The sequence below is a fragment of the Eschrichtius robustus genome, chromosome 2 (genome assembly GCF_028021215.1).
Source record: "Eschrichtius robustus isolate mEscRob2 chromosome 2, mEscRob2.pri, whole genome shotgun sequence".
Classification (NCBI taxonomy): domain Eukaryota; kingdom Metazoa; phylum Chordata; class Mammalia; order Artiodactyla; family Eschrichtiidae; genus Eschrichtius; species Eschrichtius robustus.
Window position 1 is genome coordinate 56,462,094 of NC_090825.1, and position 72,089 is coordinate 56,534,182.

Genomic DNA, 72,089 nt, shown 5'->3' on the forward strand with positions numbered 1-72,089 from the left:
ATAACATAGTCTCTTGCTCTCAATTAATTGTTAAAGGATTTGGCATGCTTTTAAAGAGTCCCTTAAAGAGCAAGGAAACTGCCCTAAATATTGCCCTGCCCCTGGAGGTGGGGTAAGCAGGACAGTGGAGACAATCCAAATAATGACATGTGTTCTCTGTCCTCCCAGCTACTGTGACAGGTAAGGGCACAGCTCTGGAGTCCGAAGCTCCTTGGCATTAACTTGCCATAAGGCCTTGGCAACTACTGTACTTGTCTCAGTTCCTCTTCTGTAAAATAGGTGTTGTAAGAACTAAATGAGGTAATGGATAAATGGCAAGATAAGGTTTTCTTTCCCCTCCATCCTCTCCCTTTGTTACCAAACCACGTCTGTTTGCCAGATGAGCAGCTTGCCAAATGCTGAGAAGCTGAGGTTTACAGCCAAAAATGAGTTTACTCACAAGGCAGCCAAGCAAGAAGATGAGAGAATAGGTCTCAGATCCACCTCCGTGAAGGTGAGAGGGCTGGGGTATTTATGGGATAAGCAGGGTGGTCTGTCTTAGGCTTGGGGAAAGGTGATTGGAGGTAGGGAAAAAGTGCGGTCATTGGTGTTCTGTGCAGGCCCCTCTGGGTTACATGCTCTGTTTATTCAAAATGGAGATGCTTAGCACGATCTGAGGGTGGAGTTTTCCAGCCCTCTGACGTCAAAAGGCCATTCACCTGGACACCTCCACAGGCCCAGTTTGAGTGTGGGTGGTCCCAACCAGCCTTAGCCAGCTCACACTGGGCAGGAGCTGATTCCATATTCCTGTAAAACTACTGGTCTATGTGAAGCTGGGAGGGAAGGCAGTTACAGAGAGGAAAAGAGAAAGAAAAACAAAATAACTTAAGTGAGCTTAATCAGTGAAGGCAGGTTACAAGCAGAGGGGTTTTAACAGACTGTTCCCCTATCTGTTGCTCTGCAAGACAAGCTCAAGGATTCCTCTTAGCCATCAGTTTCTGTTTCTCTAAGGGGCACAGTTTCCATTTCACCTTTTCTTCCCCTACCCGTGGTAAGCATGGTAAAGAGAAGAAAAAGCACTCTAAGAAGGCCTAGAGTCATTTGCAGAACAGTTGACTATAAGAATAAAAAGGTATATCATTATGTTTGCCACACTCTGAAGAACATAAAGGGCCTAAAACCTCCTCAGCATCTCACTGTAAGGCCCGCAGCAGAGTGCCTTGCAATCATTCACTCATTCAGTGAGCACCGTCCATGTTCCAGGCACCGTTCCAGGCACAGTGGTGAACAGTACAAGTCCTCTCTCTCATGGAGCGTACGTGACATCCCAGTTGAAGAAAAGACAGAGACTAAGAGGCTACCTGTGAAACCTGTGCACAACGCCATAGTAAGCTCTCAATAAACACCAGCTATTTTAATTATTGTTGTTATTATTAAAATATGGCCTTTGACTTCACGCCATATATAGCTGTTTCCTACCCTAAAGCTGGAACCTCCTCGCACTAGCTTTCTCAGAAGCCAACCACAGGACTCCTGGGCCAGGACTCAGAGCACAAAACTCCTTGGATTTTATCATCTTTCCCCTCCCCCAGCTTCCTACCTGTTTTCAAGAATCACAACCCTTTTCCCAGTTCTCCAGAGGTTAGGAATGGAAGCTGGGGAAGTCAGAGCTATAATGCTCTATTAAAATATGAATTATTGATGCTTCACCTCCCATCCTATTCTAGAAGTGAAAGACAGCCACCCACTTCAAGGGTCTCGCTCAATGCAGATCTGTGGACACAAAGAAGCACTCCTAAGGGACTGCCCTGGGGCAGGGGTAACTAATCTGCAGATGGTCTCATTCCTGCCTGGCACCTTTCCATTGTGTGGTCCTACCCGGGCTTACCTAGGCCACTTGATTTTATATAGGAACCTATCACACTCTGAGTCCCCCCTGTGATTTACGTTTTTAAAATATCTTCTAACATGTAATTCACTTATTTATTAGGTATGTTCTTTATTTTCTTTTTCCTCCATGAGAATGTAAATTCTTATGAGGGCAAAGATGTTAGGTTTGTTCACTGGGGCCGTGCCAGGCACATATTAGGCACTCAGTAAATATTTGTGGAATGAATGAATGAAAACTTCAGAGGAAAAAGCTTTCTATAGATCCTGGAAGGACCTTGTGGCCCTTAGCAAGGGCTCCAAAAAGCAAAATCAACCAAAACTTGGACAGCTGACTGCGACTCTATCTTTCTTGCAAACAGGAAAGCAAAGATGGGGTGGAGGGGGGTGTCCCCCAGCCCCTCTCCCCTTCTCCCTTGCAGAGGAGGCCAAGGCAGCGAAGGGAGGGCAAGGTCCTTCCCGATTTCTGGAATAGTGGCTGTGTTACCTGCTTGTCTTGCTCCCATTCTCTTGACAGCCCTATTCCTGGATTTTATACTGCGTGCCTGTTCTTTCCACATCATGGCTACTGTGAATAAATACATTGAAGAAGGATGAAGGCACCCTTTTTTTTTTTTTTTTCCTGCATCATGACTAGCAGTTAGTGGGATTCGGTAGACAGGAAACACAAATATATTGAAACCGGGATTTGAAAGCTGCACCTTCAGTTGCAGGATCTCGTTCTTAAGAGGGCGGATTGCAGAGCGGAGGCGGGCGGGGCTGCGCGCAGGGATGCGATCCCAGGCCTCGGAGTGCAGGGCGAGGGCAGGGGCAGGGGCAGGAGCAGGGGCAGGGGGCGGCGGGGGGAGAAGAGGGGAGCGCCGGCTCCGCACGTGTCCCCACCCCAGTTAGCTGGAAAAGGCCGGGTGTGCTGTGCCTCCCGTGGTGGGTCGTCTCGGCTTAAAGCGGCAGCAGGCGACCAAGGAAGCGGATGGAGAGGCCGCGGGGAGCCGGGGATGGCAAAGCCGCTCCCTACCCGAGGGCTCTCTGCCCTCGCTGGCAAGGCGAGGGCTCACTCTGCAGAGGCGTCTCCGCGGCTTTTCCCAGTTTTGCTCCGAGACCCAGGTTGGTAGAACTGGCTGGTTGGGGGCGCGGGCTCCCCTGGCTGGGCCCGGCCGCAGAGGCGCCCCTGCGCTCTCCGCCCTTCTCCGTGCCTCGGCCGGCCGGCCGACCGCCCGGCTCCCCGGAGGCCCCTCCGCATACGCCGGTCTGCCCACCCCGCCCTTCGTGGCTCCCCCGTCCCTGAATTCCTGCAGCGCTTTCACAGTTCACACGGTCATTCATCTCTCAGTATGTTATATGTCTCCCCAGTTAAATTATAAAACACATGAACAGCCATATGCTCTTTTTTTAAGCTTTCTTTTTTTCTGATTATAAAGTGCTTCTCTAGTTCCTGTTGTGTTCAACCCAAAGCAATGGCCCTCACAGGCCTCTAATTGCGTGACTTCAGGAAAATCCTTCTGGAATGGTTTTCTCATGTGCAAAATGAGATTTTTAAGGTCCCTTCCAGCTTTTAGATTCATGGACTTCCCAAGGAGAGCTAGAGTTGGTTTACTGGATAGAGCTGCTCTGGCTACAGTGGTTTGGGGTCCAAATGTTTTGTTTCTGGAGGTTACGGGTGGGTAGCATCTGTGAGTGGCCACCAGGAAGAGGAACCCACAGTGACTCCTGGCTTCTTCTCTCCTGGCCACTCACTATCTACCCACTGCTCTTCTAAAACGGGGTCCCCAGGCCATACGCATGAGACCACTTTGATACTGACTGAGGGGTAGGAAAAATCCCTTCTCCTGTAAGTTCTATGCTGAAAAGGAAGAAATTTTTCAGAAAGGATTTTTGCTAGGAAATTAGGAGGTACAAAAACACAAAACCATGGAAGCATCCAGTCAGACCCCACATTCTTTGAATAACTTTGATAGAAGCCAAACATTTGTTAGCAAATTTTAGGCAACCTTGAGCCCCACGTCATTGCCCTCAGCTGAATCATGAAGGAGAAGGATGCCAAGCCAAAGATACTCAAACTTCCCCCCAACAGCCTATGTGGCCCCTTTCCAGACTCTGTACAGAGCACAAGGCATGGCTCTGGAATAATTCACATGGGAACTTGACTTCAGTTTTGCCCTTTTTTTTTGGCTGTCTGGCCTTGAAGAAGCTTCTTAACTTCTCTGATTCCCACTTTTCTTTCTATTCAGTAGGAATAATATCTTCTGTCTTGTTGAGTTGAGTGAATCTTAAATAAGCATGTCTGTGTATCATTCAGAGGTCTTCACTGAAACACGGGCTTACCCCAGTTGCCTTAATCACAACAGCAGTTTATTAAGACATGCAGAGGGACCACAATCTCTAGGAAGGCCTGGAGGCAATGAAACGGGAAGGCTTCCCAAATAACACTACCAGTGCTCCCGGGAGATGCCCAGGCCCCATCGCTTGACTAGTCCGAAGCCTGCAGTGCCTCATTAAGGCTTCTGACATCGCTGCTTCTGAGAGCTACACTTCTCAGGATACCGCCTTCGTTGCAGCCATGCCTTCCAAACCAAAGCCTCTTGTTCCCTCTGTTATCATCCCTGAAGATCCCTCTCTGGTCCTGGCAAGGCCCACCCTCTCCAACCCATTTTCCTCCATCTTGTTGTTAAGGCTGATTCTACCCTTGGATGAAATTCAAATTCTTCAAGAATAGAACAGTGTGACCTTGGCAGGAAGCACCGGTTTTTCCTGCAACCTCACCACTTTACCCCCTCACAGCCCTAAGTTAGTACCTTATCCCTCCCTGATATAAAGCCTACACTATCTTTAGACTACCTGCTACATTGCCTTGTCTAGTCTGAGTCAAGTTCTGTTACCAGCTGAGCCACCACCTGGATGTTCTTTGATTCAAATTCAAATGCTTCCAAGGCCTAGACCAGTGGTTTTCAGCCGCTGGCTGCAGAATGAAGGAGGGTGGGACGCTGGGCCTTGGAGAGTCTGATTTAATTAGTCATGAGTGAGCCCAGATACAGGCATTTTTAACAGCTCCCCAGTTTATTTCAGCAGGGGAACTGTCTTCTAAAATCCCATCAAGGTTTTACTTAATAACACTGAAAGTTTTAAGCAAGGAGTAAAAATTGAAAGCATAAGATCAAACAAGAGTGGAAGAGGGTAATAAACTCCCAGTCTCTAACAACTATCTGCAAATATTAACTTTTGAGTTAACAATTTTGCAAGTAGGGACAATGAATTAGGCTTTTGGGGCCATTTCAGCTTCTGGGTTTGAAATGTGAATTCTTCTTGGTCATTGTGTACCTATTAATATTGAATTTAAATAGAAAATGGGTGGGGGGAGAGAAGGAGTCTTTACAGGATGTGACACAATGCCTGGTAGTCTAGTCTAAGATAAGTGAGGAATGGCAGATTGTAAATTCTGTTTATCTAAAATGTTTGGTTCATTCAATAACAAGCCACCTTTTGACAAAGTGATTTGAGATAAATATATTGACAGCTGTGAGGATACCAGGGTGTTCATTACTCATCCCTGACTTCACATATCTCTTTTCAATAGATTTCCCTGTATATTCACCATTCTGAACTGTCAATTACAGTGATATGAAAGGAGCAGGAGGAGGGAATCAATATGCCTTCAATGATGGAATAGGTAAAATGTTATAGAACAATGGAAATAACATCTCAGCATGACTCACATCATGTACCTGAATCACCAACATTGTGAAGGTGCGGGGTGGATAGCTGTGTGGATAACTATGAGAACAATTGTATTCTACTGCTGCTGCCATTGTGGAAAAACCATGAGAAGACTTACCCCAAACTGCCATTTGGTACACAACCAGGCAGAAGTGCAAGGGCTAAGGAACAGAAGGACCCCACCAGTTGTGGATACTTGTCATTCCTTTATGGCCAATTAACATTTTAAATCCGTGTCCCTATGGTTGGGAATCACCCATCTCCCACTATAGAAGCTGAGAGTGTCAGACACTTATTTTGCTTCCTGCCCTTGTAGCTAGAGCATGGGCATAGCTACCTGACCCAGGCCCCACCAATCACAGATAACCTCCAGACCTAGAATTAGAAGCCCAGTGATCAGAAGTGACATATGATGACATTAGGCAGTGGTTTTTAGCAGACGGGTCCAGCCTCAATGGCATTTGGAGCACAGGCTACAACATTGAGGGTGCAGTGCTGGCAGTGGAGAGACATCACAGGGCCAGTTCTACACTATGACAGAGCTGGCTTTTAGACCTCTCAGATATTTGATAAGCTACCCAATATTCTTTTAATAAAATTTTTCTTTTTTCCTTAAATGACCTTGCATTATTGCAGTCATGTAATTGCCACTCTACCTCAATCCTTGCCCCTCTGTAACCTATTCTCAATGGAGGAGCTAGAGTGTTCCCATGAAAACGTCAATCATAATATTTCTCAGCTCAGAACCCTCCAATGGCATCCCCTGTCACTCAGGGTAAAAGCCAAAGACTTAGAGTGGCCTAAAATGTTCTATGTGGCCCCTCTGACTATACTGTCATTACGGTCTCTCCCACTCAAATATGCTTGCCTCAAGGACTGTTCACTTGCTGAAATTCTCCCTGGAAAGTTCTTCCCCCAGAAATCCACATGACTCACTCCCTCATCTCCTTTAAGCCTTTGCTGAAATATGCCTTCTTGGTGAAGACTTCCTTGAAAACACTCTCCAAAAATGCAAATGCACCCCTTGACATTCCTTATATCCTTTCCCTGCTTTAGTTTCCTCCATAGAACTTATCAGCTTCTATCATATTTTATACTTGCCTTATTTGTTTATGTTAATCTCTCAGCCCCCACTAGAGTGTAAGCTCCAAGACGGCAGGGATCTTTGTTTTGTTCACTGCTGCATCTACAGTGCCTGGAAGAGTGAGTGCATGGTGTAGATTAGGTCCTCAACAATTATTTGCTAGATGGATGGATGGATGGGTTGGCGGATGGATGGATGGATGGATGGAGAGGATGTTAATGATTAGTGAAAAGTATAAGTTTACCTGACAAAGGGAAAGCAGCAGGAATGAGAAGATGAACTTGCAGATGCAAACTAGAGCTCCACTTCCACTGGAGGGTACTGAGCTGAGAAATGTTATGCCATGTTTGATATCTTGTGAGGGATGGTCAAAGACATCTGAGGACTCTTTGCTTTTGCTTTTTAAGGAGTAGGCTGATTTTTGCTGGTTCACAAGGGCCAAGAGGAAACCAGCAATCAATCTTGGTTATCAGAAATTCTGATCATGGAACAACTGTACAAATTCATTTGAGGAAGATCTGGTCAGTATAATGGCAGTAATAGTAATAGTAGCTTACATTCATCGAGTGTTTACTGAATGCTGGGTACTTCTTTAAATGCTTTATGTAGACTATCTCATTTAATCCTTACAACAAATATATGAGGCAGGCACTACTTTTTTCTTTCCCATTTTGCAAATAAGGTAATCAGAGGCTAAACAATTTGCCAAAGGCCAGGTATCTAGAAAGATTTCATTTAATTATTTGGCTATGTTTTGAGATGAGACAAGAAACAAAATGAGATTGATCTGGCTACCCAGGATTCTAAAAATGACCCTACAGAATGATAGATACCAAGTATGATGTTGTGGAACATGAACAGGCAGATGGGGTTTGAACATCAGTTTTGCAACTCACTGTCTGCATGGCTTTAGACAAGTTACTTGTCTCTGAGTTGATTTCCTCATTTGTAAAATGTAAACTCATATGCTCCTTGCAGAGTTATCAAGATTAAATAAAAATCACACATGGAAACACATATAATGTCTGGCCCAGAGAAGGCACTCAAGAAATGACATTACTACTACTACTACTACTGCTAATACTATTACTGTTATTACTGTTATTGTTATTATTGAAGGAATTCAGAGTCCATCCAGCCTCTTGGCTCCATACTTGTGAATGTCCCTGTGTGTGCTTTTCAAACATTAGCCAATAGCATTTAGAATCAACTAGACAACAATCTAAAAGTACAAATTCCTGAGTTCTACAAGTCTCACTCTTGGATGGAAAATTGACATTCTTTTAAAGAACTCTAGAAACAGAGAGAAACTCCGTGCCTCCTTTCTAATGTTGTGTAAGCCAAATTCCTTATGGGAAACTGATGCCTCGAGCAGTGTGGCCTAATGGTTAAGGGAGTAGGGTCTGGAGTCCTACTGCCTTGGCGTCTTAGGTCAGATGGACCTCTTTGTACTTGCCTTTATGTGTAAAACTGGGATAATGATAACTCTTACCTCATAAAGATGAAGCTTAAAATAAACATGTAAAACAATTAGTAAGAGCTTGGCAAAGATTAGGTTCAAGAAAGGTTAACTATTATCATTTGAATTCATTTTCCATTCTTTGGGCTTCCACTGATGGAACAATTAAAAAAAAAAAAAAAAGTGGAGATTTTTCCACTCCCAAACTTTGCAAACAAGTATCCCTGTTTGGTCTTCACACGGAAAGAGACAACACGCTGAGCCCACTTCTGACAGGTCCTGTGCTGAAGAAGTTCAGGCCTGCTGAGCAGTTCCAGACTCATCTTAAAGAGCCTTTGCCAGTGTTTCATATATGTAAACTTAGGAAGGTATTCTTGATAGCTAAACTAAATCTTACAAATTAAAATTCCATATATGATAGTGTGTAGAAAAGAGCAGGTGCATTCATCTTCCCAGTGCTCTGGGGATCCATCAATTCCTTTCACTAGTCACTCTTACGTGCCAGAGGCCACTACAGTTTTGCTCTGCCCAGAATCAGGTCTGCATTCTTGGCATAACTGCTTTCCCTTATCAACTTTTAGAGGAAATGTGACCTCTGCAAAGACACCTCTCCCATACAGAAGAGTTCCTCTTACCCCTGCCCCACACCCAGATGGCTTCGCCTTCACCCGACCATTTCCCCTCCCTCAGCCCTTTGTGTACTTCATAGCTCTCATCACAGTACATAATCACATAACTTATTTTCTGCTTTCTTGTTTCCAGGCTGTGCCCCTCCACATGCACACCTGTCTGTAGCTACCAAGAAGCCAGGGATCACATCTGTCTTGTTTCCTCCTTTGTCACCAGCATCTATCTCAGGGCTAGGTCTCAACACCTAGCAGCTCTCAACAAATATTGGATAAATAGTGAATGAATCTAAAGACGCATTTCCTCTGGACTCTTCTATCTGGAAGAAAAGGTGAGGGATGGACCTGAATAAACAGTAAAGGAACAAAAACATTAGACACAACCTCTGTAATTTCCCAGAGTGTGGCCATGAGTGAGCTTCGTATCCAAACTTTTAAGATCCTTAAATGAAGATCTCCCACCTTAAATGTGAAAACCAGTAGCTACACAGAGGCTGGTGAAGTATTGAAGTCATTAGAAGGGATTATGTGTAAAATACAGTATGATCTTTTATTTTTTTTTTAAAAGAAAAAAGAAAAAACTTTGATGAAATCAAATCTAAAATCTCCTGATCTTTCTGAGAGGAGAGAAACTGGGTCCTTTCTTCTCTTTACCATTTTTGCCATTTTGATGTTTAAAGTCAAACTGTACCCTTGGCTTCCAGCTGAACCATCCTCTGTGCCCTGTCTGCCCTCATCCCCCTACCCAACCTATATGAATGAGTATTAGAGTTGGAGGGACTTTGAAAATAATCTTGTGCAATCCTCCTTTTTGTTGAAGAGGAAAGAAAGTCCAGGCCACACTGTGAGAGGGTCTCAGGAACCAGAAGGGGTCTCAGGTCGCTCGACTCCCCTGCTAACCCTCCACTCCTCCATGTCAGATTCATCTCACTTTGGACTTATCCCCTCTGACTCTCCAGGGCCAGATCCACTTTTCAGCCCCAGTACAATCATCCAGGAGGCAGCTAGTCAATATCCTGTCTACTCTGAAGACAAGAACAACCCCGCAGATGTCAGCCAGACCTTTCTTTTCTGGCAGCACTAAATGAGCCTTCCTTTCTCCAATCAGTAAGTCCAGCCAGAAAATTTCCAACCGGGAAGTGTTCCATCTCTGAAGACAGTTCTTTCACTCCTTAATCAATCTGGGTTCACTCTGTAAGTCTGAAAGGCAGTGAAAAGCCCCACAGTGTACATCCTAATCCTCAGAAAGCCTTGCTTTTCTCTCCCTGAGATGCCGAGGCCAGAACATTCTCAGTCCTCTTTTGCCCTACCCCCGCCTCCAGAAGGTGAGATGACTCCCCCAAATGCTTTGGTGAAGAAAACAAGAGGTGTAAGTCCTGACAGGCCATCGAGAAGTTGAGGGAAGACAGAGTCCTCATGCACAGCCAGTCTGGGGCAGTGCCCTGGACCCACACAGACCCTGGAGTTTGGCGGACAGAGTTGAGTTGGTTAGTTCTGCCTTCCCCTCCTTTCTGTCCACCTGTACGGCAGAAACTGAGATGGGCTGAGAAATCCTTTGCTATAATCCTTTTCTCCCTAGAAACTCTGTTCACTCAACGACAAACCCCATGGGTCATTCACTTTTTTCACATGGTTTCATATATTGCCTAGTCCCAGTCTATTCTTGATTTTTTATCGGTTGGTTTGGGATTTTTGGGCCAGTGTGTTGGGAGGAGGCAAGGAGGATTTGATGATTTTTAAGACAAAGTGTCTCACCCTCATCTCAATCTCTAAAATTGTCTTTGAGCTCATTTTCCCTTTATCACTTGAGTCATCCACTCACCAGTACCAGTCTTTCAGTTGTTTGTTGATTTTATTGTTATTGTTGTTTATGGGTTTTTGTTTTTGTTTTGTTAATGTAAGAGAGTTATTGATTTTAAGATAAGGAGACCTCAGTCTCCAAAACTGCCTATGCCTGAAGTTATATTCTTCACAACACTCTAGTTTTTTAGTACCTTCACTGGTATCAACACCATGTTCCCTCAATCTGTGAGATAAGATTATCTTTATCTCTTTCGTCTTTTCTCCACTTGGTCACCCATTCTTCTTAAAAGAGTTTCTCATAAGAACTTACTTTTGATAACTTCCAGCTTTGTATTAGTCATAAATTTTAGAAATTATTGGCATGAACTCTTGTCAAGATGGTGTTGTAAGTTCAAAATTTGAGGCTTTGTTTTGCTCCAAAGGCATTGTTGTGATACATAAAATAGAAAAAAAGGAAATAGAAAAGCATGGCCGGGACTTCCCTGGTGGCGCAGTGGTTAAGAATCCGCCTGCCAATGCAGGGGACACGGTTCAAGCCCTGGTCCGGAAAGATCCCACATGCCGCAGAGCAACTAAGTCCACAATCTACAGCTACTGAGCCCACACGCTGCAACTACTGAAGCCCTCGCGCCTAGAGCCCGTGCTCCACAACAAGAGAAGCCACGCTGATGAGAAACCCATGCACTGCAACGAAGAGTAGCCCCTGCTCAACACAACTAGAGAAGGCCAGTGTGCAGCAACGAAGACCCAATGCAGCCATAAATAAATAAATAATTAAAAAAAAAAAAAGCATGGCCATGTTCCAAACAAGATAATTATCTCTATGAGCTATAATCAGAGGAGAAAAAGTGGAAAGTGGGACTATTGAGGTCTGAACCATAAGTGAGCAGAAGTGGCCAGGAGTTCTAGCTCCTGTGGTATAACAGGAACCAAAATACCCCTGAGAACACAGGGACAGAAGCGAGGCCCCCTGCTGGTTACCAATCCACAGCCCCTTCTAAAGGGACAGTGCTAGGAAGCCGTATTTTGGACCATATCACCCTGCCCTACTCCCTCCAAAACTGCTGACTGGACCAACGGTGGGCTCCTTACCCAAAGGCATCCAAGCCATAGGGCTTCTATGAGGGGCCATGAAATGAAAAGTTTCACCAGATGAAAAGGAACTGGCCCTATAAGATTCTGGACCCAATGAAGTTCAATTGGGAAATATGTGAAGAGGTAAACAATTTTCGGTGCGAACTAAAGCTGGAAGATCCTGAGACAGAGAGGAGACAAAAGGGCTCTGATGGATCACAATCAAGCCAAAGTCATGAGGAAGGAGAAACCCTGAGATCACAAAACTTACAAGCTTTAGAGTGGAAGATGAAGATGCAACTTGATAGCTGAAAGAGGAAACCAAACCCATAGAGAAATGTGGAGTCATGATAATGTAGGAAAGAAAGCAAAATCCTACAACTCGCACCACAGAGATCCAGAGGAGTGCTGGCGATTGCCGGGGTCTTTCTGATTTCAGCCTCCAGGAGACACAGCTCTGCGGTCATTTCTGCCCTTTCTCCCAGAGGCTGCTTGTTTGGCTCCACCTTGGTTACTATGAAGCTTGGCCCTGGGCTTGGACCTCTACTTCCCTGCTTTCACGCATAGCTTTCAGCTGTCTCCCTTCTGCCACTCCAATTACTTGAAGTTCTGTGTGTGAGACTATTCCTTACAAGCAAGAAAACTCAACCGAAACATATGTTAAGTCACTTAATCACCCCAACACCATAAGAGGTAGGAATAATATTCCCATTTTACAAATGAGGAAACTGAGGCTATAAACATTAAGCAGATGGATCACATAGCTCCTGGGCTGGTCATTTGCCTGTTTGCTCTCATACTTATTTCCTGGCCTTCCTCTGCTTTGCTGGCTGTGCAACTGTATTTCCTAGGTTCCCTTGCCAACTGGCTTCTGGCTCACAAAGAGGTTCACTGGCAAGAAATTGAAGAGCTGAAGGAAGGGAGAAGCCAGGATATTTTTCCCCCGTGCTTTGGGTAGCATCTCTGGCAATAACTGCATCTTCTTCATGTCCCAGATCCCACAAGAGTGCCTTTCTTCCATGTTCCCAGTTCCCATCCTCCCTTTGACTCTTTAGGCTCCTACTTTTGCTATTCTTTGGGTGTTCTCATTGTCTCCTGTTTCGCTTTTTACTTCTTTCATTCCGTTTGTAATTTGTTTTCTGTATTAAGTCTCATCTAGTAACTGGCATGGCTCTGTTTTCCTGAAGGGACCCTGACTGATACAGCAGTTACTGAGTGGCTAAGTGAGGATTCGAGGTTCAGTCCGTTTGATTCCAGAACCCACACTCTGAAGAACACATAACACTGACAATTCAATGACAGACAGATTTCTCTGGACTTCAACTACAAACTAGTGAGGTTTCCTCCAGAGGAAGCTTGTAGAGAGGGCTTCTCACTTTGTGTTTTTACTACTCAAAGTCACGTGCTAACTTTACAATGCCACCAATCCAAAAATCAAAATGCGGCCAGAAGAGTTCATTTCTAAGGGCTGCCTCTGGCACCACAACTCTTTAACTTGTTCTGTTCTGATTCTGTTCCCTAAACCCTCAGGGCCAGTCTAGTAGCTCTGGATTTGCTGCCAGAAGAGGAGTTCTCACAACACTGAGTGTGCACCGTTGAGGCAAGCTTAAATCTCATGTTGCGCAGTAGGTTTGCACTGCTTGAGAGCAATACAGTCTCTTCCTAACACTCTTAGTTTCTTGCCCTTTCCCTAAGCTTCAACCCTTGGAGACCCTATCCTTTCATGAAAATCTGTCCTCCTTGCACTCCCTACTTGGTCTAAGTGTTTTGTTTCTTCTCATTCTCCCTCTCTCTTTCTCTCTGTCACTCTCTGCTAGATTCCTGGATTTCTGACCATCTGATCTCCCAGGCCAGAACTTACCTGCTAAGGTAAATCATGTATCAATAGTCCTCTGTTGGTCAGTCATCAAGAACCACATTACTCCTGACAAGCCACCACCATCTGTTTAACATTGCACTAAGGTCTGCCTTACTGTACTGTTGCATTTAGGGGAGCCTAGAAGTAGGTGAATATCAAATTTCTCAAAACTAGATACCCTGTCCGAGGGAGCAGAATGTTCAGATCATCTTCCCTGAAAAAAAAAAAAAATCAAAGAAAGAATTCTCAACTTTATGGTCTTTAAATAAACCCATAATTGCTTCCCTAATTGTGAATGCCTCCTGCACTTGGTCTCAATCCTTTAAATACTAAATTTAGTCCATTCGTCTGTAAAGGTGGATAATTTCAGCATTCAAGTAACAAGTGTACGATGGAAAATATGCCAAACTCTTGAGGTTTGTACTACACAATATCCTGTAACGACTGACGAGTGACAGTCTATGTTTCACAGACCACGGTTGAACGGTCTGTACGATCATTTGTAAAAATAACTTAAGTCTTATAAAAATGGATGCTATCTTTGGCATCTCCCTCTTTCCTCCCTCCAGCTACCACCTCCCACATCCCAGCTGTCTCCTAATCCTATGAGGGTTCTTGTTTCCCCAGAAAGCTTCTGTGGCTTCTCTGTTCTTTCCCTTTCCCTCTCTAAGGGAATCTCAACATTACCAGGGACTAAAATGGATGGCCACATGTCACAGAGAATGAGATATCTTTTCCCAGCCCGTGTCTTCTGAGCTGACCTAGAAGCCTAGGAGCCATTCCACTGAGACAGACGAATGGACCACATGACCTGAGGAAGGCTCCTCGCTAGCTCCTACTCACCAATCAGGTCTTGAGCAAAGAGTGACATCCTTGAAAAGATATTCTCCAACCTCCAGCCTAAGTCAGGGTCTTAAGAGTAATTATCTCAGTTTGTAAATATATCTTCCTCTGCATCATCTGGATAATTACTGTCTACCCCGGTAGGCTGTAAGAACCGTGAGTATTTACGTCCCAAATTGTATTTCACAAAAGTGGTATTAGTGGGGGTGTCTGTGGCAAGTAAATGTGGGAAGAGTCAAATTAAGCAAATTTCTTGACTGTAGGACTTCTTGGAGTCTTTAAAATGCTAATGTCTGTTATAACCACCAGTGTTTCACAAACCATACTCACCATGGAGCCTTTTCTCATAACGCACGTTGACATTTGGATGAACTAGTGTTCTGTGGAATATAGTTTGAGAAAAGCCAGTATAAAATGAATTACAGTTTCTGCCTTTGCTCTAACATGACAGCAGACTGGTAATTGTAACTAGCACACAGGTTTCAAATGACCTTGGAAGCTACGGTGGAAAACTGTGACAAAATTTCATTCTTGTCACAGAAAGAGATAGTTGGGCTAAAGATAAGTTTGAGGAAGATACCCAAAAAAGGGAAGGGGGATAAGAAAGAAAGGTGGTTTACAGAATATGCAATAATGGAGTTTCAATTAAAGAAGAAATCATGCCAACTAGCTGAGTAAAAAGAGAACTGATAAGATTCTCCCCAGTACTTGATACTGATGAGTGAGAACCAGTATGGCACCTGCAGCTGGTCCAAGACAACAGGGAGAAGTGTGGGGACCTTGGGTCTTCTGGCTGGCCTTCACATAATAACTAGCCATATGGTCGACTTGTTCGTGATAATGTGAATTTCAAGTTCCATAGGGTTACGTTATTCAGGAACACGGAAATGTACAAAATTACAGTTAACTTAAATAATATAAAATATATAAAAATATATTATTTTTAAGCTTTTGACAAAATCATTTAAATATTTTAAAAATGAAAACATATAAGTACTACTGTGAGCTATTGTTATATGTGTGACCTGGAGATAGATGTTTATTGATATTCCAAAGGGCTGCTTCAGATCCTTTGTGGAAGTAGAGGTGTACACTTAATAAATAGATGCAGAAACAATTATTCTAAGCTTTGTGGCTAATAAAGTGATGTCTAGGAGCTTACTATGGCTACACATTATCTTTTAGAGTTAATCCAATGAGTAGAGATTTTCTTTTTGAATATACGTTCACAGCAAGACACGTGATCACATGTGAACAAAGCGAACTCAAAACCTTGGTTTGAAAATCAACTAACATTTAGTTTTTCACTTTAGCCAATCAACTGAGAGGACAGTTCTTATGATGAGGACTCAAAACAGCATTAAGTAAAATTTACTTTTTTTTTTTTTCATTATACAACTGTTTCTTATTTCATTTTTCTTGAATAATTGAAACACCAGTTTCAATTATGGAAACTGTTAGGAATTGGCAAAACAAGCTTGTGCATATTATTCTTACAACTTTAGAAATGATGCTAATCACTAGCCCCCATAAATCCCATATCTCAGTTAACCTTTCATGTGTATTCATATTGGTATATAATAAATACATATATGCTATTTAAATACAGTATACATAGTACTATCTGTAGTATATAAATACAGAATAAAGATGAAATTATACTATAAATGTTTTATAATCTATTTTTTACTTAATAATACATCATGACTATTGTTCCAGTTGACCAAGTTTTAAACTTTGAATACTCATAGCACTTGTTTTGCTTTGAATTACTCTCTTACTCTTTGCTACAGGTGTGTGATGCTTTCCAACTAGTATAAAGAGTGATTTAGGGGAAGAAAAGAGTGCTTTAGAAGCAAGATTTGGGTTGTGTCTTCCTAGCCCCTGATAGAGTGATAGGTACATTAAAGCTACTTAATAAGTGATTATAAAATTAAATTAGTGAGTGGTTCAGTATATAGCTGACCACTATTTCATATTTGACTATTTCATATTTCATATTTAAGTATTAAGGTTTGGATATTTTACAAAGTCATCAAAAAGTCATATGGGCTATGTAAAACAAAAAAACCTAATTTGTTATAAACTCTATTCCCATTTGTATTCAAATTTTTATATACAAAAGTTAGTTCTAATGACTGCAACATTTACTACCTTTAACATCAATGGGAGCATCAATTATGTAAAAGGCTTAGTCTGGTGTAATTTTCAAAATCTGAAAATCTCTTGATGTTTTAAGGAGTTCCAATAAATAAAAATCAGGCTCACAAAGAATCAAATGGTCCAAAATACCAACACAATGCCAATGTGTCGGCAATGAATATTTTTCAGCAAACTATTTTCTGTAACAATATATTCTTCTTATTTTTTGACAAGGAGAAAGATTAGGAGAGACAAGTAGAGCCAACCTAGAACTGAGCTATCTCATAGACTTAATATTCTGGACCTCAAAATCTCATATATCCCACTAGAAACAGTAAAACTTCTAAACCAGACAAATTTCTAACCCCAAAGTTAGCAGCTGCAAGGCCATAAAATTTACTTTTTTATGTATGAATAGCAGAAAGAAAGACGTTAGCTGTTGGAGAGTCTGAAGACTTTCAGATATTTGCATTATTGCTGAAAACAAACTTATTCCATAATTTAATGTAGACTATTTCTGGGTACATAAACACACATATATAGTGCAAAGGCAAAAAAAAGGAAGAGAACTTTGGAAAATGCTAAACAATGGGGATTAGGCTTTTCTCTGTTTGTCTTTTATGTTGACCCTGGAATCTGTCTTCAATTTAAAAGATTAAGAGAGGTTTAATTCCAAAGGATGGTTGCCTTTTAAAAGGGTTCTTGGGTCTTGACACTTAGATGCAAAAGCAGAATTTGCATAGTCTGGACAAAGCAATGGTTAGAAGATTGTTTTAAGCCTCTGTGTTCCTGAGATCATGGCCATTTCACTAAGTTCTGAATTGAGGAGACAGAATATTGGGTGAGAGGTCAGAGAAAGGTCACTGAGGAATGGAATGTGGGCACGTCGGTAAGGGGAGGAGGGCTGGCTGGCTGATCACGGGATCAAGTGCAAATCCAGTCCACTTTCTCATGCTGCGGTCCCCTGTCTGCTTCTTCTCCATCTTCCCAGGCTCGGGGAATTCCCTCAGCAATCCCTTTTGGGTCCAGCCACTTCTACATCCCTGACTCAAGACCTATCCTCTATCAACCTTAACCCTTCCAGAGGGACTACCCAGTTTAAACTTCCTCAAGGGGCCTGAAAACATGAAAGCTCTTTACTTCCCATCCCAGAGGTATATGTGTATGTTGGGCTGGTTGGGGCGGGGGGGGGGGGGCGGTGGCGTAGGGGGGTGTTTTTCGGCACAGGCTGTTATGTGAGGGCCTTTCAGACTTTAGAAACATGGTACTGGCCTCTCTTTCCTGAGGGGGTGAGTAAAGAGACACTGAGACTGGTAAGGCTTCTCAACACCTCACTCTACTGTGTGAGGAATAAGAGCTCTCTGTTCGTTTGGTCCCAAGCCTTTAAGCAGACTGCCTGCGCACTTAGCTGGGCTCCTGGGAACTTGCTGAACCAGCTGCTGTCCCAGTGCCTGCTCCACCTGCCTGCTCGCACTTTTTGCTCTTGCCTCCTCCAGCTTTTGGACATTGCCAGCTTGCTCCCATACACGCCTCAGGCCTGCTTGCTCTGAAGTTGTCCAAATGTACTCCTTTGGGCCTGGCCCCAGGATTCCAACTCTAACACAGTGCCAGAAAGGTCTCTCAGGTGCCAGGAACCACGGCCATCTTGGGACATTCTGGCTTCTTTCTGTGGAGGCAGACCAGATACCTTTCAGAAGACAGCCCCCAGAACCAGATGTGGCTTCTGCCTGTGTCTTCAGGGAAAGGAAATCTCTCCTTGAGGGTGACAGAGGCATGAATAATTTGATTTGTAGCCTTATTATCAGTTCCAGAGCATCCTGGGGACTTACTGTGGTCACCAAACCTTGGCCTCCTAACCCACTGCAGGAGAAAGTCAAGCTTCTCTCCTCCTCCTCTTAGGCTCAGCCTGGCTATTCACCCCAAAAGGGAAAGCTGGGGTTGGGGCCACAGGGCTTGAACCCAGCCTGGAGTTCTCCTTCCCATTTTCTATCTTTCTCACCCAAACCAGGAGGCTACCACCAGTTGTGGTAAACACTGCTCCAGTGGTCTCCAATACTCCTTTCGTAGTCATGTAAGGCCTTTAGGTTTGACATCTCTTCGTGTAGGACACGTCACCATGGCAGAGTCCCTTCAGCTCAGCTGACAGTCATTTTACACACACTGTACACAAGCCGTCATTGAAGATGAAACTGGAATCTCAACCAGCCCCCCATCTAGACCAGAGATGGGCCTGGGCACCCTCCCTGCCACAGACAGACGCCCAAGACAGGCAGGCAGCCTTATGCCCTGCGTCAGCCCTGGGCCTTCGTGAATCTCCTTACTCATCTTCAGGGCCTTTGTTTCAGCCCAGGGTGAGCAATAGTTTTTTGTTCAAAGTTCAGTTCAGGAAAGTTATAGTATATCTTTACAACCCACCCTCTATTTCATTCAAAGTGAGCATGGCTTCATGGATTCCTGTCGGGGTGTGTATTCTTTCAAGTTAGTTTCTTTAATGAATAGGATAAAGCTAAAGGAAATTTGCCATGGGCTTTTATTTTTAAACATATTTTTATTTACATTTATGTATTTATTAATTTATTTATTTTTGGTTGCATTGGGTCTTTGTTGCTGCGCACGGGCTTTCCTCTAGTTGGGGCGAGCGGGGGCTGCTCTTCGTTTTGGTGCGCCGGCTTCTCGTTGCAGTGGCTTCTCTTGTTGCAGAGCACGGGCTCTAGAGCGCAGGCTCAGTAGTTGTGGTGCACGGGCTTAGTTGCTCTGCAGCATGTGGGATCTTCCCGGACCAGGGCTCGAACCCGCGTCCCCTGCATTGGCAGGTGGATTCTTAACCACTGCGCCACCAGGGAAGCCCCACCATGGCCTTTTAGACACCAAATGTTAACATTCACAAGTCTGAGAAGCAGCGATATGGAGACAACATTCAGATCTTTCATTCTGAAAGGCACTGTGGGCGCTGTGGAAAAGACAATAGGCCACTTTCTCCCTGCATACTGCCCATCGCTGGCCTGTGCCCGGGGACGACAAAGCTAGATATCACATGGTTCCCAAGCCCCTGTTCGGGCCTTGTCTTCCTTCTCGAAAACTCCAAACTCTGAGGCATATTGGGGGAGACTTTGAGAATCAGGTACAGGCTTCCGGGACATCTGGGTTCGGGGCCAGGCCTGGTTCCTTCCATTCTTTATGGACCCTGAGCAGAAGTCACACAGTCACCATTGAAGACCGGAAAGAAATATGTTACCAGGGAGAGCTTCGCCTTCCCTCTGTCCCTGGAGGGCCTACTGTGCACAAAAGGAGGTGGCCCCGTGAGTTAAGGGAAGGAATGAGTCCTCCAAAGTGAGATTCCTGGATGTAATCTGACTTTTCCACTTAGAGTGATCCTCAGACTATCTTAATAAGTTTCCCAGTGTTTCAATTCATTTCATTTATCTTCTTAAGATAATGTGGAAAAAAGTTTTAAAATTACTTCAAGGCCCTATGCATCAACTAGATAAATGGTGAGGTCTGCAGAGGTTAATACCTTGTAGCATAATCTTGCTCTGGAATCCCATCAGGGCAATTGTGATCTGTTTAATATCAACGGGATGACTACAGGTCTCCAGGAAGGAGTTATCAACTAATTTCAGAATAGAGATAAAAGCCTGTGAAATATGCAAAGGCTCCTTTCTAATTAAATTATTCACTGAACAAATTTTCTTAAAATGTACTTTCCACATTTAGAACAAGTGCTATCCAACCCCTCAAGGAGATGGCAAGGGGAGTGACGAATGAGGATTTGGTGATCAAATTTGGTGATTATCTGCTCACAGATGGTGTGGCAACAATCTGTAGGATTATTAAAAGGGGACTTTAATCATTTTTGATCGTGTTTTGGTCTCTGCCCCGTCCATTCCACAAGCCCTTTAAAAAGAATTGACCCCAAACCATACCAGGGTAGTAAAAGGCTCTAGCTGCTTCCACTCAGGTCCAAGCTACCAGATCACTCTCCCAGATTATTGGAATAACCTTTTAAAGGGATTCCCTTCTTCTTTCCTTGTCTCCCTACAGTCTATTCTCAACATAGCAGTCAGAGTGATCTTGTTAAAATAGGAGCCAAATCAGAGAATTCCTCTACTCAAAATTCCCCATCTCACCCAAAGTAAAAGCCAAAACCTTTGTGGCCTCCAGGGCCCTTCCTAATCTGCATTCTACCCCGCAGCAATCTGACCTCACTCCTACTCTCCCCAGCCACCCCTCTCTCTTTGCCTCATTCCTTACTTCCCACAGATTTTTTCTAATCATCATCTCAATGACCCCTTCCCCTACCACCTTGTTTAGCATCACACCTCTCCAATTTTCTCTATTCTTCTTCCCTGTGGTGTTTCAGCACTTTTAGCCCTGTGGTGTAGTATATACTTTGTACAGACATCTTATTTTATATTTTTCCCCTATCCCCTACCCCCGCCCCACCCCACTAGAACATAAGCTCTAGAAAGACAATCACTGTTGTTGGTTTCTTTACTGCTTTGTCCAGAGGGCCTAGATCAGTGCCTGCTACATGTTAGGATGACTTGGGGCACTTGGAGGCCGTGTGCAAGATGAGTGAGCAGAGGGCAGAGAAAGGAACACACATGGGTGGAGGGGGTGTGTGGAGCAGAGCAAAGAGAGACTATGAACCCCTGGGAGACAGAACAGTAGCCTTGATCCTCAAGTTACCAGTTCCCAATTCTGACTCCGTTAGATCTCTGACATGTCATTTGCTTCCTGTCTTTGTATTGTCCACGTATGTCCACAGTATTACCCACTTTATCTTTACAACAACACTCTTTAACTTGAACCAGCCTGAAAGGGAGACTAGAAGGAGACAACATTAGAAAAGGAATAGGCAGGCCAGAGCACCTAGGGCCTTGCAGGCCATTGTAAATACTTTGGCTTTTGCACTGTTTGAAATGGGAAGCTGTTGGAGCATTTTTTTGATCAGAATAGTGACTTGCTGATTTTCATTTTAAGGAGCTCCCTTTGACTGCTCTCTAGAGAGAACCATCATGGGGTGGCGGCCGGGTGTGGATTATTAGCCAGGGTTCTCCAGAGAAACAGAACCAATGGGAGAACATATATATATATACATATATATACATATATATACATATATATACATATATATACATATATATATACATATATATATATATATATATATATATATATATATATATATACACACACACACACAGACAGAGAGAGAGATTTATTTTAAAGAATTGTCTCACATGATTATAGGGACTGGCAAGTCCAAAATCCATATTGCAAGTCAGCACCAACAACACCTCATACCTGTTAGGATGGCTACTATAAAAAACAAAACAAAACAAAACCAACAACAACAACAAAATCGAAAATAACAAGTGTCGGCAAAGTTTAGAACCTTTGTGCAAAAAGGTACAGTCACTGTGGAAAACAGGATGTTGGGTTCATCAAACAATTAAAAATTGAATTACCATACAATCTATCAATTGCATTTCTGGGTATATATCCAAAGGAATTCAAAGCAGAGTCTTAAAGAAATATTTGTACGCACATGCTCATAGCAGCATTATTCAAAATAGCTAAAATGTGAAAGCAAACCAAGTATCCATAGATGGATGAATGGATAATCAATATGTGGTATATACATTCATAATATATACATACAATTGACTATTATCCAGCCTTAAAAAGGAAGGAAATTCTGACACGTGCTAAACTATGGATGAAACTTGAGGACATTATGCTAAGTGAAATAAGTCAGTCACAAAAAAGACAAATACTTATATGAAGTACTTAGAGTAGTCAAAATCATAGAGATAGAAAGTGTTTTCTAGGATCTCTGGGAAGGGGGGACTTAAGAGTTATTGTTTAATGGGTATTGAGTTTCAGTTTTACAAGATGAAAAGAGTTGTGGTAATATTATGGTGGTGATGGCTGTACAACATTATGAATGTATTTAATACCACTAAACTGTACACTTAAACTGGTTAAGATGGTAAATTTTATGTTATATGCACCTTACCCCAATTTTTTAAATTGGGGGGAAAAAGAAAGGTAATGTTGCAGTTTTGAGGCCAAAGTTAGAAACTCAGGCAGAATTTCTGTGCTACGATCTGGAGGCATTCCCTCTTTTTCAGGAAGCCTTGGTCTTTGCTCTTAAGGCCTTCAACTGATTGGATAAAGCCCACCCACATTACGGAGAATCTGCTTTACACAAAGTCTACTGATTTAAATGTTAATCACATTTAAAAATACCTTCACAGCAACATCTAGACTGGTATTTGATGAAAAGCTTGGGCACCACAGCCTAGCCAAGTTGACAAATAAGATTGGCCATCACAGAGGCCACAGGCCCTGCACAAGTGGGGAAATTGAACTGACTCCCTGGACGAAGCTGGAAGTTGAGGAAATCTTTGTCTGCAGTTCATAGACTTGGTTTGGAAGCAACTGCCAATCCCTGTTACTGGTAGAAGAGTCAGCCATGAAAAATCAGAGCCCCCAGACTGCTGTGCATGGAGCTGTATGGCCAGACCTTTCCCTGCACGCACACAGAGAGAGACAGACATAGACACAAAGAGAGGAGCACAGAGTTGAGAAACTGGCAAACATCTTAGGACCCTGTTAGAGGTGATCACAAAACAGAGCTGAAGGGCTGTCTCCATGACCGAGGTATGCATAGGACACTGAAGAAGATGATTTCCACTGTACATAAGCTGAAGCAAATAAGGAAATGCAGTTTGCTCAGAGATAACCAGCAGTGCAAAAACAGGAGAAATTATACCCAGAGAACTACAAGTATTAGATTAATCTGAAAGTGATTTTCAAACAAATATGTTTAAAATATTCATCAAGATGAGAAAAGAAATAGAACTCATTAGGCAAAATGGGGCATTCTGAAGAAACGAGCACAGAGATTTGAAAGGGAGCCACATAGAAAGGCAAATAATGAAAAAATATTTTTAAAAAGAGAATCTCTCTTATGGGGAAAGCAGCAGCAGCTAGAAAGGGTTTAAGTGCCACCCAAACAATAAACTACCAATTATTGATATAACTGGACTACTGAGGAGAAAACTCAGCTCACTGAGGCATAAACGTTAATTAATTTTTTTTTTTTAGTTTTCCTAATTATTCCTAAATAGGCTCTCTTGATACCCTCCTTTCCTATTTATGGTAACTGGTCCATAAATGCCCCTTTGCCAGCTTCTTTCTGCTAACACTCTTAACCACCTATAGTGTTTGGAGCCATCTCAGTTTGATATTTAAGTCTCAATCTTACTTACTTTAAAACTTCATTCCAATCTCAGCTCTTCCTCTCCCCTCAGCTCTGGGATGAGAGTAAATAAAATCTGTTCTTCACACTGTTTTCTCTTTTTTTCTGCCTTTGAACCTTCTCCTTCTCCACCTTTCCGACTCCGGGCCAAACTCTTGCCTACTGCTGGTGGCCTCTGCTAATGGGTGTTCTACACACAGATGGCACTCCAGGTTTTCCTAGGGTGGGGTTCCGCTTCACTCCAGCCCCTCCATTGTTGAACCTCTTTCCCCAAAGGGACATCTGTATCTCCCTTGGGACCCACACACTGCGATTCTTCTGCTGGGTTGGGCATCCCATCATGTAACCCTGAGGCCACCTGGCAGCCCCACACCTCCTGCCTCTCCACTACCCTCTGAGCTCCTCTTTATGGACACAGGGATCCACTTACACATCCTTCCAGCCCATAGATGGGGTGGAGGTTCCTTCTCTTTTCTTCCTAAGCATACTGGCTGTTCGTGGAACTTGAAATGCAGAGTGCTTAGTGCCTACTGTGCTCACTTTTGCTTTCTCCAAAATCCTGGGACAACAGGAAAAGTCCCACGCAGCATCCCGAGCCCCCACACTGTGCCACATCCTGCGCTGACAGAAAACCAGGGTTCAGGGAGGTTAAATAACCTGCCCGACTAGTTGCCCGGGGAACGTGGATCTTTCTGACCCCAACACCAATACTTTCCAGCATGTTTTGCTATAAAGGAGAGTATTCTAAGTCTAGAAAAGAGGTGGAGGAAATTAAACAACTTCCTACCCTGGGAGAGTTACCACAAAACTGCAGTAGGAGCAAAGCATTAGTAGAAAAAGCAAGGGGTGTGCAAGTCTTGGTCCATCGTGTCACCCAAGCTTCACCCCCAGAGTCCTCTGATCTGAGGAGTTTGGAGTAGTGAGATGACGCTAACGTGCAGGCACTGAGGCTCCTGGGGGAACAAGAGCAGGAGGAAAGAGGAGAGGACTGTCTTTGTCCTTTAAGGAGAGGATGCAGGGATCCCTGTCCCCCTGCTGTCTCTAGGCCTGAAGGGAGGAAGGAAAGGTCCTTCTGATTTTCTTCCAGGTTGTCTTCATAGCTCAGAGTACCAGGATTGGGAGGAGGGGGCAGCCAGGAGTAAATAGTAGACCTCTGACTGGCATTTCCTTTAAACTCTCATTCAGGAAGTTAGCAGGGCAAACCGGTTGCAGGAAGGTAAGAAACGACCATCTTCCTGATAGCCCAGAGCCCGTGGGTAGAGTGGGCGGATTCATATCCGTAATTTTCAGGTGAGGAAATCCAGGCTCAGAGAGTGAGCGTGACTTGCCCAGAGATGCACAGAGTCAGGACTTAATCCAGGTTGCCAAGACTAGAGTTTCACCCACTTTTCCAGGCTGGCTGCCTTCACTGCTTTACCTTCTGTCCTGTGTCCCTCTTAGGTTTTATTTCTTAGCAAAGGAGACACGGGGTGGGGTGGGGGGGAGTGTAAGGAACACAAGTGATACTCAAAGGAAATAATATATGTAAAAACACTTGGAAAACTGTGATGCAAGGAAGCATTGCTATTAAGTGTGGGAATGGTTTATAACATTTTCCTTCCCTGTGTTGACTAATAATTTTAATTCCCCACCTTCCCTGAGAATTAAACATTAAGGTAGGAGAAATGTGACTTAGGCTGGACAGAGGAATGCTGAAATTGGAACATGATAAAGAAAGATTGCAGAGACCTTCTAGCAAAGAAACTGGGGAAGGAGCCCATCTCTAGGTGCCTTCCCCTGAAAGCAAAATAGATCACGAAAACAGATTGTGGAAGAAATTCGGATCATTCAATGAGGAGCTCTCAAAAATGGTTTTCCATGAAGGCAAGTCTGATTTCTTAAAAGTGATCTACTTTGGGGGTACCACCCACCCAGCCAAGAAAGAGTATTGATGAGGAAAAATATGAAAGCTTCAGGAAGAATTTATCTGCCCTGTGAATGAACAACAGGCCTAATTTGGGGGCCTGTGTGAAAGAAAAAATAGCATGAACCCAAAGGGAAAGGCCTGAATCAAGAAAGTTCCTCACTTTCCCCCAGAATCCTCAGCCCCCTAGAAAGGGAAACAACACAATCCCATTTAAGAACATTTTAAGTGAGAAACAAGACCAATCATCATCTAGCTGCTGAGAACCATCTATTGAAGGAAATGGGGCATGTTTACCAGACTCAGACAAATGTGTGAGTGGTTATCTAAATGTGACCCCTAGTGTTCAACTTTCATGGCACTCACAGAGGAAAATCTAGGTGATTTGATGGGCTAGAAACCATAGAACCATGAAATGCTAGAGCTGGAAGGCATTAGAGAGCATCTAATCCAGTTTCCTATTTTACAAATGAGTGATTAAGGCCCAGCAGTGATTAAGTGACTTCCCCAGAGCCAGGTAGATAGTGGCAGAGCTGAACTGGAACCCAGGTCTTCTAAGTCCTGGTCCAGTACTATTTCCTGTATCTTTGAGAATATTTTCCATAAAATGCAGTTGGCTTTATGTATTTCATTATAGGACCTATGGAAGATCATGAAAACTCAGTGTTTATTTCCTAGGGGCTGAATTATAAAGAGGATATTGACATTATTTACTTCATCTGAAGCACTGCTAATCAGCGACTGAATCTTAAATTGTTCATGCTAAGAATTGTTAAAAAGATTTAAAGCCTTTTCCGTATTTTCCCCATCACACACCACACATTTAAGTGACAGATTATGCCATTTCTTCTCAGCCTAAGGTTTACAGTGATTTTCAAAGCAAAGAAATCACACCATGTAACAGGAACAATCAGTCAGGGTGGAAATCAGATGCACCAGGTCTCCCAAGATTCCCCACCATGGCCATTTGTATCAACAGCTGTTATTTTCTATCCATTTCCTGTCCTTTTCCTCACAGCCTGCTGAGTGAAGCCAGAGGGCATCATGCCACCATTCACGCTGGTTCTCCTAGAGACCCAGATGACCCAACCTCAGCTGGCTGCTCACTACCATCCAGGAGTATTGAGGTCACTCCTTCCCAAGCTCCTTCCAACAGCTCTTCCCCCTTCCAGTGTCCCCACTTCACTGAAAAATAATCAAGGCCATTCAACATGACCTAACAAAACTTCCCTTTTCATCACTCTAAAATGCCTCTTTATCGTCTATCCTTTTTTCAAAGGAAGAAATGTCCCTTTTCTTTTCCAAGTTTCTGTTTGTGCTTGTGAATCCTTCCTAGGACATTGTTCCATCAATTATCAAAGTTCCTGTCTCATCCATTTTCCCTTCTCTTCTTTCTGACTCCTCTCTTGCCTAGAAAAATGCCCAAATTTCCCTTAAACTTAAAACACAAGCTTTTAGCCAACTCCTTTTAAACTAAACCCCATCTCTATCCTTCCTTTTACTGCCAAACTTGATCTACTCTCATCACCTCCTTAACTCCTTGTAATCTCAATTTTATTCCAATTGCCTCCTGAAATCATTTTTCTAAACAATTAAAACAATAGAGATTTAATCATTAGACCCAACGGCCTATTCTTAGTTTTTAGTTTTCCTTGACCTGGCTATAGGGTTTTGTTCACTCAAGAACTATTTACTAAACATCTATTTGGCAAGGCCCTGAGCTGAGCCCTGTGGGGAATAAAGATGAGTGAGGCCCTGCCAGGAACTTATAAACTAGTAGAAGAAATAAACACAGAAACAGCATCAAGTGAGTGCTTTTTCCTTACAGTCCCAGCAATTTGGTTATAAAATACAATGATTTTTTTCACATTATTTTGTGTATATGTCTAATCACCGAAGTTAGAATAAAAGTTCCTTGAGGAAAGGGACCTTTTCTTCTGTCCCCAGTTGTGCCCTGCATAGACCCTTGGCCCTGATAAATGTTTGTGGTAGTCAGCTTCTGCAACGGCCCCAGAGATCCTCACCTTCTGGTAGTCGTGCCCATGTGCGGTCTCTTCCCATATTGAATAGAGCTGACCTATGCCACCAAAAGGTTATTGAGGAAATCATGGTTTGTGACTTTTGAGGTTTGGTCATGAAAGACATTATGGCTTTGCCTTGCTTTCTCTTGCAAGATCATTCACTCTAGGAGAAGCCTGCTGCCATGCCATGAGAATACTCAAGCAGCCCTATGACTGAAGCCTCCTGCCAACAGCCAAGTGAGCTCTCTTAGAAATGGATCCTCCAGCTCCAGTCAAGCCCTCCAATGACTGCAGCCCTAGCTGACATCTTGACTGCAATATTATGAGAGAACCTGAACCATTACCTCCCAGCTAGCTGCTACCAAATTCCTACCCACAGAAACTGTGTGTGACAATACATGTTTTTTGTTTTAAGATGTTAAGTTTTTGAGCAATTGTTACACAATAGATAGTTAATTCAGATTTTAGTACCCGAAAGTGCAATGGTGCTGCTATAATAAAAATCTGAAACATGGGTATGGCTTTGAAACGGGGAAGCAGGCAGAAGTTGCGCGGACTTAGAAAAAACTATTAGAGAAGCCTGAAGAGCCCCGAAGGGTCTGACAGTAGAAGCTTGATAGCCTTTGAGGAGGCTGCAGGTGAGGCTTAAAGGAAAGAAAGGAAAAAGCTATTGGAAATTAGAGGAAAGTTGATCCTTCTTATGAAGTGGCAAAATGTTCAGCAACATAATAGAAATTAGAAGATATACCTGATGAACTGGCTGATCTAAGGAGACTTCCAGTCAGAGTGTTGAAGCTGCCACCTGGTTTCCTCTTGCTGCTTATGGTAAAATTTAAGAGGAGAGAGATAAGCTAAAGGAAGGACTGATAAACACAAAAAGCCCAGGAAGTGTTTATTTAAAGTTTCCCGGTTTGCCCTTCTAGGAAACTCTTCTGAGGGTACTCTTAGAAAAATATGGTCTAAAGATGAAGCCAAGGAACTGACTATTAAATCCTTTAAGATCTCAGAAAGACCCAAGGTTGTGCTTGGAGAACTATTAAGTCAACAGGGCTTCTAAGAAGTTTAAGGATGCTGTCCCTCTACAGTCTCAGAGAAGCTCAAGAAAAGAAGGGCTTATCTTGAAGCAATTTGTGGATGTTGCTAATGGAGTGAACCCCAATAAGACTGCAAACCTACAAAGTTTTATCAGACCCACAGATTGTATTTCCAGAAATATAGCCAGCTTTCATTAAAAGAGACAGAGATAGTATAAGAGCGAAAGCAGCCTCTCGACTCAAACTTCTACAGGAAGAAACAAGCTGAGAAAACTATACAGCTGCACACGAGTTACCTTTGATGGAAAAGGAAAGATGACTCAGAGGGTGGAGCTAAGAGTCACTGAGAATCATTCTGGGAAGGAATGGCACTATCTAGTGAGGTCTCCTATGAACAGCCTGTGACAAACTGAGGCTTCCTGCCAATAGTCATGTGAGTGAACAATCTTGGAAGTGGATCCTTCAGCCTCAGTCAAGCCTATGGATGACTGCAGCCCCAATGATATCTTGACCACAACCAGAATCACTGGGCTAAGTTGCTCCTAAATTCTTGACACTCAAACACTGTGTGAGATAATAAATGCTTATTTTTTTGTTTTAAGTTTGTTTTAAGTTTGGGGGTATTGTGTCATGGAGTAATAGATAATTAATATAGTGTTCAATAAATATTTGTTGAGGAAAGTAAAGAAATAATATCTCAAGAAGGAATATAACCAAATCCCCAGTGTGCCCCTTAATTAAGTATAAAAAGTCTCCTAAAATGTATCCAACTAGGCTATTGGCAGGGAGAAAAATGGACTCTTAATCCATTTCTTCTGTATAGACACCTAATACAATGAGGAAGCAAGCAGAAGTATCATGATTCACTTTACCAGTTGACCACTGTCGTCCTGTTACTTGAATGCTCAAGGAGTGTCCAATGTATATGTGGAGGGGCACGACAAACAGATCGTGACCTAGGAGATCATATTATATAGGAGTTAATGCTCATCATCCTCCCATTCTCCCTTTTTTCCTCTCTTTTAGGTCTCAATTTGTCTTTGTCCTCATTGCTTCATTTTCTGGGATTATGTGAAAGAACTCAAGTATGGTAGGTGGAGTGATATAGCCAGGAAACCGCACCTTATCTTTGTACCTTTAGAAGCATTCCTTGGAGCAGGAAGGGTTTAAATACTAGATCCTAAGAGAGCAAACATAGCTGCATTGTTCCAAGAAGTCAGTAAGATCATTACTGACTTCAGTAATGAAGATATAATCCTGCTTTTCAAATGAGTCCACTGGAATTGATGGAAAGTTACCTCATAGGAAGAGTATTGTCACCAGATTGAGAGGTTTAAGGGCCCAATGGGAACAGTGCTTTCACTGGGTCTGTATTTGTGGGTCTGGCCCTGAGTTCTCCAGAGTTCATGTCATTGTCTGAAAATTCCTAACGTAAATTGTTACCTTGATGAATACAATATCGTTGTTGTTTTACTTCTACTAAACCCAACAGTACCACTGAGGAATTATCCTCTGAGCTGAAAGATCCTAAAATTAGGCTTGTACTTTGACTGCAAACAACAAAAGCCCTGCTGAAAATGGCTTAAGCAGATAGGAGTTCTCTCAAGTGAGAAAGTGCCCAGGAGTAAACAACCTGGGCTCCTTTTGGCTTCCTCTTCTGCCATCCTTCAAACATGGTTACTCCAGGTGGGCATCCTGGTCACCTTCCAAGCAGGAAGAAAGGAGCAAAATCAGAATGGGCAAGTCAGTCACAACTGTCCCTTTGGAAAAGCTTCCCCAGAACCTGTATCCAGCAATTCCCATTCACATTTCAGTAGCCGAACTGGGTCACATGACAATTCCTACCTGTAAAAGATGAAGTTTTAGTTTTCTTGCCTCTTCAATAGAGGAGAGCAGGGAGAAGGGAGTTGTGAGTCTACCACACCTCGGGTTAAAGGAGACCTTGGGTAATTCTGTGACTCTGTCCTTCTGCCTCAAACAGGGTTATTCCTTAAACATAATTCTCTCCATTAGAGTATGTAGTGAATATTGGAATACAGAAAAGTGTCTCTTGCCCCTCTTGCCCTTCACAGCAGAACAAAGCAGCGAGAGTTCTTTTAGCAAACAGATGCCTTGCAAGTTACTTCACTGGGGGTCAAACCTGTCCTCTCAGCAGCAAAGGTGATTATTTTTCTTAATTACCATTGCTTTGCATCTTGTTATGTGAGCTGTCGGCGTCTTTATTTAGCTGATGGCTTTCCACGATCATTTTAGATTTATTTGGGACCTAATTTACTTAACACAGCTTTTGCTGTGCAAGTTAATCAGGGGTCCCAAAACTCTTAATTAGCTCAATATTTTACAGTGAATACCACCCTGAGGAATGCTTTACAAAAATGATGACAAGGCACAGGGTCTGTAGCTTTCAGAATCAGTAAGTTACCAACTAATGAATTAAGAAGGTTTTGAACTTACACTTCACTACAGGGTTCATGTAGCAGATGCACAGATAAGCATTTGTAAACATAGCTGGTTCTTTATAGAAAACTTCCATTAACCCAGCAGCTGAGTATAGGAGAATCTCTGTAGTCTTACGAGTAATGATTAAAGAACGTACCCCATTCAATAATTAAAATGATCTTGTATTTGCCACCATTTCTTCAGCTCTTTCTTTTGGGACAAACTGTTTGTTTTGTTTTGTTTTCATGTTTCTACCAGTCCTGAGTTTTGATATTGGTGGAAGTCACTGAAGTAGACAAAAATGCCCTGTTGAAGTATCTCTCTCCATACATCAAATAGAGGTAAGTTCAAAATGGATCAATGGAACAGAATAGAGTGCCCTGAAATAAACCCACCTAACTATGGTCAATTGATCTTTGACAAAGGCGGCAAGAATATACAATAGGGAAAAGACAGTCTCTTCAGCAAGAAGTGTTGGGAAAGCTGGGCACCTGCCTGTAAATCAGTGATTTACAGGCCCCCTCATGCCCTACTCAAAAAAAAATTCAAAATGGCTTAAACACGTAGATATAAGACATGACACCATAAAACTCCTAGAAGAGAACATAGGCAAAACATTCTTTGACATAAATCGTACCAATGTCTTCTTAAGTCAGTCTCCCGAGGCAATAGAAATAAAAGCAAAAATAAACAAATGGGACCTAATCAAACTTATAAGCTTTTGCACAGCAAAGGAAACCATAAACAAAACGAAAAGACAACTTACAGACTGGGAGAAAATATTTGCAAACTATGCGACAGACAAGGGCTTAATTTCTAAAGTATACAAGCAGCTCCTACAATTCAATAACAAAAAAACAAACAACCCAACTGAAAAATGGGCAGAAGACCTAAACAGACATTTCTCCAAAGAAGATATACAGATGGCCAATAGGCACATAAAAAGATGCTCATCATCACTAATTATTAAAGATGCAAATCAAAACTGCAATGAGGTACCACCTCACATTGGTCAGAATGGCCATCATTAAAAAAGCTACAAATAACAAATGTTGGAGAGGGTGTGAAGAAAAGGAAACCCTCTTACACTGTTGATGGGAGTGTAAATTGGTGCAGCCACTATGGAAAACAGCATGGAGGTTGCTCAAAAAACGAAAAATAGAACTACCATATGACCCAGCAATCCCACTCCTGGGCATATACCTGGAGAAAACCATAATTTGAAAAGATACATGCACCCCAATGTTCATTGCAGTACTATTTACAATAGCCAGGACATGGACGCAACCTAAATGTCCATCAACAGATGAATGGATAAAGAAGATGTGGGATACATACACACACACACACACACACACACACACACACACACACACACACACACACAATGGAATATTACTCAGCCATAAAAAAGAATGAAATAATGCCATTTGCAGCAACACAGATGGACCTAGAGATTATCATACTAAATGAAGTAAGTCAGACAGAGAAAGACAAATACCATATGATATCACTTATACATGGAATCTAAAATATGACACAAATGAACATATCTATGAAATGGAAACCGACTCACAGACATAGAAAACAGACTTGTGGTTGCCAAGGGGAAAGGGGGGTGGGAGAGGAAAAGACTGGGAGTTTGAGATCAGCAGAAACAAACTATTATTATATATAGGATGGATAAACAAGGTCCTATTGTATAGCACAGGGAAATATATTCAATATCCTGTGATAAACCATAATGGAAAAGAATATGAAAAAGAATATATATACATATATATGTATATATAACTGAATATGTGTATATATATAAAAAACTGAATCGCTTTGCTGTACAACAGAAATTGACACAACATTGTAAATCAACTATACTTCAATAAAAATTTTAAAAAAAGAAACAAAATGCAGGGACCCATCCTCATGTAATTTACAATCCAAGACTGAAAATACAAATGTAGAGGAACACAGGGAAGTCATAAAATAGACACACCACTTAAAAATGCAAATATAGTTGCCCCCACCAACTGTGAGCATCTTGCACCTACCTGCTACCTTCACTACTAAATATCTAAATAGTGCCCTGAAAAAAAGTAGGAACTCAAGGAATATTTGCTGAGTAAATTATTTTCATAGTGATAGAGAGTAAAAAGGAAGGGAGGAAGGATGAGAACAGGCAGAGTACCCGGCCTAGGGTAGGCAGGAAATAAATATGCTTGCAGAAAGACTGGGATTTTTCTTTTTCTCCCAGATAAAGAATTGTAGAAAACCTGAGATTTAAAGGAGCAAGAGAGTACATCTGTCTTGGGCAGGGGGGTGTTTGAGAAATGAGGGAGACCAATCCAAGCTTCTAGGCTCTAACCTGGAAGGCACAGAGGATGACATGTGAACTTCAGGAGAAGCAGAGAGAGAAGCTAGGGAGTGGGGAGAGGTCAAAAGAAGGGAAACACTCCTAGACTCTGAGCCTCAGTTCCCTCATCCTTAAAATAAGAATAAGTAATATTTGCTCTGCCTATTTCAAAGTGGTATTATGAGGATTAAATGAAATGCTATGTGTAAAAGTGTTTTCAAAACTTGAAAACACTATATTAATACAACAGGTCCTTTTAAAGATATTTTTGGCCCTGGAACAAGTAAGCAGGTGCTATCATGAAGGGAAATGCGGCATAGAGGCAAGTCATAAAGGGATCATGGCCCTTGGGAATAAATGGCTCAAGCGCACTTTAAAGGGTCACAGGAGGAATCTCAGATATCCTACATTTTTAGGGCCGCAAACTTCCTGACATGTTTTCACATAAACTGTGTTTATCGCTGGTGAGACCTTGTAAGGAATAAGGAGGTTTCGACTCCAGAAGTTAATGGGCTTACCAGGCACAGACAACTGGTTAACAGCAGGGTTAGGACGAGGCTCAAGCTTCCTGGCTCATAGTCTAAAGCTCAGGCCACTCCAGGAAAACCTTCCAGCATGATTTAAACCCATCAGCACCAGTTCCCTTTGTTTCAAGGTACAAGTTAATGAGCAAGAACAAGGAGAGATGATATTACTTCCCTGGACTTCTGATATCTCCCCTAAGAACAATTTTCACAGGGAAAGTAATGGGCACCATGTTTTGTCTAAATTGATTTCCTTTTTGCAAAGCCGAATCTATTTTCAGAGGAGGAAACTGGGTGCTTACGACCTCCCTGTGGAATTCTGTGCAGGGATTTAACAAGATGAGAGCATCACAATGGGCAGGCTGACAAGGCTTCATAATGAGAGAGCTAGACCTGCATTAGACTGCACAGGGGTCCCATCTGTCGGAGAGGTTCTCTGCTTTGAGCTAGATTTCTTTGTCTTGCAGCTGGGCAATACACTGATTTAGGTTGTTAGGCTAATGAGTTTGTCTTAATCAGGTCAGACTGCTATAATAAAAATACCATAGACTGGGTGGCTTAAACAACAAACATTTATTTCTCACAGTTCTAGAGGCTGGGAAATCTAAGGTCAAGGCACCAACAGGTCTGGTGTCTATTGAGGGCCTGCTTCCTTGCTTGTAGGTAGCTACCTTCTCCTGCACCCTCATGTGGCTGAGAGAGGCCTTCTCTCTCCCATCTCCTCCTACAAGGACACTAATCTCTTTCACGAGGGCTCCACTCTTATGACCTAATTACCTCCCAAAGGCCCCAGGTTCAAATACCAACACATTGGGGATTAGTCTTCAAGATATGAACGGGGTGGGCAGCACAAGCATGCAGTTCATAACACAGTTATGAGCTCTTCCTGACCTTGCCTATTTGACCTGACATTGACCTTGTCTGATTTATATCCCTCCAAGAAGTATAGGCAACAGCCCATTTTTATTTCAATTACAGAGATCATTTTCTTTCCTACTAAGATAAGAGTAGGATGAATATGCAATAAAATAAGTAGTTTTGTGAAGTAAGCACTCAAACTAATAAACACTTGTTGCCTGGTAGAGGTGACCTCCTTCTTGCTTCACGGTATAAATAACTAACATTACCCAGGCAAAGCCATATTATAAACATTTTATGAAGGAATTACACATGCGTAATTTATATGTGTACACATATTTGTGGATTTTTGTGAACCTTAGAAAACCAATTTGGAAAGATATTTCATATTGCTTTCATGGTCTACACCACACAATTAAGCACTTAATTATACACTAATTCTTTTCATGTTAGTTTCAAAGCCCTTAGAAGTTGAAGATCATGTACTAAACTTCTTTTATGACCTCCACAAGACCTAACACAATCTTAAGCATGCAGAAGGTGTTAAGAAATATTTTTAATTGATTGATTTCAACAGATAAAATACTAATCCTTAAGTGTTAACAAATAGCTGGAGAGGTAAGGAGAGTCCAGTTGATGAAGAGCTGTAAATGTCATGTCAAAGAAGATGACAACATCTGCAGCTTAGGAAAATGACTCTGAAGGCATGTGGAGGCTAGAGCTAAAAGGAGAAAAGAGGTGGAAAGCTGATGATAGCAGGGAGATCTATTGGAAGCTGCTTAAATGGTCCAGGTGGGGAAATGTCTGAATAATGGCCATGACAAGGATCAAGGGAAAGACAAGACTGAATCAAGAGATATGTAAAAAAATACAATCAGTGGGAATCTCACTGGAGTGGAGAAGAAGGGAATCTGCAATGACTCCTAGGTTTCAGGCTTCGATAGCCGTGTCATTATCCAAAATAGGAAATGCAGCATGATCAAGAGGTCGGATGCGGGAAGAGGTAAAGAATTTCAGGTTGGACATTTTGAGTTTGGGGGGAATCTAGATAAAAATGTCTAGTTAGAAGATATAAATGTATGGGCCATGGGGCTTCCCTGGTGGCACAGTGGTTGAGAATCTGCCTGCCAATGCAGGGGACGCGGGTTCGAGCCCTGGTCTGGGAAGATCCCACATGCCGCGGAGCAACTAGGCCCGTGAGCCACAATTACTGAGCCTGCGCGTCTGGAGCCTGTGCTCGGCAACAAGAGAGACCACGATAGTGAGAGGCCCGCGCACCGCGATGAAGAGTGGCCCCCACTTGCCACAACTAGAGAAAGCCCTCGCACAGAAACGAACACCCAACACAGCCATAAATAAATAAATTAATTAATTAATTAATTAATTAATTTTAAAAAAATGTATGGGCCAGTCTACAAGAGAAGAGGGAAGTTTGGCGTAGGGATTTAGACTTTGAGGTTGTAAGAGCATGGATGGTAGTTGAAGGCACGGATGTCATTAAGAATACGCAAGAACGGATATAGAGGGAGTGAATAGAGGAGGATGTTAAGATCTAAGGCAGGCCCATGAAAGAACTTGAGAAAGAGCTACTATAAGCTTAAGAGGTAAACCAGGGAGGTGGGAACACAAGATGGTGACTGCAGTCAATAGAACCAAAGGCCCAAGGCCTCAGAGAGATCAAAAGCTGGGGGAGAAAAGGAGACCTAAAGGATGATTGGTGATTAGGACCCAAATAAAGCTAATGTCAGATGGATGACAGTGTCCAGGATGTAGCCATAGCAGAAGCTTGTCCAGGTTGCATCCTGAAACCTCATTTCTGCAACATGACCCTGCACCTGAATCTCAACTTTCTCATTTCTTTTTAAATTCACACCTTCTTCCTCTCTCATAATCTCACAATTTGGCCATAGTTTAACTCACTCTTACATGCAATTTCTCTATCAGCTCCTAACATAGGTTCTGTTGTTTGTTTTGACTGGGCTAAAGGAGCAGTATCTGTTGGACAAAAGAAAAAAAAATGAGGCTATTTGACAAAAGATAAAGCTGGGTTTCTGCAGACACAGCAGGAACTGTAGGGTACAGTCTTATTTTCCAGCCTTTTTGTAAGTGTTTTAATTAGATGCCATTTGCTGATGATAACTGCTGTGTGAGGGATTGCAAAGAAAGTTAAAAGGATACACCTCACACAATCACAGCAGTCATGCTGCACGTCAGTGTAGGGAGGACAGGATACTGGTCACACCACATTTGCACAGGTCAGATGGTATATGGGGATGGAAACTTTACCAGGCATGCGGGGAGGAATGGATGTTTAGCTGAAAAAGAGAGGAAGCCAGAGGAACAAATAATGGACAAAGTACTTTAATATTGCTGCAGTTAAAAAGTAGTAATAATGACTTATATTGATTGAGCCTGTATCGGGCACTGAACTCTACATAAGCTTTATGTGCATTATCTTGTTTAATACCTAAACACCCCTAAGAGATAAAATAATAACTAACACATAAATCACTTACTAAGTGCTTTACAACAACCTCATGAGTTAGGTACTATTATTATCCCTGTTGTGCAGATCAGGAAGCAAAGGCATGGAGAGGTTAAGGAAACCCATTCTAAGTCAAGCTATTAAATGGTGGAGCCTGAATTTGAATGATGCAGTTGAAAAGCAGAGTCCAGCTCTTATGCAGAAAGTATTACAGTATTATCATAGGCATCTTACAGGTGAGGAAGATAACACACAGAAACTATAAGCCACTGAACCACAGACACACAGCTAAATAGTGATGAGTGGAATTTGAAGCCATTGGAAACGAATTTGCAATTAGGAGGCAAATTATGGTTCAATATAAAAGAGGTTGTCTAATATATACACTACCAAACGTAAAATAGATAGCTAGTGGGAAGCAGCCACATGGCACAGGGAGATCAGCTCGGTGCTTGGTGACGACCTAGAGGGGTGGGATAGGGATGGTGGGAGGGAGGGAGATGCAAGAGAGAAGAGATATGGGGACATATGTATATGTATAACTGATCCACTTTGTTATAAAGCAGAAACTGACACACCATTGTAAAGCAATTATACTCTAATAAAGATGTTAAAAAAAATAAATGAAATAAAAGAGGTTGTCTAACTACCAAAGCTTCATAACAATGAGATAGGCAGCCCAGTGGGGTTCTGAATCCCCTGTGCCCAGAAACACCCAGGAGAATAGGTAATAATATAATAGTATCTTCGATTTACATCCACTTTATCATTTCCAAGGTGCTTTATAGGGAGACTCCCTTTCTTGGATTTGGATTTAATGGCCCTGTTGGTTCCTCCCCACCTACTCTGTTTAAGGACTTCAAACTGCAAGCAGATTATCTTGACCTGCCCACTACTAACCACTGTCACTGACACTTGAGTTGGTTTTAAAAGGTCCCAAAAGGTTTTTGACAATTGAGCAGCCTTTGCTGAACCATTAAGCTATATTTGTGCATATGTGCTCTTCCTTTATCCACCTGCTCATCCAACTAATGGTTGTTGAACATCCATGAAGTGCCAGGCGCGGTCTAGGTGCTAAGGATGCAGTGAGGAAGAAGGCACAGTCTCTGTAGCCGCAGTTGTCCGCAGCCCACTCATAGTCTGCCCATCCCGGAGGTCACCTGCAGACAGGTCCCATCCAGGCCAAAGGCTTCCGGCCTCTCTGTGCCTCAGAGTGCTCTCTGGCCCTGGCATGCTTGGCCCACGCAGAGGAGCGCCCCTCAGCCCATGCAGGGAGGAAGTTAGTGGATATGTGCCCCAGCTTCCTTGCCCTTGGGTGGGACAGTGTGAGGTATGCTCTTAACGGACTATTCAAGCCCCCCCCCCGCCCCCAACAGAACGAGCCCTACAGCAGAAATGTCATCAATGCTCCTTCTACTGTCTCTCCTCCATTCCCTGTCTCATCTCCTCACTTGCTCACCGTGCTTCTTCGGATCATTTCCTAAGTAAACTAATTACACCCAAATCCGTGTCTCAGGTTCTGCTTTGGGGGGGAACCTGTCCTCCAGGGGCTTTTGACTTAGTGGTTAGCACATGTGTATTATTATTGAGGCTGCAGATTCACTTGAGTAACCACAGTGAGAAAATCAGAGGCGCCTTCCTTAGGAAGGACGGATGCATCATGTGGCTGTCCCCTTCAGTACCTTTAGGTCAGAATTTAATGTGGAAATTAACACCCAGGGACACCTGCAGGGCAAAGCTAAGCCAGAGCACCCTGCTGAGAAGTGAAGCTCTGGCACATGGAGATGGCATTTCCAAGTGCTCTGCAGGCACCATCATCCATTGCCTGCACAAGAGGAGAGAGGGGAGAGTACAGGAGGAAAGGAGAGGTTGTGGTACAGTGCCCTATAAAGGCCTGATTTTAGCTACTGATTGTCCATGTCTGCAGTGGGAAGCACACTCTGACTCAGCTGGACACTTTGCCCCCGGACACAAGATCACTCCTGCAGCAGCTTTGGTTGTCGGCTGCTGGTAAACCACTATACACCCACGGGAAGCTTGAGACATCTCGGACTTCATGTCCCCAAAAGAGAAGCATCAAGAGGAAAGGAAACTAACATCTGACAAGCAGCCTAATGTCCTTTTGTACCAATGTCCTTGAGACACAGATTTAAGCAGATTAAGATCACAACCATAGCCTTCTCTAAGACCAACTAGGGTTCCCTTGTCAGACATGATTTTTGCCAAGAGGATCACAGGGTGAGCTTTAGGGTCTGCTCCCTACTGAATTTCAGTTAAGTTTAAGCGTGTTTAGCAAACTGTTGGAAAAGGTTCAAGACCAGTCCATATCATAAGCTGATTTACATGAAGGCTTTTATTGTTATAGGGAGGAAGCTTTGAGCTCTGCTCTCTGGGAGAAAGAAAGCAGACATGGGGTGTCTGTCCCCTGCCCTGCCCCCATTTAAGTCCTATGGAGAGGATTTCAGGAAGAGGCAGAAGGCACTGTGGTCCTGAAGCACTTGACGGCTTGTGGAGGGCCCCTGCGTTAGCAGTGGGACAGAGTGCAGGGAAGATGATCCTCTCCATTTCCTCCTGGAGCACAGCAGGGAGGTGAGGCTGGAGGAAACGTGGGACTGTGAAGTCATCTTCTGGGGTTTCAGGCAGAGGGGGCCCGGTGGTAGAGAGAGCCAGCAGACACACCCACTTCGCTCACTGACTGTGTTTCAGCAGCCAGGCCCCCTTCATATGGATGAGGGCTGCAGACCACCATGATGGGACCGGAGGGGAGGCCCAAGACCACTCTGGAGCTCCTATAAAATACCCCTAGGGATCCCAGAAGTAACTGGCAGACTTTTTTTTATTGGGGTAGAGAAAGAATTTGGCCTCTTTTACATGGAGGTAGCAGTTAAATTTGCAATTTTCTAAATCAAAGGTTGGGGAAACTGGCCAAAACTTGTATTGGTACATGGCGGAGAGGCTGACCCAGTCAAGTGCTGCTCTACAGCTCCTGGGAAATGATAAGCAGGTCCACGTTGTCTTCAAGGGTCCCAAACTGCAGTCAGATCCAGCCTCAGTAGAGCCTGCCACCTCTAGGCGTGGACAGTGAACTTTCCAAAAGCCATTTATTCAAAATTTGACTTTAAAGGTTTCCAGCTCATTCTGGGGGGTTTTAACTCTTATTATAAACTTGTTTTGAATTTTGCACTTTGATTGTTAACTATTCTATGCATAGGTGCAAAAGCAAGGACTTTTGTCACTCTGAACTTGAGTTGCCAGATTTAATAGATAAAATATAGGACATCTAGGTAAATTTTAATTGACATAAAAATTTACATTTTCTTGACATAAAATGTAGGACATCTAGGTAAATTTGAAACAACAAATAATTTTTAGTATAAAATTAGTACGCAATATACTAAAAATTATTCATTATTTATAAAAAATTCAAGCTTCACTGGGTGTCCTGTGTTTTATCTGGCAACCTTACTCTGAAAAGATCTTTCCCTAGAGAGCAGAGCAGCAAAACATCTGGAATAAAGGAAAAGTTCTGTGGTCCTTTTTCCTACTGGGTAAAACTGAAGTGGCTGACTAATTTGTCTTTCTTGAAATGTACTCTCCATTTACTTCCCAAAAGGATTGAAATGGCATAAAATAAAAGGCACAGACAATCAGCCCATTAACATAGAAAAAGAAATTCAAAAGAAATAGAAAGGGATGAGGAAGTTTGAATTCCAAAAGCCATATGGTTGTGGTTGATCTTTACTTTGCTTCTCCACTGCTTGGCAGCCCAAAGCCAAAAGAAAACATGATCTGATACAAGAACACAGGCGATTAAGGCTTTTGTCTGGTCCCAATTCTTAGAGGACTTTATCATATGGGTCATTATATATAAAACAGCGTGCTAGCCAGTGTGGTCCAAAGGGAGGGCAGCTTAGGGAGTGCAAGCACCTGGAACACCTGGCTTGAGGCTCAGCTCAGCCTCACACTGTCACTTCAGTTCTTTCACTTCATTTATTCATCTATAATATGACTTCCCCACTAAACATATTACAAATGTAAGATACTATCACTAGAGCTAGGACTAAGGATACCAACACCAGCAATAATAAAAGTGCGTTCTACGAGGGTTTTATAAAACACACATAAACACTCTTCAAATGACTGTTATTACATTAACCCTTGATTTAAAAGAATAGGAGACAACATTAAAATGTAATTCAACAAGGGCCTTTTTGGCAAGGCAGGTCAAGAAACCAAAGTCATCCTGGCTGACCACCTGCCTCTTGGACTTCTCAGACAAGTGATGCTCAGGGCTGTGACGTCACAGAGCACAAGTATGCCAGTGAGTCTTTCCTTTACGATTGCTAGTAATCTCTACAGCCTGGAACCTGAGAATAAGTTGTCTTGACCTAAAAGCAAGCCACAAGCAAATGGGAGTGCCCATCCAAACACAGGGCAGGGCTGCAGGCCGAACTTCTTTCAAGGAATTGGCAATGGTTGGCCAGAGTGTAAAAGAAGGAAAGACATGTGTCTGTGGATACCACTGGATTTGCAGACAGGCTATGGAATGCAAATGCTTAGTCACTTGAGAACTGGCTGCCAGGAGCTGATGGCATATCAGTATGACTATCACAAGCTTCCTTCTGCATCTGCCACATTTATATGGCGCCCTCTTCTCTTTCGAAGGGGAGGGTAGGAGGGCTCCACTTTTGCTCACAGAATTCCTAGAGAAAATATGCTTCATTTTAGAAATAACGATATAATAATAATATAACAACAATAATAGAAGTAATCATTATATGTTGTGCTGTTTTATACGCCTGACTTCATTAAACCCTTGTAAAAATGTTCTATTATTACTCCCATTTTACTGTGAAGATCTTGGTTGAAGATGATCCTTTCTACCAGGTGAGAAGGGGAAAAAAGACCCTGGGACTCTGGAAAAGAAGATTGTTCCATTTTCTGTTCTTATTTGCAAGGCTGGTTTACTTTAACTGGGAGATTTGCAAGACCTGAGGACCAATTGATTATTCACAAATTTAAATAGTGATTGAGTACCTACTATGATAAGAGCTTTAAGCCAATCACATGAGGAATGCACAGATGGCTCCTGTCTGCACATGCTTACAATCTAGTCTGGTCTACAAATTAACCAAGGTAGAATATACATGCCCTCAGAAAGGTGTGACCTTGGGTCACATTACATCCCTTCTGACCAACAGCCTTTGTGGTGGTGAACTTGAGTATCAAAGGCAGCCAGGGGTGCCTGATAGGGGAGCTTGCTTTGTACCTGGACTGAGTCCCCCAAGAAAGGGAGGGTTTAGAGGCCAAGTGTAACTCTCAGGGCCTCAGATAGTTGGTCCTGCTAGCAGGCCATTTTGCTGGCACCTTCGAATGAGGTTCCTGATTCTTCTAGACACATGCAGGCTCTTCAAATCTGGGGGCTTTTGAGTGACCTCGTCATTGAAGGTCATTGGAAACACTGTCTCATCCTATGTTCTGTCAAAAATAGTTACCGTCACCCCTTGGGCAGAGAACAGAGGAGAAGGTGTGAGGGTGGGCACCGTCACTCGTTCTGAAAATGGACAGCACTGGTCAGTGAGAGTGAGGATGGCTGGCCACAGAGGTAGGGGGAGGGGTGGCACTTCTCTCTTGACAGAAGGCGTCCCTTAGCTGGACCTCAGAGCCAGGGATCACCACCAAGAGCCATCTGGCGGAAAGACCAGTAGGCCCTCCATGCGACCACATAGCCCCACTGCTGGGATTCGGGGCAACCTGAGGCTTTCTCAGAGGGTACCCCTCCGGCTCTCCCTGTTTCCCAAGCCAGTGGCCTGCCCTATGGAGCATTCCTCCTTTGCTTTGTGCATGTCTTGCATTTTTAAACAGCAGTTTCTCAGAACAGATGCTTCTTCCCTCGTTCCTGGTGGCCTTTCTGCACCAAAAGCAGATTGCCTGCTTCTGTCATCTTAATCAAGAGAAGGAGAGAAACATGCTAATCATGTTATTTTCCTTTCCTTCTGCCTGCAATTGGCTGTGTGAGCCAAGGGCCCTCTCTCCTCCTCAGCTCTCCTTGTGCTGAACACCCCAAGTGGGAGATTTCCCTTGGTACATCTCACCAAGCCTGCTTCCCCTTTGACCAGAGGGGTTCTTTTTAAACGGACACTTTTTTTTTTCTAGATCTCTCTTCCTTTGACTTCCTAGGAATCAGGTTGCCACGCAGTCACTGGTAATGTCTTGATTTCGACTTCCCCTGTAGGTTAAAGACCCAAGACTGGATTGAAATCCATCAGCATCAAAATTATGCTCGTGCCTCCTTCTCCCAGGGCTGCTGCATCCCACAACTCCAGGGGGCATCATTCACACAGGGCTGTGTATCCATCTGATAGTCGCACAATGTGATGTACAGATGTTGTACAAAACAACCACAACACTAAGCCATAAAACAACCGTAACGAAGTGCATCAAAATTCTGGGGCTTTTTCTCATGATGATGACTTTAATACTTGTTTTGAAATATCATATGGATTCCCCTCCAACGCTCTTTGTTTAGTGCCATAAACTCATGAGTAGCCCACCCACTGAGTAATCCAGCACTGAGCAAAGTCACCAGAGGGCTCTTCGCAGCCCCCTGCTTTGGCAGATGCCCCCATGTACCAGAGAATGGGAGTGGGCATATTTAATCCTGAGAAACAAAAGAGTAAGATGAGTGTTAAGATTTCCCCTCTAGAAGAGTGATGCATCTGAAAGAATCTGAAATGGAACAGGCTAGAATCAAACACTTCCCTCAGCCTTGCAGAGTTGTTAAGTGATGTCATGCATAGTGGTCATGGGGATTCTCTGCCTCTTATATACATAATTTGCACCAGACCTACCTTTTGGGGGCAGTGCTGAGAAACGATAGCCTAGCAGGTCTCCTCCCCCTTCCCAGCAAAGCAGAAAGGTAGGCTACAGCAGCGGTCCTGTGTCAGGGTGCAGGTGTGTCAGTTGGTGCCTAACCAAGGAAACAGAAACCAAGCAAGTACTTAAAGCAGAGAGGATTTAATGCAGGAAGTAAGTTACAGTGTTCTTGGCTAGGGTCCCCAGGAGAGCCAGAGACAAGGATTCCCGCACAAGCAGTTTCACTGGGAGGTGATCCCAGGGAATACAGGTAGAGAAGTAGTGGGATGGGCAAGGGAAGGAAACCAGTCTAAAGGGTCCATTATCAAACATAATCCCAGTGTGGAAAGAGAGCCCAATCCCAGGGAACCCTGGAAGCCAGTGTAGCCTCAGGGTTATCCCCACCCCCGTGGGAAAGGGAGCTGGGGTATTTCTGTATCAACACTCCTTCTGAGTTGCGGCTACTTCTGGGAACATTCATTCTCCAGCTTGTGCTAAACACAGGTTGAATATTCTCCAATGGTCAGACCCAGACTTGGCCAGCGAGTCTCAGGTGTTCCAGTAAGTAGCCTTGGCTTGTAAATTTGCTACCTAGAGGATAAGTGTAGCATGCTCTAGTGTCTGCTACAACAGGTGACGGAAGAGCTGAAAAGCCAAACAAAAGACAGTGAGGCCACCCAGAGATGTGCAACAGCAGAAAGGGTGTACCGCTTCTAGGCTGCAAAGACATCAGTGGGAAGCCAGGCTCCTGGATCCAGGGGTTGGGACCACAGGCAGTAAATGGAACGAAGAAGAGAAGGATGGTCCTGCAGGAGCATAACAATGGAGAAAGCGCAGCCACTGCCAGAGACACCGCCCAAGGCAGAAGCAGGAGGCAAATACCTTGGCTCTTCTCTTCCTCCCTCCAGTCTCTCACCAGAGACCAAACCTAGCTGGGAGCCAGCTAACAGGGGAGTTGGAAAGTGGAGTCTGCAAGGGTTGGTGACCACCCCCTCACCCTCCACCTTCTCCAGCCCCCTACTCCCACCTATGTTACAGAGCAAAGCAGAGGAAGAGCAAGGAAAAGATCTGAATGTAAACTGGCCTAGGGTAGCACTGGAGTGTGTGAATCAGTTTCCCACACCACCTCCTCCGTGCACGTGCCCCTACAGTAATAGGACGAAGAGGAGTTCTGGATAAGGATGTATCGGTCCCCTAGCAGATACAGGGACCACAAACTCCTTGGAACCTGTGTGATTGGCCCAACCTGTGTGATTGGGCCTCCATCCTAAGAGGATAATAAGATAATAACCCAAGCATTCATTAACCACATGAATCATTCAGGCTGATCCCCAAATCCCTAAGAGTGCGGTAAAGGACCGCGGTGTGGTGTGGGATCTAGAGGAGTGCAGTTCTAATTTCCACTGTAGGGATTTGGGGGGGCCTCAACAGTGCTGGGGGAGCAGTACAGAGACTGCTGTGGTGAAGCTGCAGTGTTACCAGGAGTCCATGCACGGTTTAGCCACATTTTCTAAACTATATCCTGCTAAATAAATATAATAACTGAATATTATATACTCTTCTGATAGTTTCAAAATGTGTGCTAGCATATTACAGACTCTGAGAAGTCCTACAACATTTCTCAAAACTTCTTTGTGTCTAGAATGCCGCCCCTTCCCATTTTTCTCAACGTGGATTGCCTTTTACAATCTCAAGGGAAAAATATTCTGTAGCACAAAGTTTAAGAAACACTAAACTACAGAATTTGCAGTAAGAAGAGTGTTGATATCTCTATGAGAGTATATTTATAAAGTTACTGGTAGGGTCTTTAACTAAAAAACATATAATAAGCCACTAAATATCGTAACGGCCACCAGTGTGCCGAAGCCAGCTTGCACTGGCTCATGTGAACCAATGTTAAATTTCCTGGAATTTTAAGAGCCGGTTGATAAAAAACAGCCATTATTAAAAATAAAATCATATGAACTTATAATTAAATATGTTTTATTAAAAACAGAGGTAATAAATATTCAAAACTCATTACTGTGTACTTAGTTTACTATTATCTGTGTTCTGTGGATGATTTATGTCTATTGTATCAGTATAGTGGAAATGTTATATAATGGTGAGCTACTGTGCTTCTCTCCCCAACTGCGTGTTCAGTGATGTCACATTGGTAGCTTGAAATCAGTCACGACGGGAGTACTTACACTATGGAAATCAGAAAATGCTATAACTCAGGGCTTGATTTATTATTTTAACATTTGTCTAGACTTACAAGAAAGAGAGAGAAAATAATAATGTAGATTAAACTTGAAAGCTGTCATTCTATAGACAATGCTCTGTGAATAACACACACACACACAAAATGAGGAAATATTCTTCCAGTATTCAAAAATATAATTCAATTCAGCGAAGAAATTGCTAACATCACTGATGAATAAGTGAATTTCTGAAATGCATAGTGCCAAAAGTGAAAGAGGTTTCAGTTTCATGGATGTAATCTGTACAAGGGAAAGAAATAGTTGAACAATAGATTACCTATCAGAGAAATGATGATAAGTTGATTGGGAAAAGAGGTAGAAGACTGGGGTGCAACTCCATGTGTTAAATCATGGTTCAATTGCAACCATAGCTTGGCTGCAGATTCAAGAGTTCAGCAAAAATCGATTAAAGCATTCTGTGAGAATCAATTGGCTACATGGAATTTACAGTAAAGAGTATTTTATATTTTATTATTATTTGTAAATTGTGTGCTACACAGCCTTTATATCAGTAAAACTTATAATAAATTTGAATAAACTTACATACATACATACATATTGGATGGTTCCTTTTTCCCTTTACCAGTACACCATTGATGAAGTGCATTCATTTAAAGGTGAGTCTGCCCCACAGATATACTATATTAAGAACCTGAAGATGTCATCTGATCCAGATATCTCTACACGTAGCAAAGTATTGTCTCTCATCCAAAGAATCACACTCCAGTGTTCCTTTCAATTCAATTTGGCAAGTATTTCTTGAGCACCTATTGTGTGCTAGAGAGGTTTCAGTAAATTATAGAGTCTTAGCGTTTAAGAAACATTTGAGCTTAACCTTCTCATTTTTCAAGTTGAGATAAAACTCACATAATATAAAATTCACCATTTTAACCATTTTAAAGTGTACAATTCAGTAGGGTTTTTTTTTTTAAGTTTATTCACAATGTTGTGCAACTCTCACTACTATCTAGTTCCAGAACATTTTTATCATCCCCCAAAGAAATCCTGTATCAATTAAGTAGTCACTCCCCATCTCTCCCTCCCCCTAGTCCTTGTCAAACACTTATCTACCTTCTCTCTCTATAGATTTGCCTGCTCTAGACATTTCATGTAAATGAAGTACTACAATACGTGACCTTTGTCTCCGGTTTCTTTCACTAGCATGTTGTCAAGGTTCACCCATGTCCTGTGTCCTTTTTTACGACTTTATTCTTTCTTGTGGCTGATTATATCTGTGGTGCAGATATACCACATTTTAAAATTCATTTTTTTTCATTCATCAGCTGACGTACATTGAGTTGTTTCCATTTTTTCCAGCTATTATGAAGAATGTTGCTAAGAGTATCCATGTACAAGTTTTTGTTTGAGCCTGTTTTCAGTTCTCTTAGGTATGGAATTGCTGGGGTATATGGTAACTCTGCTTAACTTTTTGAGGAACTACCGGACTATTTTCCACAGCGGCTCACCATTTTACATTCCCACCAGCCCTGTATGAGGCAAATGCCTCCGTTTTAAAGTGAGGATTCTGCGGCCCAGGAAGATTAAGTGACTTGCATAAAGTCATGAGAGAGCTAGAACTACAATCAAATCACCCATGTATGCTTGGCGCTCCTTTTACCAATGGCCCACTCAAAGGCCAATGCGAGATGCTCTTTCTACTGTATAACTTAGGGTAGGAGAGCAGTCATGGTAGAAAAAAATTTTCAATATTGATGAAAACAAAATGGACCAGTTTTCACAAAAGCTGAGTTAACCATAAAGTTAAATTAATCAGAACCCCCGCTTTGTTGCCCTCCCCCACCCCACGCTTCACCCCCACTGACCCAACTTCTCAAAGTTCTGCTCTACAAAAGCCAACTCTCCGGTAACACACTGGCCTCAGCATAAACACTCCAAACAGTAAGATCACTGCTTACACCCACATTTAAGGTACTTTTCTGAGAGCTAACACTTGATTCTTTACCCTTCGTTTAGTCCTTGTTCTGTCATTCTTTTCCCAGGCTGTTATGAAAGCAGCTTCTCAGGTCTCAGTGCTTCCTGTTTCCCCCACTGCTGACACCTATATCCTATCTGTCCCCAGACAGCTACCCAAACAAAGACTAGTCCCATGGTTCTCCAGTTGTACATAACATCAAGCATTTCTCAGGGTTCAAACTCTTCCCAACTTAGGCCCCTCCTCCCTTTTCAGTTAATATCTGCACCCACTCACTCACTTAGTGCTCAAGACAGACCAAAAGAACTGAGATCTTTCACCATGTCCAGCATCTTCATGCTTTCAAGATTTTTCCAAATCATAGTTAATCCAAAAAACAAGTGTCAGTCCAGGTATGCAAATGAACACATTTCCTGCTTTTAAAGATCAAACTCACAGCTCCCATCATAGGTGAAGTTCCCATTAAGCAAATTATAACAATAGAATCTGATAAATAAAATAATAGACTTGCAAAGGGCAGAAGTAGAGCAAAGTGGGAAATTATTAATGCTCTCCAGGAGTAGTGCACAAAAGGCTTCACAGAGGATGTAATAAAGGCTTTGAAGGATGAAGAGGAGTTCACCAAGTAAACATGGAGGAAGAACAGTCCAGGCAAAAGGAAACAGCCATTGAAAAGGCAGAGTGGCAAAAACAGAAAGACATGTGAGGGAATTCATGGGTAGTTCTGGAGAGCTGGGCGAAGGAGGCAGGCTGGAGAAGAGCAGGAATTGGACATAGGAAGGTCTGTGTGTGCCAGATAAATGGCTTGTGTGCTAACTGAGGAGTTTACACTTTGCTTTAAGCAGAGGAGGGATAGTTGGTGTTTAGCTAGCTAACTCAGGGGTTACTTTAGGAAGTGGATTTGAGGGGCTCCAAAGAGTGGAGGCAAGAAGACTCTTACTGCAGTCCAAGTAAGAGATGATGAAGGGCTGGCTTAAGGCAGTGGGAGATCTACCACCGCTTCCTCACCTGACAAGCCCCCGGAGGAATGAACCACTGCCTCTTCGGTTATCTAGGCTTTGTACAGATCTCTACCTCAGCACTCCCCCCATGGAATGAGTTCTCTGTAACACATCATCTTCCGCCCACCTCCAGACCACAGCTCTGGGAAGGCAGCAGCCAGGATACCTTGTATCCCCAGCATTCAGTTATCCTCTCACTTCCTACAGCTAACTTTCATTAGGGTGCAGATTTGGGTCAGTCGGTTTTGGGTGGAGGTGAGAATCTGCATATCTAGCAAGCTCCCAGTCACATGCTAGCAAGGGCTTAGCACACAGACTTGTTGACTGAACAAGAGCTGTTCCTGGAACTTAGACTTACAGAGCACAGTCCTCCTCTGCTTCCTGGTCTTCAAAAAAGGGCTTCACAGCACATGCCACTGGGTCCTCAGACAAGGGGAGAAACATTCTGGTGGAAATTCTCCCTGACCAAACCCCTTATCTTCAGTGGAAATGCACTCCATTGTTGAGTCAGAATGGCGAGCAAGTCCAGATCCTTTGGATGGACACAAGTAACAGGGGAAAGAACCAATTGGTCCTCAATATATTAATGAATGTCCTTGGTAGGCAGAGGGCCCTTGAATAATTGATGAATGGGACCGTTCAGTGTTTGCTGCAGCTCTGGCTGACACTGCTCATTATGGGCGATGAGTCACTCTCTTCTATGGAACAAATTGTTCCCAAAGTCTAACTCCATTTCCCTTGCCCTTTTTTTTTTTTTAAATAAAAAGCATGCACCTGTGGAATTCAAATGCATGCAACTGTGTCCAGAATAGAAATGAGAGAATTAATTCATGTCCTACAGCCCATAATAGAACAACCTCAGAGGACCCTGCCAAGGGGCTTAACTTTAGGAAAGACTTCTTTCCTCAGAGAGGAGGAAAGATATAGATGTGTCAAATTTCTGCCGGCTGCAAAGATTTCAAAAGCAGGATGAACTGAAATGAGACCATCTTCCCCAAGAAGGCTTGTTATTTACTAGGTTTGGCAAGGGGACAATTGGTATTCAAACTGCATGCCTATATTTTAGATTGTGCATCTGGAAGCTAATTCAGTGTGTCTAGCTCCTCTTAGCCAAATGTGTCTAAATGCTTAGGGTTGCCTTGCGAATTGGGACAGAGAACAGTTTAATTTTGCTCTCAAAGTCTGATGTTTTAAGAAGCACACATCAAGCTGCTATGCCTCCCCTATATCCCTTCTCTGTCCTCCAAGTTTGGAAATTTCTGTTTCATCTTTCCAACTTATGATTTTGATGAAAAGATGCCTATTTGTTTTGTAAAATTAAGTAAAACCGAAAATTTCACCAGACACATTTCTGTGGTGGTTTACATGTGTGCAGATTCAGCCCTGATGAAATCCTTAGCAAGAGAAGAAGGTAATAGCCTGGGACACAAGGGTCTCTTCTTTATACAACTAGAGAGACTTCAAAACTGAGAGAATCGGGTGGTCCAGCAAAGCCTACCTGTGCTGTGGTCCAAGCATAAGCCCTGGAAAATATCAGCCACCCCTTTCTAGTCCCAAATCCTGCTCAAATTTGCAGATGTTAATATGGCTCAGCCCAGTCCCCAGAGTATAATCTGGATTGGGTTGGGCTCAAAAGCTGAACCCAGCTGTGGCTGTCTCTTGACTGCCTCCAGCAAGGCCTTGAACTGACCTGGGCTCTGGGCCACTATAAAAGAGACAGATTTCCCTGCCAGATTGGAACAAACCAACCCCGAGAATCCCAGAGACCCAGAATGACCAGATCTTGGTGGAGCTGGACCTCCCGAAATGAAAGCAGGCTTCTTCACCTCACTTTGGTTCTGAACACATTCTTAGGACCTAATGAGTCAGTGGCCCTTTGAGGGTGGGAGATCTTTGCTTTAGAATCTTTGTCCCCCTACTTTCCTATGAGATTTTCAATAGTTGGCTACATGTAGAAGCTAGAAATGTGATGGAAAGGCAGAGATCCTCCGTCTCTTCTCTCTCATTCTTTGGCTCCTCCATCATCTACTGCCTATTGTTGAAATTTGGACGGGCTGGCAAACTCTTATTGCCTTCTGTGATGCTCATTTGGAAGAAGCAGTGTCTGGACAGCATTCTTTTGTCTTATGGCTGTTTCTAAAGCGAGTGAGGGCATTGGTCCAGATTCTCACATCCTCAATTTATCTGCGAGCTCCTGCATTCAGCTCCCGGGCCTCTGCGTGGACACTGCAGGCCTCACCCCTCGCCTCTGGCTTCTAATGTCTTTTTGATGAGACCAAAAGGGTGGTCTGCTCTTCCTTCATTCCCACCTCCATTGTTGTTTTCAAGCCCAGGTTCCCTTTTATGTCTGGAGGTGTCCTGCATACCACAGAGATGGCATGGACAAGAAAAAGATGAAAGCACATGCTGGGGAAGGACACCACACCAGGCAATGCTGAGGGCTGCTCCTCCACAGTCCCCTCTCCTGGCTGCTGCCGAGGAGCCTTTCCTTGGCCACAGACAGGGAGAGCACTTCAGGGTACTTAGAAAAGCGGATTCTAGATGCCAGCGTTCGGGGAGAACATACAGGTCGGCAAGTCACCATCTACCTGATACTTGAATCCCACCTTCACTATCCTTCCCTATAGCCGTGCAGGAGGTTCTTGAATAGCTTGTATTAGACTGGATATTCTGAGAAGCAAATGTCAAGCAAGGATTAAAGGTGCAAGGATTTTATTAGTGGAGGTGCCTGAATGAAAGAAATACAATGGGAGCCAGAGAAGGCTAGGAGAGCACATGCAATTCGGACTCTAAATGACAGACAGAGGGAGCAGATTGGGTGAAAGCATCCTAGACTGTTGTGCAGTTCAAGGAAGTTTCAGCAAAACCTTTGGGAGGTTCTTGAGGCCAAAGTCAGCTGGCAAAGTAGTCCCATGTTTCCCTGGAATGGGTGTGCTTTAGCCTCCCTGCCACAGGTGGTCACTGGCCGGGAGCAGCCTGTGGGAGACATGCCCTCAATGCAGATGCAGCTGTGGTATTTGTTCTTCCCCCAGGTCTCCATGAGCTCAACAATTTAAACTGCCCTGTCTCAGCCCAGCACTCTCCCAGAACAGGAAAGAAAGGACAAGCAGACATCTGAGTGGAGCTAGGCCAGAGCAGAGAGAGGCCATGCTTGGAAAGCAGGGAGCTGCGGAAACTCAAACCTGTCTCCCGCAGGCACTTGGGACAGCCATTTGGCCCGTGCTCAAGATCCAGGGATCTCAAGGCTTCAGCTAGTCCTGGTTGAAAGGGGAGGGCTATGTTCTGGGACTACAGCATTTTATTTCAACCTAAAAGTTTAGCTCTGTTTATAATAAAAACCCAATCAACATAAGCACTCAGAAATTCCTCCCTGAAATCCATTCCCAATTTTCACCTAACCCCAAGTGATACATTTAAAAATGCTGATCAGAATTTAGGGAGGTGGGCTCCCACTGGGAACAGATGATTTGAAGTGCCCACTGGTTCAAGATCACACTGTTTTTCTTCTTATTGGTAAAAACAGTCACAATTCTAGGACTGTTAGAAATGGCTCTTTTGGAAAACCCCAAGGAAATGACTTAAAAATACCATGAAATGGTATAAAGTGTCATAGAAATGCTTAGTGACAGTGTACAGCATCATGACCATCAGACTCTTCAATTTATCTAAGAAGTTCCTGCATTCAGTCCCTGGGCCCTCTGCTTGGACATTACAGGCCTTTATCCCTATCCTCTGGCTTCTAATGTCTTTATGATGAGACTAGGGTGTTGCCATGGAAAACATTCCCAGCTGGTGGACCAAAGTCAGGCTGTTTTTAGGTTTGAGTCTGACTGGTACATACTATCTTGTGGCCAGGCTTTGCTTAACCATATTCAGAGATTCACACCACACACACACACACACACACACACACACACACACATGCGTGCACCATGAAGAGAGAAATCAAATGGGGAACGGTGTCTGCTGATATTCCATGATTTTCTTCCCCACTCAATTCTCATTTTGATAAAATGTGAGATCTGAAATATAGAAATATTTAAGAATTGTAGACTCTCCTGCTTCTCTTACATCTTATGTGTGGTGTGTCCAACATTACACACTGAGCAACTAGAGGAAGAAAATAAGAAAGAGGAGTTTTGAAGAAGGAAAACTATGTTTTAAAGTGTAGATTCTATTCCAGTAATGGATCAAAGATCCATACAAGGACACAGATAATAGATTTATAGGAAAATGCAATGATTTTTAAATAGTGTCTTTTGCAACAACATGGATGAAGTTCAAAAATGTTAAGTTGAGCAAAAGAAGCCCCAAACAAAAGAATATTCTCTATACTTTCATTTATATGACATTAAAAACTAATTTTTGGCAATAAAAGTCAGAATTATGGTTTTCTAGGGAAGGGTGAGGAGTGGATTAACAGGAAAGGACCATGAGGGAAACTTCTGGAGTGATGAAGAGGTTCTGCATCTTGATTTGGGTGATGGTTATGCAATTGAATACATTCAGCAGTGGTCTGAGTCTGGCTCTCATGCTCCCGAGAGGCAATTCTTAAATAATCAGGATAATTTTGAGAGCCGGTTGTTAAACCATTGCTAGCTTGAAATCAGCCATGGTGGGATTATTTAAACCAGGAAAATCAACAAATGTTACAAATCAGGCTTTTTTTTTTTCTAGAGAGCCAGCTTACCAGCACATCTCTGACTACATTTGTCAAACTTCATCAAAGTATACACTTAAGAACCATGAAGTTTCCTGTAGCTCTAGTAGCAATAAAGATGGAGGATAAAATAGTGTTTTCAATTAGTGATCTAGCCCAGTGGATCATCCTTGACTTTCATGCCCTCATGTACCTTTGCAGGTCCTTCTGTTTTCTAAAACTGAGGGTCACCATGATTATAGAAAATAGCTGATTTGGCACTGGGTACTCTTGAAGCTGATGAGCTTATTTAGTCCATATATCACTACTTTTAATACAACATTTATCCTAATTTTTACCCCGGCTGGTAAAATACACTTACACACGCAAAACATATAGGTGTGCCCCACTTTTTAAAATGTTAATATGTAAACATCTTAACATGCCAAACAGAGCAAATATTATATCACTGAATATTCACTTAGTTCACAAACTGTTCTTTTTAATTGGGTAAATCCCCCATAGTTTTTATGTCTTATTTTCCTTATCTTTTGTGGGGGATTTTTAACCATGAAAAGGGCACATTGGCTATGTTGAATTCAAACAGTACAAAAAGTTGAAAGAAGATGCCTCTCCCCAGACTCCATCCTGAGTGCCACTCTCTAAAGGTAGTCATGGTTAAATGTTAGGATTTAACTGTCCAATCTTTTCCTATACCTACATTATACACAAATCGAAATACATAAATATATATACACACAAATGCTTTTTTAAGAGCAAAAATTGGATTACGCATAATGTCACTCAACTTGGTCTGTTTACTTAATATTCCATGGTCACCTTTCCTTTTCAGTGTAGATTAGCTCTACCTCATGCTTTTTAAAAGCTTCATAAAATATGTACCACTATTTATTTAATGTTTCCTATTGCTAAACATTTAGGCTTTTTCCAGACTGTAATCATTACAAGATGTTACAGTGCACATCCTTGTATTAGGTTGACTCATTTAAGTTGCTGTTTTTGTATATCAAAATGGTTGATCACAGTAATTTCATATAGTTCACGTTATACATTTATATTTCTATAGGATTCACTTCTTGATGTGGGATTGGTGAGTCAGAGCATATGTGCATTTTAAAATTTTGCAGCTACCACCATACTGCTCACCTAAAAGGTTATGCCAATTTATATGCTCATTTCTCCATGCCCCTGACAACAATAAAAGCTTTTAATCTTTTTTGTTTTTGCTAGAAAATTACACCTCACTATTTTGATTTGCTTTTCTTTCATTATTATTGAGGAGGCCGAACATCTTTTTGTATGCCTCTTGCTCCCGTAGCATTAAAATATCATTTGATTATCCTACAGCTCTCCAGACACACTCCTATTTTAAAAAAGAAAATCAAATCTGTTTTTAAAGGAGTTAAAGAAAATATGCCACATTAAAATAACCTCTTCAAGGAAGCCGGAATGGATTCTTTTTCTGCCTTCAATTTTCCATTTGCTTCTGTTATGGACACACAAGCGTGTATTGTTTTTACCCAGAGTGAACTGCTTTGACCTCATTCTTCTGTTTTCTGAATTTGAATCACTGGGAAAATCCACTGGGCTTTGGCTCTGAGAAGCTGACAGTAGGCTCTCCGCAACGCTGGTTGGCTATGCAGCCATGTGGCCTGCCTGCCAGCAGGGGGCCTCTACAGCTCTGAAAGACCTCCTGGCCAGAGCTCCATTTTCTCACTGCTAAATAAGCTTCATCTCTCTATAACAGAGAGGCAATTGCTGGCTTCTGCTTAAGCAGACTAATTTGCTGAATTAAAGTCGTTTGGCTTCCACCATAGCAATTAGTATGCAAATTACCGGTATATTACCTGCCTAGTCATAAATTACATTGACAAACTTAATATTCACAGATTCAACATATCAGTGTGGGTAATTTTTCTATTTTTCAGTAGTTGTAGACCAGGGCGATTCATCACCTTATTGAACCATTATATATTAAATCAACAGTTGAAAAATTGAGCATTTTTCAAAGCATTTTGTTATGCATTTATTTCTTTCATCAAGCAGTAAAGTGGAACATTAAATATGCAATGTGTCTAAGAGTACTAAATGGCTGGTGAATACGTCTAAGCCTAAAACAGTTCTTTTGTAACTTTAAAAAAAGAGACACAACAAGGGAAAATCTATACCATAATACAACCTATTGACTCTCCTTCACCATCATTAGAACCAAATATTTCTTAGTTTGGGTTCCCGTAAGTGTAAAGAACAATTAATCCCCAATATGTGGTTCAAGCTAATGCTGCTCACAAGCAGAAAAGGGAGGGCTGGTCACTAGGATTCAAGGTTCATAAATTGTCCCCAAGGTATTTAGCTATGGCGTAGCATCTGAGCTTCGGTCATTAACTCATTAAATTGATTATACCCACTTTTTTTTTCTCCTGAGTAAATAAGGTATTGAGCCTTAAGATTGGGAAAGGGCTGGAACAAGTCCAAGAAGGGGTAGACAGGTCAAATCCAAGCATGCCAAAGCAGTCCTTCCTTCATTCACCCAAGAAGCAAAGTGAGCCTGTATTCTGTGCCAGCTCAGTGGGATGAATCCTATCCCCAGGGGATTTGAGGATTGTTAGAGTCAAAGTCCCTTAGCTCTGTATCTGCTGATGGAACAACACTACTCACTGAAGAGTCATGGGGACCCTCCTGGCACCGAACTCCTTCCCTCAATTCCTCTCTGCACCCTCCAACAAAATAAAACTACCTTTGCTTTAAGATTCTAACCGTGCTGCTAAGGCAATCAAAGGACATATATAGTATTGATCGATCTAGCAAGGAGATCTGAAAAGGGCTACTAGAGTTGGTTAGCAGGAATATACTGAGAGAGACCCATTCACAAGCTGTGTGGATTATCCCAAATTGTAAATAAATCATGTGGCTAACATCTTATATTTGGTGCTTAACTTTGAAAAGAATTTGGCTTGCACATAGAATATTTTCTTTCAAATCCAACAAAAATGTCCCCTGTGGAGACGGTGTGATGATTACTCTTAAATGTCAACTTGACTGGGTCACAGGATACCCAAGTAGCTGGTTAAACATTATTTCTGGGTGTGTTGGTAAGGGTATTTTCAGAAGACATCAGTATTTGAATTGGTGGACTGAGTAAAGCAGAGGGCCCCCCCCAGGGTGGGTAGGTATCGTCCACCCACACTGAGGGTATCAATAGACCAAAAGGAGGAGGAAGAAGGAATTCACTCTCTGCCTTACTGCTGAGCTAGGACATCGATCTTCTCCTGACCTAAGCATTCCTGCTTCTCAGGACTTTAGACCCAGACTGGAATCTACCCCATCAGCTCTCCGGCTCTCAGGCCTTCAGACTACACTACTGGCTCCCCTGGGTCTCAGGCTTGCAGATGGAAGTAAGCAGGAAAGACCCTCCTGTGTGACTCGGGAGAAGTGACGAGAATGATATAAGCAAAGGGATAAAAAGACGAATACATGCATTTAACAGTTTCCTCCTCCTTTCCACAATCAATCAAAAGCTACAGAGCATGGGGAGAGACATAAAAAGCACAGGCTTACACCAACCACAGGTCATAAAGTCCCTGTGCACTGACTGGAAGCTGAGGGCATTTGGGCTGTTACCACATCAAATCCCACCATCAGCTGTGGTTTGTGGCCTGCCTTCACCTAAAGGTGAGAGGTGGGGAACTACCCTCTTTCCTTAAAGGAAAGAAATATCTCTGCTCCCTACATTGGCTCCTGAGATTTTGTCTTAGCCTGGTATAATCTGGGGTCATTATCAATGCTTAAACTTCTACTTCAAGGGAAATCAGACTCCATTTCCTCAGGAGGTTAGGTTAGACAAGTGCCCTGGGAGCGACTTGAGGCCTGGCCAGTTCTAAGGTGAACTGAGAGGCTGCTGAGTTCCAGGATGGAGCACAGTTCTCTCTGCTCACTCTCAGCTAGAGGTACAATCCCAGCCTCACAAGGATGTGGCTCCAGGGGCCAAAAGTGACCCCAAATGACAGTGACCCAGACTGCTGGAAGGAGGCAGTGATTGAAAAGACCCAAAGGGTTAATACTAGTTTGTAAAGAATAGGAAGAAAATATTCCCATTTCTCTATCTTTACGTGTAGACCAAGCACAAATTTTAAAAATTTAAAAGAAATAGATGGAGTATATATGTTGTTAAAAATATATATATATATATATATACAAATTTTCCAACTATTTTGTGGAGACAAATTAATTTTATCATCTATGAGTTTCTGCCCCTCAATCTTGGCCTTGCTTACCCGCTGTGTCATTGATAGAAGGGCAGAAGAGTAAGAGGAATATTTTCACTTTCTTTACTTGGTCCAGGAGTTGGATTACAGTCACATGGTTCTAGAACTGTGGGACCAGCGGCTTTGTATTTTTAGAGGCAACTGGCAAAGCATATATGAAAAAGAGGTCAAAAGTGATAGGGCAAAGCATAGGCAACTTGCAGTCACTTCCTTTCCTGGTGTCATCTTACTTTGCAAGTGTTAACCATGGAAGCATTTCTTGTCTCTCTTTAGACACAGGGAGACAAGGCAGGCAGTGATCAAGCAACTGGCTTGAGTCAACCCAGCAAGTTACTACCAATGGTCGAGGATTCAGCCTTCCTAACTTCAAATCCATCCTCCTGCCTTGACCCATTGCCATTTCCTCTTTAATCAAATGCACATTGTTGAGGCTTATGAAAGTGAACCTTCAGAATCCAAAATACATTTCCCAAGAGTAACATAGTCATTTGCTGCAAATTTTTATGAGAGCAATATACACTTTTTTAACATCCAAAGAAAAGATACTGGAACTTCCTGTTTCCTTGTCTAACAGTAATTATTGCTGTCTACCCCTAAGCGAATGAAGGCAGTTCTCTAAAAATGGAGAGGGATACAACCCAAGTGCCCCACTCATTTAGTGCCAGGTACTTCATTAGAGAGGCCAGAATAAGTCACAGTAAGGAAGCTTTGTGTATTCACCCAAGGGAATAGACCTTTAAACAAGTTATAATACAGACATATATACAGATATACAGACATACATGCATATATATACGTATAGTTATATATACTGTGTATATATAGAACATATGTATGTTAGATTAGATTAGACTAGGTTAGATGAGATTAGATTAGATAAAATAAAAATAAGCAGCAGGAAGATAGCCTTGAAAGTCAGGCCATTCATTGCCTTGAGGCAAAATTGTTCAAATTCTTCTGTCTTCCCCTCAGTCTACCAACAACTGAACTCTGTGGACTCAGCTCAGAGAGAAAGAATTACTGCTACATGGAGGAGATACTAACACCTACCATTATAGCTTAGCCGGAATTAGAAAGAACTAAGTCATAATGTTGGGTAAACCAAAGAAATGCCAGGCCTTTTCCTGTCTTGGAGAAATTGGAAAGGGAGCAGAAGAGAATTGAGAGAAGTCAAAGGGGGAAACAGTAAAATCTGTTCCTGACTTCTCCTCTATGAGCCTTGGCCTGCAGAAGCGGGGGTGTTAAATACATTGAGGGAGCACCAAGGGCAAGGTTATCTTTTGCTTAGTTCCCACATTGGATTCTGGGAGTAGAGGTCAAAATGCATGATCACATAGAGAGAAGTCTAATTGGCACTCATGAGCTAACCCCAGCTCCTGCATGGGATGGATATTTGATGGAGCACAAGCTATGAGGTCCAGTGTGGTAGGACAAGCTGACCTAGAAACAGAGGCTGGGATGAACCATCCGCCCAGGGTATTGGATAGAGAAGTCATAGAAACCCTAGGATTTGCCTCCTGTGAGAGCTGAAAGAAAGTTGAGTCATCCAGAGGGTTGGTTTATCTTTCTTGGGAGCACATACAAACCAAAAGAATGGATCATAAGTTCATTGGTCATGTATAGCAAATCTGGAGGCCACCAGAGCACCCAGAAAGCCAAAAGCCAAGTGTTCCCAGGCCATCACGTTAGAGGCCAATCATGAAGGAGACAGTGTAAACAGAGAACTGGCATGAGGCCAGTCATTCCATCTTTGCACAGGCTGTGATGACATAAAAATTCCCCTCCTACTTGAATATCATCTTGCGGAAAGAAGCAAGAAAAGGTGAAAGCAACCTTTAGAGACTGATGGTTTTTATTCCAATGACATTATTTCCTAGAGAAACAATTTAAATTTTCATATCAGACTAAAGTTAGAGTAAAGGTTTGGCATTTAATTACCAAAGAACTGAAGAAGTTCTATTCTCTCCATTCAGCTGAGTTATACTGTATACTACAGTTTGCAAATATCTAGTATAGTATGAGTTCTACCTCCTAATCTGCTGTTTTCCTACGATACTGATGCATCCTATATTATTATCTTTATTTCATATCAGAAGGGTGTGTACATACCTTGGAACACCAGTTTTTAAAAGCAGATCCAAAACTGAGAAGTAATGATGTATTATGCTTTACTGATAAGACCAAATGCATCTCAATAGCTTGAAAGAAATAAAATGCAGATCATTTTACTTCTGTCTCCTTTGTAAAATAAAATTATATTCAGCCTGAAAAAAAGGTTCAGCAAATATGATAAGGTGTCCTAAATATGTTCAAATCTACTTGCCAAGAAAAAATGTCTCCCAAGATATAAAAAGAACTTGCACACCCAACCACAGTAACTAATGTTTCTTTTGAAAAATAGGAAAACTAAATGTGGTCACATGTAGAACAAATGTTCAAAGAGGAGAAGGCTGATGCTATAAACTGGAAAGTGGTGACCTTGATATCAGTCCCAAACCAGAGGCTAGAATGGAGAGTTAGGACTGGACCATGCTTCCTTAGCACAGGAAATGGTGATCAGTTAAAAATAACACAGATTCACAATGAGCAAATCTTGCCAGACCACTCCTTCTTGCTCTCTGCGGCAGTAATGCTAGACTCAATAGCAGCATGGCTTAGAAATTCTGCACTTTAATTTTAGCACGGGATGTGGCAAGGTCTTCATGATGGACAAGAGGAAAAAAAAATGTGAGCTGAATCACAGTACCATGGATTTGTAACGTGATCAGAGTGGTGATCAATGCCAACTTGATGGAGGCTCTGGTGTGGACTGAGAGGCTCTGTCCTTGGCCTGGTTCTATTTTTTGAAGCAATGACTTGAATGAGAGTAGCGATGGCAGCTGATGAAATACATGGGTGCATGCAGCTTTAAGGAAATGGCTAATATATCTGGGGACAAGACCAGGATCCAAAAAAATCTCAGCTGGCTAAAAGGAAGGGCAAGTGTAACCTGATTTATATTTACTGGTTCTGCTCTTTGATGATGGGTCCTCTGCATTCTCCTTCCAAGAAATGTTAGCAACAAAAACATCATGCAATTTTAGAAGGTCAAATAGCCTCAAGTTCAAGAGTACCTGCTTTGGAGTCAGACCTCTTTAGGCAAGTCTCTGCTTGTATGAGCCTCAGTCTACCCACAATAGGGGCTACGGATACTTACTACGTCATTGGGTTCATGTGAGGATTAAATGAGATGCAAAAGATGCAAAGCATTTAGCACATTGCCTTGCCCATAATAAGCACTCAACAGATAATAACTATATATAGCTATACACACACACAGTGGCTTAGCAGGAGCATGTGTGAAAAAGACTTGTGGTTTTAATTGACTCCAAGTTCAACATGAGCCAATGATATGATGTGGCCTCCAAAAATAACTGATTCAACTTCAGCTGTCTTTAAAGAGCCATGGTAGGCTGAATATGTGAAGCAACAATTCTTGCCAGATTCCACATGGACAGATCACAGTTGAGCCCCATATTCTGCTCCCAATATCTCACCATTGGAAAAGACCTTTGTAAACTTAAACTCATCCAGCTAGGAGAGCCTAAGACAACAAGAGAACTTAAAACCCTGGCCTATGAAGAACTGGACTTGTTTAGCCTGGAGAGAATATACTTAAGGGCATCATGACAGCTGTTTCAAATATTTTTAGGACAGTCACATGGGAGAAAAATAAACGTTGTTCAATGTGAAGCCAAACTGGCATTAAAAGATCTTTCTACACAGGAAATGCCAGGGGTTTGGAAGAGGCACTAATTGACTGAAAATATAAACAATAATAATGAAATAAGAGGTTTCACTTTACTTTGAAGAAAGTCTAGTTCAGCCTTGAGCCTTTTTTTTTTTTTTTTGATCATTGGGCATGGAGGACCATGTCTCTGAAAAAGCCCTTTCCAGAGATTTTGATCAGCCTTGTGGTTAGGTATACACATCACCATCCCATTTTCAGGGGATGAAAATTAAGTAAAGGAAAGGCACTTCAGTAATTTTCCCAGGTTTGAATGGAGACTAGAACTCACCACTCCGTTTTTCTCACTGTTCACACCTCTGCTGAAATCAGTGGGCTTTGATGCCTCTTATCTCAGTTAGCCATCTCCTTAGAGTCATGAATATGGTGATGGTTGGGATAACCTCCCACCACCCCGCCTCTGTTTACGCTGTATTTATTTGTATACATTTGCTTTTCAACATTCAGTGCCCTAGAAGAGTGTTATGAAAGCATTTTGGTAGAGACATGCTCTTAGCTACCATGAAACCCAGAGCAATACATCGTGACTTCAGCTCAAGTGTGCATGGTTTCTTGAACACCATCTCTAATTCTCATTTGTGCATTGCCCCGAATACTCTCTCTGTTTTAAAATAAGCTATATTTCTTAAGGAACCAGAGTTGAGTGATTTGTATTCTGGTCACAATATGGAGTTTTGATGGAATGGGCTCAGATTTCTCTCATCTGATCACTGCATCTAAATGAGAAAAAATGGACTCCCATTCACAATGCAAATACTACAGAAAACCGGAAATCATTCTGCCTTATAATCAAAACCAGAAAGCTGTTATTGTAGCTCTGCACCATTTCCAGAGACTCTTAATTCACTGCAGAAACCCTGTCCTAAAATGAAAGTCTGGGCAGAATGACATTGTTTCTGCTAAAGAACCACATTGTCTTAATGGCATCATTTCCAAAGCCATGGATGAAATTGACTAACAATAGCTGATTAATTTGGGTACTTTGTCCTGGTCACATATTTGTTTCAGAATAAAAAATTAACTTCAGTCAAAGCCAGGCAGAAATGAAGTAATTAGGACAATGACTGCCCTGCTGATATTTATTAGAGATGGGAAATTAGAGTGAGTGCTTTCTTGAGTTAATATTATATTTTACAATCACTATGAACTTCTTGAGGTAAATCTAACACTAGGACTGTTGATTCTGAAGTATTTAAAGTATTGTTTGAAGTTTCCCTCAAGGTTTTTTTTTTGATATATTCTTCTACAAAACGTTATTTGGCAGCAAACTTCAAAGGATCCAACAGTGATTTTCAATTATATTTATTATTAGCTCCATAATCAGCCAACATATTAAAAAGAGCAAAGGCAGTAACTTGGACCACTTGTGCACTGGCATCAAGTTTCAAAGTTACATTTGGCTCTTCGAGAGGGTAACAGATTTGGTGAAGATTTGATCCCAATTCTGTTTTGTGTTGTTTTGTTTCACTTCAGTTTTCTACCAATGGTTTCCCAAGTTTCAGACAAACTTGTTACCTTCACAGGAGGGTAAAAATCAAATCAAAATAGTTTAGGTGTTTTTCTTTAAAAAATGTTTCCTGGGTCCTTATGCCGCCAATCTATTTCTCTTTGTTATTTTCCTTGGATTTTTTCCTTTGGTTTTAGGATTCATTTTAATTTCTAAAATTATATGAAATTACATTGTCTTGAATTTCTATAGTGTTGATTGCTATTGATATAGTAAAACACAAAAAATGTTTTGATAATTGTAGGTAAATTATATCACTCTGAATTGAAAGTCTTAAGGAAATAGGATCAGTGAGTCAGTAGGTTAAAAAAAAAAAACAACACTCTTTTTTTTTCAGGGTTTCAAATAATAATTTCTAAGTATCATCTCCAATTTTAACTGGAGACACAACTTTTCACCTCCAGTTCTCACACTTCTGTGCCATTGCCCTACTATGAGTCAGTTTCCAAAGGGGGGACTGGGAATTTATTCCTTGGAGAAAAGGATGCTGCTTATACCAATAGCCACCTCAATCAAATGTTCTGGAATTCAAAACAACCTTAATGATGTTATTCACAGCAGCAGAATGTTGTGTTCTTTAAAAACCAAGACAGTATTGTCATGGGGAAGGAACACAGACTGGCACACTGAAAGGAAACAATGAGGAGAAGGATGGGGCTTGAGACTGAAATTGAGAGGAATGTCTGAAGCTGGCGCCCTCCTCTGGATAGGACAGGTTCAGCTATTGGTATCAGTTTCTCTGTGGTCTCTATAAACAAACAGCTTCAAGTTTGCTAGCCTCTGCTAGAGGCTCTTTCACAACTTCCCCATGACTTATAACTGCAGCTGGAGTGGTTATCACTGGACCAGAACCAGCCACCACTCTCAAAGTTGGCCACAGGCTAGTTACAGAATTCAGGCAGCACGGTGATCATCCATGGACTTAGAGTAAGTTGAGCATGTTGAAAAGCATAGACAGTGCTTCAGGTTTCATTTGCCCCAAGGCAAATGCTCAGAGATGCCCAAAGGTCAAGAGAACCTCCCATCAAGGTGGCTGCCACTGACCATGACTTTACAGGCAACTTGTGCAGATTTGTTGGGAGCATAAGTGCAGATGGCTTATCAGGTCCCATTCTTCCCCTGGCCTCTTCATAATATTGGAACAAGGTCTTAGCTCTTCATCTGATTTAATTCTTGGAATGTGATACTCAATGTACACTAATGCTGAAATGAGACCATCTTGAACATTCTCAATTATAAGATGGTAGGGGTAAGACCTTAGTCAGCAAAATAGAGGCTAACATTTTTTTCTCCTACTAAAATTGCAAGATATTATGAAGTGTGCTGGCAGACAATTCACAGTACTTTATAACAGCCACAAGGTTACATTTTCAAAGTGTATATCTCTTGCTTTATTGTCATTACCGACGATTTTATTTACTACAGATACCTACAGGTTGAATCAAGGCAGCAATATTAGGTTAAAAATGAAGATGCAGAAATTCAGGTTAGCCAGAAGCCAGTGATTTTCCAGTCACGAATCAAAGCCCAGTAGAACTATTCAATACATGGAGAAACCAACCACCTCCCAGTCCTTCACTCTCTTATTTCACTCACGTTGATGGGGGTCAAGAGCTTTGGTTACCGTGAAAGCAAAAGGGGAAGAGAAGAGCAATGGAAGGCTCTACTGGTTCAAGTAACTTATTACCATACAGAAATACACTTTTGAAAAAGACCATCAGGAGTTTAGATCAACAGAAGTAGAGGTTGTTGCCAATAGATCTCTAGTCTCCTGTCCACTAAAAAACTCAATATGACTTGCAGGAAGAAGGATCCTTTGAATCTGAGTTCCATCTCAACTGATAAAGAGATCCAATGGTGACACAATGTCCCCCTCACCACCACCACCTCCATCCAGATCCAAAAGCTGATAGAAAATTACATAAAGTCTATGGATAAAATGAATTTAAAGATGTAAGGACTAAGAAAGTGGTGAGTACTTGATACTTTGGTTCATTGAGCTCTCGGGATAAAAGGTACCATTATAAAGTGTACATTTATACTATTAATACTAGCTGCCACAAAATTCGTCTACTAAGTCTCTCTCTTTCACTTAAAAATATCGTTCTTGGTAGATAAACAACAAGGTCCTACTGTATAGCACAGGGAACTATATTCAATATCCTGTAATGAACCAATAATGGAAAAGAGTATGAATAAATATATGATATATATATTATTGAATCACTTTGCTGTACACCAGAAACTAACCCAACATTGTAAATCAACTATACTTCATTTAAAAAAAAGATTAAAAAAAAATGTTGTTCTTGGGAAACATTTCTAAGCCTCCACTGGTCTTGAACTTCGTAAGAAAACCTGAGGGTCCTTTTTACATGGAAACACAATAGGTTGTCTTTACGTTTGGTCTGTTGTTTAATTTCAACGGCTTTAGCTTCCAAGGTTAGCGATGCAATTTTAGGGCAAAGCCAGTGGGAAGCTTATTCAACGCTTTGTCTGTTGTGCTTGAAAGCCATACTGAGTGAACTTGGCCTAATACTGTGGAGTTGGAATTCGATAGTTTCCTTGTAGTGGAAGGGAAAACAATTTTTTTTTTGCATATAAAGTCTGTGACTAATTCCATAATGACCATTGCAGAGCAGTGATCTCTCCCTACATAGAGACTGTCGCTTTAATTCAAGGGGATTTTCATGTAAAAATGCCTGTTTTAAAAAGAAAAAACTAAAGATTTCTTTCTCCCTAAGAATCTCATCCAAAACCAAATCAAAACTGAACCTTAAAATAGTTCTTGAAAATAGTTTTTAAGGTCAGATAAAGGGTTTGTCAGACCAGGGAGATGTGAAGGAAAATATTTTAAACCATCATGGGACTTTCTAGGAATAGAAAAGGAATGTTGAGTCCCCTCTGTGGTTTTGACACTCTTCTCTTACAGCAGGGCTTTGACGCTTGGGGCCTTGTTACAGGCCCACCTGTCTCTCTCTGAAAACTAATGTGACACCCACCCCAGGACAAAGTTGAACTGAGGCATAATTTCTGCACTTGTAGATTTCCAGTTTACAGGGGAGTACAGATTGGCTGATGCGTCCACCCTGTCATAAACATTGCGGATGATGTCTCTTCCCTGACATACTGGCACCTAATTTACCCCATTAGCAAACAAAAAGAAAATTTAAGTGAAAACCTCAAACCCACATGTGAACGAAATGCTTGGTTCATATTCACTTACATACATTCATGTGCACATACATGAGCAAGATGTGTCTCATCCTGGAAGCATTGTGCTTTATAGTTTGCAAAAAACTTTCATGCCCATCATAACAACTGTGACATTGGTGGGATGCTAGTGGAGAAGGCAGCTACAATTGCCTCTGTTTTTTTTCCAGGTAAACCTAAGGCTCAGATAAGTAATGATGATTTTTCCTAGGGTCTCTGACCTGAGTCAGGATTTTAACTTGGATCATCAAGCCCTTACTCCAATTACCTTAAACCTACAATTCACTTTGTCTCTGTCTCTAATTTTTACTTTCTCTACAACCTCTGGAATTTTCTTCCTATAGAACTAAATAGACAGATTTGAAGGAATCCAGGCTTCCAGAATATGAGAGAACCCATACTACAAAATGATGTGAATCAGAAAAGATTTGCATTTCACTTCTTGGGCCTAACTCCATGCCAAGGTCATGGAATTCCCCCTTTTCTCCAAGTTTAGGTTAGCTGTGCCTCTTGTAGACCACAAATTCCATTTTCTTCCTCCAACATAAAAATTGAAGTAATTCTGCTAGATGCTGAAGAGCTTAAGGAAAGAATCTCTTAGCCACCAAACATCAATACACCCAACCCAACTCTGGTATACTGACGTATTCAGTCCCTGAAAGTTCTTGAACCCATATGCTGAATTTTTTATGTATACAGCAGCATGACTCTTCCCCACTGAGGAATTCTGAGGACAGAGAAAATATTCAGGTACAAGAACAGAACCACTTCTGAAACAGTTACGTCCATTCTGAGGGCAGAGAGCACTTTGGTGCTCAGGTAATAGTGTTTCTGAGAGCAGCAACCTAGTGAATTAATTTCTGAGTGTTAGGCTCAGCCAAGAGCTAGTATCTAACTGCTTCTTCAGTTTTAAATGCCACACACAGAAAATTGCTAATAAGGATATGGGAGCCACGCTCCCCTCCTTCTTCACCACCTGCTCCTGAGGCAGTAGCTCATTTGTGGGAGTTACCCCTGCCAGCAGGACTCTCTGTATGGACCCCTCTATGGCAGAAGGCAGAGAATGGGCATCCCTTGGGCATTTTTCACACTGTGTTTTTCAAGCTGGTACTCCTAGGGGATGATGAAAAATTGATTAGCTTTTCTAAGCATAGCTGGAAATGATTGATGCCAAAGGGCTACGGTGTGGCACCTTCTAGTGACACCTTGTTGTGAGGAATCTCCTGGCCTGCTTAGCATGACAGCCCCAGATGCCAAACTCCAATGTTAGTGCAGCCCAAGGCAATAGCTCAAAAGCTTCCATGAGGCTCCTTTGTCAGATTTACCCCTTGATGACTTCCTTCTTAATAAGGAAAAGCAGGACAGCATTGCTGTGCTGCTCTGTACTTTCAAAGGCAAAGGGAGCCAGCCACCAAGATCCCCTTAGAGGCTACATGCTTGCCTATCATATAGGAGAAGCATATTGAAATCAGGTAAATAATTCATAGCTAATAAATGAAATAAATTTACATTTGTATAAAGCTGTTCACATCACCAAGCACTTCTACATTCATCGTGCAATAACTAAAGCAAGTTTCGTTATCCTCACTTGATAACTGAAGACGTTGAAGTTCGTGGGAGGTTAAAAGACTTGCCCCAGGGACTTCCCTGGTGGCTCAGTGGTTAAGACTCCGCGCTTCCCCTGCAGGGGGCACGGGTTCGATCCCTGATCAGAGAACTAAGATCCCACATACCTCGTGACCAAAAAAAACAACACAAGAAACGAACAAAAACTTGCCCCAGATCACACGACCAGCTGATGGCAAGGCCAGCGCTAGAATCCCAGTCTTCTGATTCCTGAATAGAGGCGATTGCCTGTACATGGCATGTGCAAATATTTCTTAACAATATTCAGCTTATATTTTTATTATCCTGCTAAAGGAATTTTTCTCATCTCTGTTCTCGCTCACCAATTGTATTGCCTCCAGACTCCCACGCATGAAGCAGACAGCAAAATAAAAGGGCACCTTCCTGGAGAGGGGAGGTGGGTAGGGATCAGATGTTGCCACATGTCTGCTGGCTACCTTGGGGGAACCCTGCTGGGCCTCCTCTCCCATTTCACACTGGCAACTCCTCAACATACCAAATGAATAGGCTTGGCCTTTTCTGAGCTTTGTCGTTCCGGCCCCCAGAGTGTGCTGGATGTATTAAATGGATTGCATGGGAGTGAGTGACTCACGTGGGGGATGGTAATGAAATTTTGGAAATGAATATCTACAGAAAAGCAGAAAAGCTGCAGGCCCTGCAGCACTCAAGGATGCTGAGAGCCTATCTGCTGATGCAAGAGAATTACAAGAACTCTTAATTTGGACTTATTAAATAAAGGGGGTAGGAAATTATACAAAATATACGGTACAGTAATTTGTTTTTTAAGGAGACTCTCTTCTCTCTCCTCTTCTTTCCCTGTCTTCCTCTGTCTGACTAGCTACACACACACACACACACACAAACACACGCATGCACAAATAGACGTACATGCTCAGTAATTCTATTACCAGTACAAGATGAGCTCTTCTCTTTACTGTAGCCCAAGGGGATTTTAGCATAATGACTAAGGTAACAATTTTTGAATAAGAGTTCTTCAGATTTGAAGAGTGTCTTGTTTCCAGATTACAGACTCAAAGCTTTGGCAAACATCATGCCATTCTGAAATCCTCTCGGCAGCTCCATGGGAGTGAGCAGCACACACAGTCTCTCCATGCTGCAGTGAGAGGAACTGCGGGGAGAGAGACTGGAGGCAGACTTGTGTCACGGAAAAGTACTAGCCTGGGAGCTGAGAGGGCTGGGGGCTGGCTCCAGCTCTGCCACTAACCAGATGTGCAAACTTAGGCGAGTCCTCTGACCTCCCTGGGACTCTGTGCATCATCTGGCCACTGAAGATCTTGCCAAGATAATCTCCCAGCTTTCTTCCAGCTCTAACAAGTGTAACAAGACATTCGAACTGTACAGTACAATTTACAAAGCCTTTTCATGTTTATTAACACAATCTTCACTACAACTCATCTCATAAGTTGAGGAAACTGAGACCCAGAAACAATAAGGGATTTGCTTGGGGGTCATAGAGCTAATAGACAGAAGAGCCAGATTAGGGAACCAGGTTTCTGACCCCAAAGCCATGTTCACATCATAACCCCAGGCTGCCTCTGAAGGAAAGACCCTCTGTGCTTTCACTTCCTGTGGTAGAAAAGTGAGATTTTTCAAGAAGAGTTAAAACCAAAAAAAAGTGAGTTTTCAAGTTTACCAATCCAAAAACAGTGACTTTCCAAAGGCCAGATCTTGAGCTACCTCTGGAGAAGGGTAAGATTTGACCTCACTGGAAGCTAAAGTCCCCTGGAGAAGACCTCTGTGAAATGTACACAGCCCACATCCATATGCCCATGTGTTCAGCCTTATGTAATGGGGGTGTCCCTGGGAACATTCTCTTTATGAAAATATATTTGGTCAGGCAAGTTATATTTTGAACAAATGAAGCTCATCTGCACTTTAAGATGGCTGGTCATCTTAGAAAGTTCTTGCATAGTTTGAAAAGAAAGAGAATATTTTCTAATCCAAGAGCTCTCTATTGTTCACATTCCTAGCTAAGGACCAGAGCAACTAGACAGAGAGGGGAGACTTTGACCAAGAGGAACAAATGGGATCAGCGCCCAGCAGTCGTGCTGCTCTCCACCCTTCAGAACGGAAGCACTCAGTCCAGCAGCTGCTGGCAGTGTTGATTGCTGGGTCTTGCTAGCTCACAGCTGAGCCCTCATACCAGTGACTGCCTAAGCTGAAGACAGCTGCCTAACCCAAGGCCACACCCCAATTCCCTGGGGCTGCCTGGGAAATAGCATTTCTCATCAGTACACAACAGTATAAAAACCTGGCCCTTTGCCTCAACCGCAGATAACTCTGCAAGGCCAGATCAGCTCCAGAGCCTCACCGTGGGGCTGGCTGCAGCGTCTGCTGCGGCTGCATCACAGGCCAGCTTATCCCTCCGCTGAGCCTGCTTCCCTTACTCCCCCAGAAACATACTGCGCCCCAATCTCCATCTGAGAGTGTGCTTCACAGAAGCCTGACCTGTCATACATCTTCCTTTCTCTTAATCCTGAGCCAGCAGAATCTCTAAAATCTCCATTTCTTTTTCTTTAATTGTTAAGAGCAACCGTCCTGGTAAGGACTCCAGCGGTAGAACCCAACATTGAGGAAGATGGAACATGGCTGTTTGTGAATACAGATCTACATGTACATGTGATTTTGGAGATTGGGAACAGACTTTTGAGATGAAGTCATACAAAGAATAGGTGATTTGGCAGAAGAAATAGTATATAGAGAAACTGACGTTGCATAATAAATTAAGAGGAAATCTACCGCGTGCACAAGAACTTCAACCAGGAAAAAATAAAGCTCTGTCTGACCCCCTCCTGAGGGCTCATGTTCTCAAGCCAGGCAGTACCTGCTGCAATCTGATCAAGCATACCTTCCATCCCTTTTGAGCAAAACAGCGATGACTTTACTGATAGTGTATTTTCTGCATGAATTCTCTACCCTAAATTTCAGGGCTTTTGTGTTCATGGTTCAATCAGCTTACTAGGCCATGAATTCCACACCTCCCCTCATAGAGAAAGTAAATTATTCAGTTACAAAATCTGAATAAGTCTGCATAAAGCTAGCTATATCCTAAATCATAGTCAAATCATCATAAGCAAGTCCCATAGTCAATAGCCTTTCTCAGGATCTAATGTTCATGGACAACCAAATCATTCCCACTGAGGGCAACACAACTAAATTCAAAGACAGTCATTGTGCACAGTAAGTTACCATTGGATGATGTTGTCTGACCTTCTGAGTTTCCATATTTTTAACTATAAGTTGGCAAGTGTGAAAAAAAAAAAACTGGAAAAATAAAAGCCATGCTAGCTTCTAACAATCAGGTCAGTTCTAATTTGACTGTAAAAATATTAGGTACAAATTATGACACATAATCTGGAGACAGCTCTGGGATGGAAGTCTGATTTTGCCCTCAAATTTCAGGGTTATGCATATTTTTCCAGGTAGCCTGAGGAATTCAACTGAACGGAATTTTCAGAGCAAACCCAATAAGTGCTTGTCCAAAAAACATCGACATCCACAGTCCTTCCAGTTTTTCTACACAGAGACATGTGGATGTCCCCTGAAAATACACACAGTGATACCATTAAAGGGGCAGGGATGGGAAAGGAGTATAATGAATGATTTCCGTAAATCAGACTCACTACCA

At 42.4% G+C, this 72,089-nt stretch overlaps 1 long non-coding RNA gene across 1 annotated transcript; it reads left to right on the forward strand.

The window, feature by feature from the left end:
- Positions 1-2,781: 2,781 nt before the first annotated feature.
- Positions 2,782-29,253, forward strand: LOC137756814 (uncharacterized). Its single transcript, XR_011072261.1, has 3 exons — positions 2,782-2,970; positions 17,458-17,620; positions 27,814-29,253. It is a non-coding gene; the product is annotated as an uncharacterized lncRNA (long non-coding RNA).
- The last annotated feature ends 42,836 nt before the right edge of the window (positions 29,254-72,089 follow it).